Here is a 72,089-nt window from a genome sequence, read left to right on the forward strand (position 1 = left end):
GAGTTTCTCAGAATGATTCTGCCTAGTTTTTATGTGAAGACATTTCCTTTTACACTAGAGGCTGCAAAGCGTTCCAAATATCCATTTGCAGATTCTGCAGAAAGAGTGTATTAAAACTGCTCAGTCAAAACAGAGGTTCAACTCTATGAGTTAAATGCACATATCACAAAGAAGTTTCTCAGACTGCTTCAGTCAAGTTTTCATGTGAAGATATTTCCTGTTCTAGTAGAGGCCTCAAAGTGCTGCAAATATCCACTTGAAGATTCTACAAAAAGAGTGTTTCAAAACTACTCAATCAAAAGAAAGTTTCAACTCTGAGAGAAGAATGCACACATCACAAAGAAGTTTCTCAGAATGCTTATGCCTAGTTTTTATGTGTAGATATTTCCTTTTCCACTGGAGGTCGCAAAGCACTCCAAATATCCAATTGCATTTTCTACATAAAGGTTGTTTCAAAACTGCTCAATCAAAAGAGAGGTTCATCTCTGTGAGTTGAATGCACACATCACAAAGAAGTTTCTCGGAATGCTTCTGTCTGGTTTCTATGTGAAGATATTTCCTTTTCCACCATAGGCCTTTAAGCGCTCCCAATATCCATTTGCAGATACTACAAAAAGTCTGTTTTCAAACTGCTCCATCAAAAGAAAGGTTCCACTCTGCGAGTTGAATGCACACATCACAAAGAAGTTTCTCAGAATCCTTCTGTCTAGTTTCCATGTGAAGATATTTCCTTTTCCACCATAGGACTCAAAGCGATCCAAATATCCCTTTGTAGGTTCTGCAAAAAGAGTGTTTCAAAACTGCTCAATCAAAATAAATGTTCAACTGTGTGAGATGAATGCTCACATCACAAAGAAGTTTCTGAGAATGCTTCTGTCTAGTTTTTATGCGAAGATATTTCCTTTTTCACCATAGGCCTCAAAGCGCTCCAAATATCCACTTGCAGATTGTACAAAAAGACTGTTTCCAAAGTGCTCAATCAAGGCAAGTGTTTAACTCTGTGAGATGAATGCATACATCACAAAGAAGTTTCTCAGAATGTTTCTGTCTAGTTTTTATGTGAAGATATTTCCTTTTCCAATATAGACCACAAAGCATTCCAAATATCAACTTATAGATCCTTCGAAAAGACTGGCTCCAAACTGCTCAATCAAAAGAAAATTTGAACCCTGTGAGTTGAATGCACACATCACAAGAAGTTTCTCAGAATGATTCTGTCTATATTTTATGTGAAGATATTTCCTTTTACACTAGAGGCCAGAAAGCGCTCCAAATATCCCTTTGCAGATTCTACAAAAAGAATATTTCAGAACTGCTCAATCAAAAGAGAGGTTAAACACTGTGAGTTGAATGCACACAACTCAAGAAATTTCTCAGAATGATTCTCTGTAGGTTTTATGTGAAGATATTTCCTTTTCCACTATAGGCCTCAAAGCACCCCAAATATCCATTTGCAGATACTAGAAAAAGACTGTTTCCAAAGGGCTCAATCAAAAGAAAGGTTCACCCTTGTGAATTGAATGCACACATCACAAAGAAGTTTCTCAGGATGCTTCTGTGTAGTTTTTATGTGAAGATATTTCCTGTTCCACCATAGGCCTCAAAGCGCTCCAAATATCAACTTGCAGATTCTATAAAAAGAGTGTTTAAAAACTGCTCAATCAAAAGAAACTTTCAATTTTGTGAGATGAATGCACAGATCACAAATAATTTTCTCAGAATGCTTCTGTCTAGTTTTCGTGTGAAGATGTTTCCTTTTCCAGTAGAGGCTTCATGGCGCTGCAAATATCCACTTGCAGTTTCTACAAAAAGAGTGTTTCAAAACTGCTCAATCAAAAGAAAGGTTAATCTCCTTGAGGTAAATGCACACATCATAAAGAAGTTTCTCAGAACGCTTGTCTAGTTTTTATGTGAAGATATTTCCTCTTCCACTAGAGGCCGCTTAGTGATCCAAATATTCACTTGCAGAATCTACAAAAAGTGTGTTTCAAACCTGCTCAATCAAAGGAGAGTTTCAACTCTGTTAGTTGAATGCACACATCACAAAGTAGTTTCTGAGAATGCTTCGTTCTAGTTTTTATGTGAAGACATTTCCTTTTCCACTAGAGGCCTCAACACCCTCGAAATATCCACTTGCAAATTCTACAAGAAGAGTGTTTCAAGACCGCTAAATCAAAACAAAGGTTCAACTCTGTGAGATGAATGTACACATCACAAAGTAGTTTCTCAGAATGCTTATGTCTATTTTTTATGTGAAGATATTTACTTCTATACTAGAGGCCGCAAAGCGCTCCAAATATCCACTTGCACATTCTACAAATATAGTGTTTCAAAACTGCTCAATCAAAAGAAATGTTCAACTCTGTGACTTCAGTGCACATTTTACAAAGAAGTTTCTCAGAATGCTTCTGTCTAGTATTTATGTGAAGATATTTTCCTTTCCACCACAGACTTCAAATCGCTACAAATATCCACTAGCAGATTTTACAAAAAGAGTGTTTCAAAACTGTTCTATCAAAAGAAAGGTTCACCTCTGTGAAATGAATGCACAATTCACAAAGAAGTTTCTCAGATCACTTCCGACTAGTTTTTATTTGAAGATATTTCCTTTTCCAATACAGGCATCAATGGGCTCCAAATATCCACTTGCAGATACTACAAAAAGACTCTTTCCAGACTCCTTAATAAAAAGAAATGTTCGTCTGAAAAGAGGGACAATTTGACTTCCTCTTTTTCTAATTGAATACCCTTTATTTCCTTCTGCCTAATTGTCCTGGTCAGAACTTCCAACACTATGTTGAATAGGAATGGTGAGAGAGGGCATCCCTGTCTTGTGCCAGTTTTCTTTTTTTTTTTATTTTCAAAACTTTTTTTATTCTTTTTTAATTTTTATTTTTATTATACTTTAAGTTTTAGGGTACATGTGCACATTGTGCAGGTTAGTTACATATGTATACATGTGCCATGCTGGTGCGCTGCACCCGTAATTCCTACCTATGTGTGAGAATATGCGGCGTTTGGATTTTTCTTCTTGTGATAGTTTACTGAGAATGATGATTTCCAATTTCATCCATGTCCCTACAAAGGACATGAACTCATCATTTTTTATGGCTGCACAGTATTCCATGGTGTATATGTGCCACATTTTCTTAATCCAGCCTATCGTTGTTGGACATTTGGGTTGGTTCCAAGTTTTTGCTATTGTGAATAGTGCCACAATAAACATACGTGTTCATGTGTCTTTATAGCAGCATGATTTATAGTCCTTTGGATATATATCCAGTAATGGGATGGCTGGGTCAAATGGTATTTCCAGTTCTACATCCCTGAGGAATCACCACACTGACTTCCACAATGGTTGAACTAGTTTACAGTCCCACCAACAGTGTAAAAGTGTTCCTATTTCTCCACATCCTCACCAGCATCTGTTGTTTCCTGACTTTTTAATGATTGCCATCCTAACTGGTGTGAGACGGTATCTCACTGTGGTTTTGATTTGCATTTCTCTGATGGCCAGTGATGATGAGCATTTTTTCATGTGTTTTTTGGCTGCATGAATGTCTTCTTTTGAGAAGTGTCTGTTCATGTCCTTCGCCCACTTTTTGTTGGGGTTGTTTGTTTTTTTCTTGTAAATTTGTTTGAGTTCATTGTAGATTCTGGATATTAGCCCTTTGTCAGATTAGTAGGTGGCGAAAATTTTCTCCCATTTTGTAGGCTGCCTGTTCACTCTGATGGTAGCTTCTATTGCTGTGCAGAAGCTCTTTAGTTTCATTAGATCCCATTTGTCAATTTTGTCTCTTGTTGCCATTGCTTTTGGTGTTTTAGAAATGAAGTCCTTGCACATGCCTATGTCCTGAATGGAAATGCCTAGGTTTTCTTCTAGGGTTTTTATGGTTTTAGGTCTAACATTTAAGTCTTTAATCCATCTTGAATTGATTTTTGTGTAAGGTGTAAGGAAGGGATCCAGTTTCAGCTTTCTATATATGGCTAGCCAGGTTTCCCAGCACCATTTATTAAATAGGGAATCCTTTCCCCATTGCTTATTTTTCTCAGGTTTGTCAAAGATCAGATAGTTGTAGATATGCAGTGTTATTTCTGAGGGCTGTGTTCTGTTCCATTGATCAATATCTCTGTTTTGGTACCAGTACCATGTTGTTTTGGTTACTGTAGCCTTGTAGTATAGTTTGAAGTCAGGTATTGTGATGCCTCCAGCTTGGTTCTTTTGGCTTAGGATTGACTTGGTGATGCGGGCTCTTTTTTGGTTCCATATGAACTTTAAAGTAGTTTTTTCCAATTCTGTGAAGAAAGGCATTAATAGCTTCATGGGGATGGCACTGAATCTATAAATTACCTTGGGCAGTATGGTCATTTTCACGATATTGATTCTTCCTACCCATGAGCATGGAATGTTCTTCCATTTGTTTGTATCCTCTTTTATTTCATTGAGCAGTGGTTTGTAGTTCTCCTTGAAGAGGTCCTTCACATCCCTTGTAAGTTGGATTCCTAGGTATTTTATTCTCTTTGAAGCAATTGTGAATGGGAGTTCACTCATGATTTGGCTCTCTGTTTGTCTGTTGTTGGTGTATAAGAATGCTTGTGATTTTGGTACATTGATTTTATATCCTGAGACTTTGCTAAAGTTGCTTATCAGCTTAAGGAGATTTTGGGCTGAGACAATGGGGTTTTCTAGGTGTAGAATCACGTCATCTGCAAACTGGGACAATTTGACTTCCTCTTTTCCTAATTGAATACCCTTTATTTCCTTCTCCTGCCTAATTGCCCTGGCCAGAACTTCCAACACTATGTTGAATAGGAGTGGTGAGAAAGGGCATCCCTGTGTTGTGCCAGTTTTCAAAGGGAATGCTTCCAGTTTTTGCCCATTCAGTATGATATTGACTGTGGGTTTGTCATAGATAGCTCTTATTATTTTGAGATACGTCCCATCAATTCGTAATTGATTGAGAGTTTTTAGCATGAAGTGTTGAATTTTGTCAAAGGCTTTTTCTGCATCTATTGAGATGATCATGTGGTTTTTGTCTTTGGCTCTGTTTATATGCTGGATTACATTTATTGATTTGCATATATTGAACCAGCCTTGCATCCGAGGGATGAAGCCCACTTGATCATGGTGGATAAGCTTTTGGATGTGCTGCTGGATTCGTTTTGCCAGTATTTTATTGAGGATTTTTACATCAATGTTCATCAAGGATGATGGTCTAAAATTCTCTTTTTTGGTTGTGTCTCTTCCCGGCTTTGGTATCAGAATGATGCTGACCTCATAAAATGAGTTAGGGAGTATTCCCTCTTTTTCTATTGACTGAATTAGTTTCAGAAAGAATGGTACCAGTTCCTCCTTGTACCTCTGGTAGAATTCGGCTGTGAATCCATCTGGTCCTGGATTCTTTTTGGTTGGTAAGCAATTGATTATTGCCACAATTTCAGATCCTGTTATTGGTCTATTCAGATTCAACTTCTTCCCGGTTTAGTCTTAGGAGAGTGTATGTGTTGAGGAGTTTATCCATTTCTTCTAGATTTTCTAGTTTATCTGCGTAGAGGTGTTTGTAGTATTCTCTGATGGTAGCTTGTATTTCTGTGGGATCAGTGGTGATATCCCCTTTATCATTTTTTATTGCATCTATTTGATTCTTCTCTCTTTTATTCTTTATTAGTTTTACTGGTGGTCTATCGATTTTGTTGATCCTTTCAAAAAACCAGCTCCTGGATTCATTAATTTTGTGAAGGGTTTTTTGTGTCTCTATTTCCTTTAGTTCTGCTCTGATTTTAGTTATTTCTTGCCTTCTGCTGGCTTTTGAATGTGTTTGCTCTTGCTTTTCTAGTTCTTTTAATTGTGATGTTAGGGTGTCAATTTTGGATCTTTCCTGCTTTCTCTTGTGGGCATTTAGTGCTATAAATTTCCCTCTACACACTGCTTTGAATGCATCCCAGAGATTCTGGTATGTTGTGTCTTTGTTCTCATTGGCTTCAAAGAATATCTTTATTCCTGCCTTCATTTTGTTATGTACCCAGTAGTCATTCAGGAGCAGGTTGTTCAGTTTCCATGTAGTTGAGCGGTTTTGAAGGAGATTCTTAATCCTGAGTTCTAGTTTGAGTGCACTGTGGTCTGAGAGATAGTTTGTTATAATCTCTGTTCTTTTACATTTGCTGAGGAGAGCTTTACTTCCAAATATGTGGTCAATTTTGGAATAGGTGTGGTGCGGTGCTGAAAAAAATGCATATTCTGTTGACTTGGGGTGGAAAGTTCTGTAGATGTCTATTAGGTCCGCACGGTGCAGAGCTGAGTTCAATTCCTGGGTATCCTTGTTGACTTTCTGTCTCATTAATCTGTCTAATATTGACAGTGGGGTGTTAAAGTCTCCCATTATTAATGTGTGGGAGTCTAAGTCTCTTTGTAGGTCACTCAGGACTTGCTTTATGAATCTGGGTGCTCCTGTATTGGGTGAATATATATTTAGGATAGTTAGCTCTTCTTGTTGATTTGATCCCTTTACCCTTATGTAATGGCCTTCTTTGTCTCTTTTGATCTTTGCTGGTTTAATGTCTGTTTTATCAGAGACTAGGATTGCAACCCCTGTCTTCTTTTTGTTTTCCATTTGCTTTGTAGATCTTCCTCCATCCTTTTATTTTGAGCCTATGTGTGTCTGCAAGTGAGATGGGTTTCCTGAATACAGCACACTGATGGGTCTTGACTCTTTATCCAATTTGCCAGTCTGTGTCTTTTAATTGGAGCATTTAGCCCATTTACATTTAAAGTTAATATTGTTATGTGTGAATTTGATCCTGTCATTATGATGTTAGCTGGTTATTTTGCTCATTAGTTGATGCAGTCTCTTCCTCGTCTTGATGGTCTTTACATTTTGGCATGATTTTGCAGCAGCAGGTACCAGTTGTTTCTTTCCTTTCCATGTTTAGTGCTTCCTTCAGGAGCTCTTTTAGGGCAGGCCTGGTGGTGGCAAAATCTCTCAGCGTTTGCTTGTCTGTAAAGCATTTTATTTCTCCTTCACTTATGAAGCTTAGTTTGGCTGAATATGAAATTCTGGGTTGAAAATTCTTTTCTTTAAGAATGTTGAATATTGGCCCCCACTCTCTTCTGGCTTGTAGGGTTTCTGCCAAGAGATCTGCTGTTAGTCTGATAGGCTTCCCTTTGAGGCTATCCCGACCTTTCTCTCTGGCTGCCCTTAACATTTTTTCCTTCATTTCAGCTTTGGTGAATCTGAGAATTATGTGTCTTGGAGTTGCTCTTCTCGAGGAGTATCTTTGTGGTGTTCTCTGTATTTCCTGAATCTGAACGTTGGCCTGCCTTGATAGATTGGGGAAGTTCTCCTGGATAATATCCTGCAGAGTGTTTTCCAACTTGGTTCCATTCTCCCCATCACTTTCAGGTACACCAATCAGACGTAGGTTTGGTCTTTTCATACAGTCCCATATTTCTTGGAGGCTTTACTCATTTCTTTTTATTCTTTTTTCTCTAAAATTCCCTTCTCACTTCATTTCTTTCATTTCATTTTCCATTGATGATACCCTTTCTTCCAGTTGATCTCATCAGCTCCTGAGGGTTCTGCATTCTTCAAATAGTTCTCGAGCCTTGGTTTTCATCTCCATCAGCTCCTTTAAGCACTTCTCTGTATTGGTTATTCTAGTTATACATTCTTCGAAATTTTTTTCAAAGTTTTCAACTTCTTTGTCTTTGGTTTGAATGTCGTCCCGAAGCTCAGAGTAATTTGATCATCTGAAGCGTTCTTCTCTCAGCTCGTCAAAGTCATTCTCCATCCAGCTTTGTTCCGTTGCTGGTGAGGAACTGCGTTCCTTTGGAGGAGGAGAGGCACTCTGCTTTTTAGAGTTTCCAGTTTTTCTGTTCTGTTTCTTCCCCATCTTTGTGGTTTTATCTACTTTTGGTCTTTGATGATGGTGATGTACAGATGGGTTTTTGGTGTGGATGTCCTTTCTGTTTGTTAGTTTTCCTTCTAACAGACAGGACCCTCAGCTGCAGGTCTGTTGGGATACCCTGCCCTGTGAGGTGTCAGTGTGCCCCTGCTGGGGGGTGCCTCCCAGTTAGGCTGCTCGGGGGTTAGGGGTCAGGGACCCACTTGAGGAGGCAGTCTGCCCATTCTCAGATCTCCAATTGTGCCAGTTTTCAAAGGGAATGATTCTAGTTTTTGCCCATTCAGTATGATATTGGCTGTGGGCTTGTCATAGATAACTCTTATTATTTTGAAATATGTCCCATCAATACCTAATTTATTGAGAGTTTTTAGCATGAAGGGTTGTTGAATTTTGTCAAAGGCCTTTTCTGCATCTATTGAGATGATCATGTGGTTTTTGTCTTTGGCTCTGTTTATATGCTGGATTACATTATTGATTTGCATATATTGAACCAGCCTTGCATCATAGGGTTGAAGCCCACTTGATCATGGTGGATAAGCTTTTGGATGTGCTGCTGGATTCGTTGTGCCTGTATTTTATTGAGGATTTTTGCATCAATGTTCATCAAGGATATTGGTCTAAAATTCTCTTTTTTGGTTGTGTCTCTGCCAGGCTTTGGTATCAGAATGATGCTGGCCTCATAAAATGAGTTAGGGAAGATTCACTCTTTTTCTATTAATTGGAATAGCTACAGAAGGAATGGTACCAGTTCCTCCTTGTACCTCTGGTAGAATTCGTCTGTGAATCCATCTGGTCCTGGACTCTTTTTGGTTGGTAAGCTGTTGATTATTGCCACAATTTCAGATCCTGTTATTGGTCTATTCCGATATTCAAATTCTTCCTGGTTTAGTCTTGGGAGAGTGTATGTGTCGAGGAATTTATCCATTTCTTCTAGATTTTCTAGTCTATTTGCATAGAGGTGTTTGCAGTATTCTCTGATGGTAGTTTGTATTTCTGTGGGATTGGTGGTGATATCCTCTTTATCATTTTTTATTACGTCTATTTGATTCTTCTCTCTTTTTTTCTTTATTAGTCTTGCTAGTGGTCTATTTCGTTGATCCTTTCAAAAAAAACCAGCTCCTGGATTCATTAAGTTTTTGAAGGGTTTTTGACATGATTGTATATCTAGAAAACCCCATTGTCTCAGCCCGAAATCTCCTTAAGCTGATAAGAAAACTCAGCAAAGTCTCAGTATACAAAATAAATGCTCCAAAATCACAAGCATTATTATACACCAACAACAGACAAACAGAGAGCCAAATCATGAGTGAACTCCCATTCACAATTGCTTCAAAGAGAATAAAATACCTAGGAATCCAACTTACAAGGGATGTGAAGGACCTCTTCAAAGAGAACTACAAACCACTGCTTAAGGAAATAAAAGAGGATACAAACAAATGGAAGAACATTCCATGCCCATGGGTAGGAAGAATCAATATCGTGAAAATGACCATACTGCCCAAGATAATTTATAGATTCAATGCCATCCCCACCAAGGGACAAATGACTTTCTTCACAGAATTAGAGAAAACTACTTTAAAGTTCATATGGAACCGAAAAAGAGCCCGCATCACCAAGTCAATCCTAAGCCAAAAGAACAAAGCTGGAGGCATCACAATACCTGACTTCAAACTATACTACAAGGCTACAGTAACCAAAACAACATGGTACTGGTACCAAAACAGAGATATTGATCAATGGAACAGAACACAGCCCTCAGAAATAACACCGCATATCTACAACTATCTGATCTTTGACAAACCTGAGAAAAATAAGCAATGGGGAAAGGATTCCCTATTTAATAAATGGTGCTGGGAAACCTGGCTAGCCATATATAGAAAGCTGTAACTGGATCCCTTCCTTACACCTTATACAAAAATCAATTCAAGATGGATTAAAGACTTAAATGTTATTCCTAAAACCATAAAAACCCTAGAAGAAAACCTAGGCAATACCATTCAGGACATAGGCATGGGCAAGGACTTCATGTCTAAAACACCAAAAGCAAAGGCAACAAGAGACAAAATTGACAAATGCAATCTAATTAAACTAAAGAGCTTCTGTACAGCAAAGGAAACTACCATCAGAGTGAATAGGCAACCTACAAAATGGGAGAAAATTTTCTCAACCTACTCATCTGACAAAGGGCTAATATCCAGAATCTACAATGAACTCAAACAAATTTACAAGAAAAAAACAAACAACCCCAACAAAAAGTGGGCAAAGGACATGAACAGACACTTCTCAAAAGAAGACATTCATGCAGCCAAAAAACACATGAAAAAATGCTCATCATCACTGGCCATCAGAGAAATGCAAATCAAAACCACAGTGAGATACCATCTCACACCAGTTAGAATGGCAATCCTTAAAAAGTCAGGAAACAACAGGTGCTGGAGAGGATGTGGAGAAATAGGAACACTTTTACACTGTTGGTGGGACTGTAAACTAGTTCAACCATTGTGGAAGTCAGTGTGGTGATTCCTCAGGGATGTAGAACTAGAAACACCATTTGACCCAGCCATCCCATTACTGGGTATATACCCAAAGGACTATAAATCATGCTGCTATAAAGACACATGCACACATATGTTTATTGCGGCATTATTCACAATAGCAAAGACTTGGAACCAACCCAAATGTCCAACAATGATAGACTGGATTAAGAAAATGTGGCACATATACACCATGGAATACTATGCAGCCATAAAAAATGATGAATTCATGTCCTTTGTAGGGTCATGGATGAAATTGGAAGTCATCATTCTCAGTAAAGTATCGCAAGAATGAAAAACCAAACACCACATATTCTCACTCATAGGTGGGAATTGAACAATGAGATAACATGGACACAGGAAGTGGAACATCAGACTCTGGGGCCTGTTGTGGGGTGGGGCAACGGGAGAGGTATAGCATTGGGAGATATACCTAATGCTAGATGACGAGTTAGTGGGTGCAGTGCACTAGCATGACATATGTAACTAACCTGCACATTTTGCTCATGTAACCTAAAACTTAAAATATAATAATAAAAGAAAAAAAATATAAATTTACCATAAAAAAAAGAATTGTTCAACTCTCTGAGTTGAATGCACACATCATGAAGTTTCTCAGAGTGCTTCTGTCTAGTTATTATGTGAAGATATTTCCTTTTTCCACCTTAGGACTCAAAGCACTCCAAACATCCACTTTGAGACTCTCCAAAAAGAGTGTTTCAAAACTGCTCAGTCAAAACAAACGTTCATGTCTGTGAGTTGAAAGCAAAAATCACAAAGTAGTTTCTCAGAATTCTTCTGACTAGTTTGTATGTAAAGATATTTGCTTTTTCACTAAAGGCAGCAAAGAGCTCCAAATATCCACTTGCAGATACTACAAAAAGAGTGTTTCAACACTGCCTAATCAAAAGAAAGTTTGAATTCTCTGTGTTGAATGCACACATCCCAAAGAAGTTTCTCAGGATGCTTCGGTCTAGTTTTTATGTGAATATATTACCTTTTCCTCTTTAGGCTGCAAAGATATTGAAATATCCACTTTCAGATTCCACAAAAAGTGTTTTTAAAAATAGCTAAAACAAAAGAAATGTTCAACTCTGAGATGAATGCACACATCTCAAAAAACTTTCTCAGAATGCTTTTTTGTAGATTTTATATGAAGATATTCCCTTTTCCACTATAGGCCTCAAAACGCTCCTTATATCCATTTGCAGATACTACAAAAAGACTGTTTCCACAGCACAAAGAAGATTCTCAGCATGCTTCTGCCTAGTTTTTATTTGAAGATATTTCCCTTTCCACTGTAGGCCCCAAAGCGCTCCAAATATCCAGTTGCAGCTTCTGCGGTTAAGTGCTTCCAAACTCCTCTATCAAAAGAAATGTTCTACTCTCTGAGATGAAGGCACACATCACAAAGAAGATTCTCAGAATGCTTCTGTCTAGTTTTTATGTGAAGATATTTCCTTTTCCAGTATAGCCTGCAAAGCACTCCAAATATCCACTTGCAGATTCTACATAAAGAGGGCTTCTAAAGTGCTCAATCAAAAGAAAGGTTCAACTTTGTGAGATGAATGCACTCATCACAAAGAAGTTTGTCAGAATGCTTCTGTCTAGCTTTTATGTGAAGATGTTTCCTTTTCCACTATAGGCCACAATGCACTCCAAATATCCACATGCAGATTCTACAAAAAGAGTGTTTAAAAACTGCTCAATCAAAACAAAATTTCAACTCTGTGAGATGAATGCACACATCAAAAAGTAGCTTCTCAGTATGATTGGGTCTGGTTTTTAAGTGAAGATATTTCCTTTTCGGCTATAGTCTGCAAAGCGCTCCAAAAAACCACTTGCAGATACTAACAAAAGAGTGTTTCCAAGCTGCTCAATCAAAAGAAACGTTCAACTCTGTGACATGAACACACACATCAGAAAGTAGTTTCTCAGAATGCTTCTGTCTAATTTTCATGTGAAGATATTTCCTTTTCCACTATGGGCTGCAAAGCGCTAAAAATATCCACTTGCAGATACCACAAAAAGAGAGTTTCAAATCTCCTCAATCAAAAGAAAAGTTCAACTCTGTGAGATGAATGCACACACCACAAATAAATTTCTGAGAATGCTTCTGTCTAGTTTTTCTGTGAAGATATTTCCTTTTCCACTAGAGGCCTCAAAGCACTCCAACTATCCATCTGCAGATTCTACAAAAATAGTGTTTTAAAACTGCTCAATCAAAAGAGATGTTCAGCAATGTGAGTTGAATGAACTCATCACAAAGAAGTTTTTCAGAATTCTTCTGCCTAGTTTTTATGTGAAGATATTTCCTTTTCCACTGTAGGCCTCAATGCGCTCCAAATATCCACTCTCAGGTACTACAAAAATTCTGTTTCCAAACTGCTGAATAAAAAGAAAGGTTCAACTCTGCGAGTTGAATGCACACATCACAAAGAGGTTTCTCAGAATGCTTTTGTCTAGTCCTAATATGAAGATATATCCTTTTCCACCTTAGGACTCAAAGGGCTCCAAGCATCCACTTGCAGATTCTACAAAAAGAGTATTTCAAAACTGCTGAATCAAAACAAAGGTTCATGTCTATGAGTTGAAAGTACACATCACAGATAAGTTTCTCAGAATGCTTCTGTCTAATTTTTATGTAAAGATATTTCCTTTTCCACTATAGGCCGCAAAGAACACCAAATATCCACTTGCAGATTCTACAAAAAGAGTGTTTCAAAACTGCTCTATCAAAAGAAAGGTTCAACTCTGTTAGTTGAGGACACACATCACAAATAAGCTTCGGAGAATGCTTTTGTCTAGTTTTTTTGGGAAGATATTTCCTTTTTCACCATAGGTCTCAAAGCGCTCCAAATGTCCACTTCCAGATACTACAAAAAGAGTGTTTCAAACCTGCTCTATGACAGGGAATGTTCAAATCTGTGACTTGAATGCAAACATCACAAAGAAGTTTCTGAGAATGCTTCTGTCTACATTATATATGAGGATATTCCCGTTTACAACGAAATCCACAAATCTACCCAAATATCCACTTGAAGATTCCACAAAAAGAGTGTTTCAGAACTGCTCTATCAATAGAAAGATTCAACTCTGTTAGTTCAGTAGATACATCATAAAACAGTTTCTGACATTGCTTCTCTCTAGTTTTTATGGGAAGATATTTCCTTTCTCACCGTAGGCCCGAAAGAGCTCCAAATGTCCACTTCCAGATACTACTAAAAGAGTGTTTCAGATCTGCTCTATGAAAGGGAATGTTCAAATCTGTGACTTGAATGCAATCATCACAAAGGTGTTTCTGAGAATGCTTCTGTCAAGATTTTCCATGAAGACATTCCCGTTTCCAACGAAATCCTCAAAGCTATCCAAATATCCACTTGCAGCTTCTACAAAAAGTGTGTTTCAAAACTGCTCTGTCAATAGAAAGGTTCAACTATGTTAGTTGAACATATACATCATAAACAAGTTTCTGAGAATGCTTCTGTTGAGTTTTTATTGGAAGATATTTCCTTTTTCACCATATGGCTCAAAGTGCTCCAAATGTTCACTTCCCGATACTCCAAAAAGGGTGTTTTAAATCTGTTCTATGAAAGAGAATGTTCACTCTGTGACTTGAATTCAAACATCACAAAGAAGTTTCTGAGAATGCTTCTGTCTAGATTTTATATGAAGTTATTCCTGTTTCCAACGAAATCCTCAAAGCTATCCAAATATCCACTTGCAGATTCTACAAAAAGAGTGTTTCAAAACTGCACCATCAAAAGAAAGGTTCAACTCCATTAGTTGAGGGCACACATCCCAAATAAATTTCTGAGAATGCTTTTGTCTACTTTTTTGGGGAAGATATTTCCTTTTCCACCATAGGCCTCAAAGGGCTCCAAATGTCCACTTCCAGATACTACAAAAAGAGTGTTTCAAATCTGCTCTATGAAAGCGAATGTTCAACTCTGTGACTTGAATGCAGACATCACAAAGGTGTTTCTGAGAATGCTTCTGTCTAGATTTTCTATGAAGACATTCCCGTTTCCAACGAAATCCTCAAAGGTATCCAAATATCCACTTGCAGATTCTACAAAAAGAGTGTTTCAAAAGTGCTCTATCAAAAGAAATGTTCAACTCTGTTAGTTGAGTACACACATCACAAACATGATTCTGAGAATACTTCTGTCTAGTTTTTATGGGAAGATATTTCCTTTTTCACCATAGGCCTCAAAGCCCTCGTAATGTCCATTTCCAGATACTACAAAAAGAGTGTTTCAAACCTGCTCTGTGAAAGGGAATGTTCAACTCTGTGTATTGAATGCAAACATCACAAATAGGTTTCTCAGAATGCTTCTGTCTAGAGTTCATATGAAGATATTCCCGTTTCCAACGAAATCCTCAATGCTTTCCAAATATCCACTTGCAGATTCTACAAAAAGAGTGTTTCAAAACTGCTCTATCAAAAGAAAGGTTCAACTCTGTTAGTTGAGGACACACATCACAAATAAGTTTCGGAGAATGGTTTTGTCTAGTTTTCTTGGGAAGATATTTCCTTTTCCACCATAGGTCTCAAAGCGCTCCAAATGTCCACTTCCAGATACTACAAAAAGAGTGTTTCAAACCTGCTCTATGACAGGGAATGTTCAAATCTGTGACTTGAATGCAAACATCACAAAGAAGTTTCTGAGAATGCTTCTGTCTAGATTATATATGAGCATATTCCCGTTTCCAACAAAATCCTCAAAGCTATCCAAATATACACTTGCAGATTCTACAAAAAGAGTGTTTCAAAACTGCTCTATCAAAAGAAAGGTTCAACTCTGTTAGTTGAGGACACACATCACAAATAAGTTTCAGAGAATGCTTTTGTCTAGTTTTTTTGGGAAGATATTTCCTTTTTCACCATAGGTCTCAAAGCGCTCCAAATGTCCACTTCCAGATACTACAAAAAGAGTGTTTCAAACCTGCTCTATGACTGGGAATGTTCAAATCTGTGACTTGAATGCAAACATCACAAAGAAGTTTCTGAGAATGCTGCTGTCCACTTTTTATATGTATTCCCGTTTACAATGAAATCCTCAAACCTACCCGAATATCCACTTTCAGATTCCACAAAAAGAGTGTTTCAAAACTGCTCTATCAATAGAAAGATTCAACTCTGTTAGTTGAGTAGATACATCATAAACAAGTTTCTGAGATTGCTTCTATCTAGTTTTTATGGGAAGATATTTCCTTTTTCACCATAGGCCTCAAAGCGCTGCAAATATTCACTTGCAGATTCTACAAAAAGAGTGTTTCCAATCTGCTGTATGAAAGGGAATGTTCAACTCTGTGACTTGAATGCAAACATCATAAAGAAGTTTATGAGAATGGGGCTGTCTAGATTTTCTATGAAGACTTTCCCGTTTCCAACGAAATCCTCAAAACTATCCAAATATCCACTTGTAGATTCTACAAAAAGAGTGTTTCAAAAGTGCTCTATCAAAAGAAATGTTCAACTCTGTTAGTTGAGTACACACATCACAAATAAGTTTCTGAGAATGCTTCTGTCTAGTATTTATGGGAAGATATTTCCTTTTTCACCATAGGCCTCAAAGCGCTCCAAATATCCACTTCCAGATACTACAAAAAGAGTGTTTCAGACCTGCTCTATGAAAGGGAATGTTAAAATCTGTGACTGGAACGCAAACATCAGAAAGATGTTTCTGAAAACGCTTCTGTCTATGATTTTATATGAAGATATTCCCGTTTCCAACGAAATCCTCAAAGCTATGCAAATATCCACTTCCAGATTATACAAAAAGTGTGTTTCAAAACTGCTGTATCAAAAGAAAGGTTCAACTCTGTTAGTTGAGGACACACATCACAAACAAGTTTCTGAGAATGCTTCTGCCTAGTTTCTATGGGAAGATATTGCCTTTTTCACCATACGCCTGAAAGCGCTCCAAATGTCCAGTTCCACATACTACAAATAGAGTGTTTCAAATCTGCTCTATGAAAGGGAATGTTCAACTCTGTGACTTGAATGCAAACATCACAAAGTAGTTTCTGAGAATGCTGCTGTCTACTTTTTATAGGTATTCCCGTTTCCGACGAAGTCCTCAAAGCCATCTAAATATCCACGTGCAGATTCCACAAAAAGAGTGTTTCAAAACTGCTCTATCAATAGAAAGACTCAACTCTGTTAGTTGAGTAGATACATCATAAGCAAGTTTCTGAGATTGCTTCTATGTAGTTTTTATGGGAAGATATTTCCTTTTTCACCATAGGCCTCAAAGCGCTCCAAATGTCCACTTCCAGATACTACAAAAAGAGTGTTTGAAATCTGCTCTATGAGAGGGAATATTCAACTCTGTGACTTGAATGCAAACAACACAAAGTTGTTTCTGAGAATCCTTCTGTCTAGATTTTCTATGAAGACATTCCCGTTTCCAATGAAATCCTCAAAGCTATCCAAATATCCACTTGCAGATTCTAGAAAAAGAGTGTTTCAAAATTGGTCTATCAAAAGAATGGTTCAACACTGTTAGTTGAGTACACACACCACAAACCTGATTCTGAGAATGCTTCTGTCTAGTTTTTATGGGAAGATATTCCCTTTTTCACCATAGGCCTCAAAGCACTCCAAATGTCCACTTCCAGATACTACAAAAAGAGTGTTTCAAACCTGCTCTGTGAAAATGAATGTTCAACTCTGTGACTTGGATGCAAACATCACAAAGATGTTTCTCAGAATGCTTCTGTCTAGATTTTATATGAAGATATTCCCGTTTCCAACGAAATCCTCAAAGCTATCCAAATATCCACTTGCAGATTCTAGAAAAAGAGTGTTTCAAAAGTGCTCTATTAAAAGAAATGTTCAACTCTGTTAGTTGAGTACACACATAACAAACATGATTCTGAGAATGCTTCCGTCTAGTTTTTATGGGAACATATTTCCTTTTTCACCATAGGCCTCAAAGCACTCGATATGTCAAATTCCACATACTACAGAAAGAGTGTTTGAAATCTGCTCTATGAGAGGGAATATTCAACTCTGTGACTTGAATGCAAACAACACAAAGTTGTTTCTGAGAATCCTTCTGTCTAGATTATCTATGAAGATATTCCCGTTTCCAACGAAATCCTCAAATCTATCCAAATATCCACTTGCAGATTTTACAAAAAGAGTGTTTCAAAACTGCTGTATCAAAAGAAAGGTTCAACTCTGTTACTTGAGGACACACATCACAAATAAGTTTCTGACAATGCTTCTGTCTAGTTTTTATGGGAAGATATTTCCTTTTTCGCCATGGGCCTGAATGCGCCTCAAAATGTCCACTTCCAGATACTACAAACAGAGTGTTTCAAACCTGCTCTGTGAAAAGGAATGTTCAACTCCGTGACTTGGATGCAAACATCACAAATATGTTTCTTAGAATGCTTCTGTCTAGATTTTATATGAAGATATTCCCGTTTCCAACGAAATCCTCAAAGCTAACCAAATATCCACTTGCAGATTCTACAAAAAGAGTGTTTCAAAACTGCTGCATCAAAAGAAAGGTTCAACTCTGTTAGTTGAGGACACACATCACAAACAAGTTTCTGAGAATGCTTCTGTCTAGTTTTTATGGAAAGATACTTCCTTTTTCACCATGGGCGTCAAAACGCTCGAAATGTCCACTTCCACATACTACAAAAAGAGTGTCTCAAACCTGTTCTATGAAAGGGAATGTTCAACTCTGTGACTTGAATGCAAACATCACTAAGCTGTTTCTGAGAATGCCGCTGTCTAGATTTTCTATGAAGACATTCCCGTTTCCAACAAAATCCTCAAAGGTATACAAATATCCACTTGCAGATTTTACAAAAAGATTGTTTCAAAAGTGCTCTATCAAAAGAAAGGTTCAACTCTGTTAGTTGAGTACACACATCAAAAACATGATTCTGAGAATGCTTCTGTCTAGTGTTTATGGGAAGATATTTCCTTTTTCACCATTGGCCTGAAAGCGCTCCAAATATCCACTTCCAGATACTACAAAAAGGGTGTTTTAAACGTGCTCTAGGAAAGGGAATGTTCAAATCTATGACTTGAGTGCAAACATCACAAAGAAGTTTCTGAGTATGCTGCTGTCTACTTTTTATATGTATTCCCATTTCCAACGAAATCCTCATAGCTATCGAAATATACACTTGCAGATTCTACAAAAAGAGTGTTTCAAAACTGCTCTATCAAAAGAAAGGTTCAACTCTGTTTGTTGAGTACAAACATCACAAACTAGTTTCTGAGAATGCTTCTGTCTAGTTTTTATGGGAAGATATTTTCTTTCTCACCATAGACCTCAAGGAACTCCAAATGTGCACTTCCAGATTCTACAAAAAGAGCGTTTCAAACCTGCTCTATGAAAGGGAATGTTCAACTCTGTGACTTGAATGCAAACATTAGAGATGTTTCTGAAAATGCTTCTGTCTAGATTTTATAGGAAGATATTCCCGTTTCCAACGAAATCCTCAAAGCTATCCAAATATCCATTTGCAGATTCTAAAAAAAGAGTGTTTCTAAACTGCTCTATCAAAAGAGAGGTTCAACTCTGTTGAGTACACACATCACAGTCAAGTTTATGTGAATGCTTCTATTTTTTATGTGAATATATTTCCTTTTTCACCATTGGCCTCAATGCGATCCAAATGTCCGGTTCCAGATACTACAAAAAGAGTGTTTCATAACTGCTCTATGAAAGGGAATGTTCAACTCTGTGACTTGAATGCAAACATCACAGAGATATTTCTGAGAATGCTTCTGTCTAGATTTTATATGATGATATTCCCGTTTCCAATGAAATCTTCAAAGCTATCCCAATACCCACTCGCAGATTCTACAAAAAGAGTGTTTTAAAACTGCTCTATCAAAAGAAAGGTTCAACTCTGTTAGTTGAGTACACACATCACAAACTAGTTTCTGAGAATGCTTCTGTCTAGTTTTTATGGGAAGATATTTCCTTTTTCTCCATAGGCCACAAAGCGCTCCATATGTCCAGTTCCAGATACTACAAAATCAGTGTTTCAAACCTGCTCTATGACAGGGAATGTTCAACTCTGTGACTTGAATGCAAACATCACAAAGAATTTTCTGAGAATGCTTCTGTCTAGATTTTAAATGAAGATATTCCCGTTTCCAACGAAATCCTCAAAGCTATCCAAATATCCAGTTGCAGATTCTACAAAAAGAGTGTTTCAAAACTGCTCTATCAAAAGAAAGGTTCAACTCTGTTAGTTGAGTACACACATCCTAAACAAGTTTCTGAGAATGCTTCTCTCTAGTTTTTATGGGAGGATATTTCCTTTCTCACCATAGGCCTCAAAGCACGCAAAATTTGCACTTCCAGATACTACAAAAAGAGGGTTTCAAGCCTGCTCTATGAAAGGGTATGTTCAACTCTGTGACTTGAATGCAAACATCACATTGATGTTTCTGAGAATGCTTCTGTCTACATTTTATATGAAGATATTCCCGTTTCCAATGCAATCCTCAAAGCTGTCTGAATATCCACTTGCAGATTCTACGAAAATAATATTTCAAAACTGCTCTATCAAAAGAAAGGTTCAACTCTTTTTGTTGAATACACACATCACAAACAAGTTTATGAGAATGCTTCTGTCTAGTTTTTATGGGAAGATATTTCCTTTTTCACCACAGGCCTCAAAGCAATCCAAATGTCCACTTCCAGATAGTACAAAAAGATTGTTTCAAACCTGCTCTATGAAAGGGTATGTTCAACTCTGAGACGTGAATGCAAATATCACAGAGATGTTTCTGAGAATGCTTCTGTCTAGATTTTATATGAAGATATTCCCGTTTCCAACTAAATACTCAAAGCTATCCAAATATCCACTTGCAGATTCTACAAAAAGAGTGTTTCAAAACTGCTGTATAAAAGAAAGGTTCAACTCTGTTAGTTGAGTACACACATCACAAACTAGTTTCCGAGAATGCTACTGTGTAGTTTTTGTGGGAAGATATTTCCTTTTTCACCATAGGGCACAAAGCGTTCCAAATGTCCAGTTCCAGATACTACAAAATCAGTGTTTCAAACCTGCTCTATGAAAGGGAATGTTTAACTCTGTGAGCTGAATGTACACATCACAAAGATGTTTCTTATAATACTTCTGTCTAGTTTTTATATGACGATATTTTCTTTTTCACCGTAGGCCTCAAAGCGCTCCAGATATCCATTTGCAGATAATACAAAAATACTTTTTCCAACCTGCTGAATCAAAGGAAAGTTTCAACTCCGTTAGATGAATGCACCCATCCAAAAATGTTTCTTAGATTGCTACTGTCTAGTTTTTATGTGAAGATTACTCCTTTTCCACTGTAGTCCTCAAAACGCTTCAAATATCCACTTGCATATTCTACAAAAAGAGTGTTTGCACACTGCTGAATCAAAGAAATGTTCAACTCTGTGAGATGAATGCACACATCACAAAGACATTTCTCAGAATTCTTCTGTCTGATTTTTAATTGAAGATATTTCCTTTTCAATCATAGGCCTCAAAGTGCTGCAAATATCCACTAGCAGATTCTGCAAAAAGAGTGTTTCAAAACGGCTCTATCAACAGAAATTTTCAACTCTGTGAGATGAAAGAACACATCACAAAGCAGTTTCTCATAATGCTTCTGTCTGGTTTTTTTTTGTGAAGATATTTACTTTTCTACCGTAGGCCTCAATGCACTCCCAATATTCGTTTGCCAATACTACAAAAAGTCTCTTTCCACACTGCTCAAACATAAGAAATCTTCAGCTCTGTGAGTTGAATGCACACATCACAAAAAAGTTTCTCAGAATGCGTCTGCCTAGTATTTATGGAAGATATTTGCTTTTTTACCTTAGGCCTCAAAGCGCTCCAAATATCCCTTTCCTGATTCTATAAAACGATGGTGTCCAAACTGCTCAATCAAAGGAAGTTTCAACTCTGTGAGGTAAAACCACACATCACAAAGTAATTTCACTAAAAGTTTCTGTCTAGTTTTCATGTGAAGATTTCCTGTTTCCCCAGAGCCCTCAATGCACTCACAAGTAGCCCTTTGCAGATTCTACAAAATGAGTGGAAACTCACCACACTGAGATGAATGCACACATCACAAAGAAGTTTCTCAAAATGCTTCTGTCTAGTTTTTGTCTGAAAGTATTTCCTTTTCCACCATAGGCCTCAAAGCACTCCATGTATCCACTTGCAGATTCTACAAAAGGATTGTTTCAAAACTACTCAATAAAAAGAAAGATTCAACTCTGACATGAATGGATCCATCACAAAGAAGTTTATCATAATGCTTCTGTCTAGATTTATGTAAAGATATTTCTTTTTCCACTATAGGCCTCAAAGCGCTCCAAATATCCATCTGCAGATACTACAAATGGACTGTTTCCAAACTGCTCAATCAAAAGAAAGGTTCATCTCTGTGAACTGAATGCACACCTCACCAACCAGTTTCTCAGAATGTTTCTGTCTAGTTTTTTATTTGAAGTTATTTCCTTTTCCACCACAGGTTGCAAATCACTCCAAATATCCACTTGCAGATTCTACAAAATGGGTGTTTCCAAATTTCTCAACCAAAGGAAATGTTAAACTCTTTGAGATGAAAGCACACATCACAAAGAAGTTTCTCAAAATGCTTCTTTCTAGTTTTTATGTGAAGATATTTCCTTTTCCACTATATGCCTCAAAGCGTTTCAGATATCCACTTGCAGATTCCACAAAAAGAGTGTTTCAAGACTGCTTAATCAAAAGAAAGTTTCAACTCTGTGATATGAATGCACATATCACAAAGAAGTTTCTCAGAATGCTTCTGCCTAGTTTTTTAGTGAAGATATTTCCTTTTCCACTATAGGCCCCAAAGCGCTTCAAATATCCACTTGCAGATTCTACAGAAAGATTGTTTCAAAACTGCTCAATCAAAAGAAAGATTCAACTTTGTGAGATGACTGCACACATCACAAAGATGTTTCTCAGGATGCTTCTGTCTAGTTTTTATGTGAAGATATTTCCTTTTCCACCATAGGCCACAAAGTGCTCCATTTATCCATTTGTAGATTCTGCAAAAAGAGTGTTTCCAAACTGCTCAATCAAAAGAAAGTTTCATCTCTTTGAGATGAATGCACACATCACAAAGAAGTTTCTCAGAATGCTTCTGTCTACTTTTTGTGTGAAGGTATTTCCTTTTCCATCATAGGCCACAAAGGGCTCCAAATATGGAGTTCCAGATTCTACAAAAAGATTATTTAAAATCTGCTCAATTAAATAAAAGGTTCAACTCTGTGAGATGAATGCACACATCACAACGAACTTTCTTAGAATGCTTCTTTCCAGTTTTTATGTGAAGATATTTCCTTTTCCACCTTAGGCCTCAAAGTGCCCCAAATATCCACTTGTACATAGTACAAAAAGAGGGTTTAAAAACCACTCAGTCAAAAGAAAGGTTCAACTCCGTGTGTTGAATGCACACATCACAAAGTCGTTTCTTAGCATGCTTTTTTTCTAGTTTTTATGGGCAGATATTTCCTTTTGTGCCATAAGCCTCAAACCGCTCAAAATATACATTTGCAGATACAGCAAAAAGACAGTTTCCAAACCACTTAATCAAAAGAAAGATTCAACTCCGTCAGTTTAATGCACACATCACAGAGAAGTTTCTCAGAATGCTTCTGTGTAGTTTTTATTTGAAGATGTTTCCTTTTCCACCACAGGCCTCAAAGCGCTCCAAATATCGACTTGCAAATTTTACAAAAAGAGTGGTTTAAAACTGCTCAATTAAATAAAATTTCAAATATGTGAGATGAATGCACACGTCACAAAGATGTTTCTCAGAATATCTGTCTAGTTTGTATGTGAAGATATTTCCCTTTCCAGTAGAGGCCTCAAATTGCTCCAAATATCCCCTTGCAGATTCTACAAAAAGTGTGTTTTAAAACTGCTCAATCAAAAGAAAAGTTCAACTCTTTGAGATGAATGCGCACATCACAAAGAAGTTGCTCAGAATGCTTCTGTCTGGTTTTTATGTGAAGATATTTCCTTTTCCACTAGAGATGGCAAAGCGCTCCAAATATCCACTTGCAGATTCTAAAATAAGAGTGTTTCAAAACTGTTCAATGAAAAGAAAGGATCAAATCTGTGAGATGCATGCACACATCACAAAGAAATTTCTTAGAATGCTTCTGTCTAGTTTTTATGTGAAGATATTTCCTTTTCCTCTATAGGCTGCAGAAGTTCCAAATATCCACTTGCAGATTCTACAAAAAGAGTGTTTCAAAACTTGTCCATCATTAGAAAGGAACAACTCTGTGAGTCCAATGCACCCATCACAAAGAAGTTTCTCAGACTGCTTTTGTCTAGTTTTTATGTGAAGATATTTCCTTTTCCACCATACTCCTCAAACCGCTCCAAATATCCATTTGCTGACACTACAAAAGGAGTGTTTCCAAACTGCTCAATCAAAATAAAGGTTCATATCTTTGAGGTGAATGCACACATCACAAAGAAGTTTCTCAGAATACTTCTATGTAGTTTTTTTGTGAAGATATTTCCTTTCCCAGTAGAGGCCAAAAAGTGATCCAGTTATCCACTTGCAGATTCTACAAAAAGAGTGTTTCAAAACTGCTCAATCAAAAGAGATGTTCAATCTATGAGGTGCATGCACACATCACAAAGAATTTTCTCAGAATTCTTCTGTCTAGTTTTTATATGAAGATATCTCCTTTTCCACAATAGACCACAAAGCGCTCCATATATCCACTTGGAGATTCTACAAAAAGTGTGTTTCAACACTCCTCAATCAAAAGAAAGGTTCAACTCTGTGAGATGAATGTGCACATCACAAAGAAGTTTCTCAGAATTCTTCTGTCTAGTTTTTATGTGAAGATATTTCCTTTTCCACCATAGGCCACAAAGCGCTCCAAATAGCCAACTACAGATTCTACAAAAAGAGTGCTTCAAAACTGCTCAGTGAGTGAGAGGAAAGTTTCAACTCCATGAGATGAACGCACACATCACAAAGAAGTTCCTCAGAATGCTTCTGTCTGGTTTTTATTTGAAGGTATTTCCTTTTCCACCATAGACCTCAAAGCGCTCAAAATATCCACTTGCAGATTCTACAGAAAGAGTGTTTCAAAATTGCTCAATCAAAAGAAACATTCAGCTCTGTGAGATGAATGCAGGCATCACAATGGAGTTGCTCACAATGCTTCTGTCATGTTTTTATGTGAATATATTTCCTTTTTCACCATAGGCGTCAAAGCACTCCAAATATCTATTTGTAGATGCTATAAAAAGACAGTTTCCAAACTGCTCCCTCAAAAGAAATGTTCAAATCTGTGAGATGAATGCCCACATCATAAAGAAGTTTCTCAGAATGCTTCTATCTAGTTTTTATGTGAAGATACTTCCTATTTCACAATAGGGCATAAACAACTCACAAATATCTCTTTGCAGATTCTATGAAAAGACTGTTTCTAAACTTCTCCATGAAAAGAAAGGTTCAACTCTGTAAGATGAAACACACATCACAATGAAGTTTCTCAGATTGCTTCATTCTAGTTTTTATGTCAAGATACTTCTTTTTCACCATAGGCCTCAAGCGACTCAGAAATATCCCTTTGCTGATTTTACAAAAAGACTGTTTCCAAACGGCTCAACCAAAAGAACATCTCAACTCTGTGAGAGGAATGTAGGCATCACAAAGAAGTTTCTCAGATTGCTTCCATCTAGTATATATATGAAGATATTTCCTTTTTCACCATAGGCCTCAAGGCGCTCCAAATATCTATTTGCAAAGTCTACAAAAAGACCGTTTCCAAAATGCTCAATCAAAAGAAACGTTCAACTCTGTCAGATGAAAGCATACCTCACAAAGTAGTTTCTCAGGAATGTTCTGTGCAGTTTTTATGAGAAGATATTTCCTATTTCTTCATAGGTCAAAATGGGCTCACAAATATCCCTGTGGAGATTCTACGAAAAGACTGTTTCCAAACTGGTCAATCAAAAGAAACGTTCTGCACTGTCAGATGAATGCAAACATCACAAAGAAGTTTCTCTGAATCCTTCCTTCTAGTTTTTATGTGTACATATTTCTTTTTCCTCATAGGCCTCAAACGGCTCCAAAATATCCATTTACAGATTGTAGAAAAAGGCTGTTTCCAAACTGCTCAATCAAAAGAAAAGTTCAACTCTGTGAGATGAATGTAGGCATGACAAAAAAGTTTCTCTGAATTCTTCTGTCTAGTTTTCATGGAAAATATTTCCTATTTCATCATAGGCCTCAAAGCACCCCAAATATCAAATGGCAGATTCCACAAAAAGAATGTTTCCAAACTGCTCAATCAAAAGACAGTTTCAACTCTGGGAGATGAATGCACACATCCCAAAGAGATTTCTCAGAATGCTTCTGTCTTTTTTTTTTTTATGTGAAGATATCTCCTTTTTCACCATAGACCTCAAAGTGCTCTAAATATCCATTTGCAGATTCAACAAAAAGAGCGTATCAAACTTGCTCAGTCAAAAGAAAGTTTCAACTTGGTGGGATGAATGCACACATAACCAAGAAGTTTCACGGAATGCTAGTGCCTAGTTTTTATGTGAAGATACTTCCATTTTCACCATAGGCTTCAAAGCACTACAAATATAAATTTGCAGATTCTACAAAAACACTGTTTCCAAACTTCTCAATACAAAGAATGGCTCAACTCAGTCAGATGAATGAACGCATGGCAACGTAGTTCTTGAGAATGCTTCTGTCGAGTTTTTAGTTGAAGATATTTCTTTTTTCAACACAGGCCTCAAAGCGATCCGAATATCCATTTGCAGATTCTACAAAAAGAGTGTTTCCAAACTGCCCAACCAAAAGACAGGTTCAACTCTGGGAGATGAATGCACACATCCCAAAGAACTTTCTCAGAATGCTTTTGTCTTTTTTTTAACTGAAGATATCTCCTTTTCACCATAGACCTCAAAGCGCTCCAAATATCCATTTGCAGATTCAACAAAAAGAGCATTTCCAAACTGCTCAATCAAAAGAAAGTTTCAACTCGGTGAAATGAATGCGCACATCACAACGAAGTTTCTCTGAATGCTTGTTTCTGGTTTTTATGTGAAGATATTTCCATTTTCACCATACACCTTATTCTGGTCGAAAATATCCTTCTGCAGATACTATAAAAAAACTCTTTCCAAACTGCTGCATCAAAAGAAATCTTCAAATCTGTGAAATGAATGCACACATCACAAAGGTGTTTCTCAGAATGCTTCTGTGTAGTTTTTATGAGAAGACATTTCCTTTTCCACAACAGGCCTCAAAGCATTTCAAATATCCACATGCAGATTGTGCAAAAAGAGTGCTTCAAAACTGCTCAATCAAAAGAAAGGTTCAACTCTGTGAGGTGAATGCACACATCACAAAGAAGTTTCTCAGAATGCTTCTGTCTAGTTTTTATGTGAAGATATTTCCTTTATCATCATAGGCCTCAAAGCTCTCTAAATGTCCATTTGCAGATTCTAAAAAGACACTGTTCCCAAACTGCTCAATCAAAAGAAAGGTTCAAATCTGTGAGGTGAATGCACACATGACAAATAAGTTTCTCTGAAATCTTCGCTCTAGTTTTTATATGAAGATATTTCCTTTTTCACAATAGGCCTCAAAGTGCTCTAAAATGTCCCTTTGCAGATTCCAGAAAAGGTTGTTTCCAAACTGCTCAATCAAAAGAATGCTTCAAATCTGTGGGATGAAGGCACACATCATGAAGGAATTACTCAGAAAGCTTCTATCTAGTTTTTAGGTGAAGATATATCCTTTTTCACAATAGGCCTCAAATAGCCTACATATATCCCTATGCAGATTCCACAAAAAGACAGTTTCCAAATTGCTCAATCAATAGAATGGTTCAAATCTGTGATACAAATACACACATCACAATGAAGTTTCTCAGAAACCTTCTCTCTTGTTTTTATGTGAAGATATTTCCTTTTTCACAATATGCCTCAAAGCACTCACAAATATCCCTTTACAGATTTTCCAAAAAGACTGTTTCTATACTGCTCAATCAAAACAAAGTTTCAAGTCTGTGAGATGAAGGCACACATCACAAAGAAGTTTCTCAGAAATCTTCAATCTAGTTTTTATGTGAAGATATTTCCTTTTTCACCATAACTGCCAAAGCATTCACAAATATCACTGCAGATTCTACAAAAAGTCCATCTCCATACTGCTCAATCAAAAGAATGCTTTGACTCTCTGAGATAAAAGCACACATCACAAATAAGTTTGTCAGAAAGCTTTTGTCTAATTTTTATATGAATATATTTCCTTTTTCACCATAGGCCTCAGACCCCCTAGAAGTATCCCTTTGCAGATTCCACAAAAAGTCTGTTTTCAAATTGCTCTGTCAAAGCAAAGTTTCAACTCTATGAGATGAATGCACACATCACAAAGAAGTTTCTCTGAAAGCTTCTGTGTAGTTTTTATGTGAAGATATTTCCATTTTCTCCATAGCCCTCAAACCACTCACAAATATCCCTTACAGATTATACAAAAAGAGTGTTTCCAACCTGCTCAATCAAAAGAAAAGTTCTACTCTGTGAGATGAATTCACACATCACAAAGAAGTTTCTCAGAGGGCTTCTGTCTACTTTTTATGTGAAGATATTTCCTTTTTCACCATAGGCCTAAAACCGCCTTTATATATCCTATTGCAGATCCTACAGAAAGACTCTTTCCAAACTGGTCAATCAAAAGTAAGCTTCAACTCCATGAGATGAATGCTCACATCACAAAAAGTTTCTCAGAAAGCTTCTGTCTTGTTTTTATATGAAGATATTTCCTTTTTCACTATACAACACAAAGCATTCACAAATATCACTTTGCAGATTCTACAAAAAGACTGTCTCCAAACTGCTCAATAAAAAGAATGGTTCAACTCTGTGACACAAATGAACACATCACAAAGAAACTTTTCAGAATGCTTCTCTGTAGTTTTTTTATGAATATATTTTCTTTCTCACAGCAGGCCTCAAACCTCTCACAAATATCCCTTTACAGATTCTCCAAAAAGACTGTTTCCCAACTCCTCAATCAAAAGAGATGTTTAACTCTGTGTGATGATGGCAGGCATCACAAGGAAGTTTCTCAGAAAGCTTCTGTCTACTTTTTATGTGAAGATATTTCCTTTTTCACCACAGGCCTAAAACTGCCTTCATATACCCTTTGGAGATAATACAAAAAGACTGCTTCCAAACTGTTCAATACAAAGAAAGTTTCAACATTTTGAGATGAATGCACACATCAAAAAAGCGTTTCTCAGAAAGCTTCTGTATAGTTTTTAAATAAAGACATTTCATTTTTCAAAATTGGCCACAAAGAGATCAAAAATATCCCTTTACAGATCCTCCAAAAAGACTGTTTCCAACTTGCACAATCAAAAGAGATGTTCAACTCTGTGTGATGAATGCACACAACACAAAGAAGTTTCTCAGAAAGCGTCTGTCCAGATTTTATGAGTAGATATTTCCTGATCCAATATAGGCCTCAAAGCGCTCCAAACATCCATCTGCAGATACTGCAAAAAGCCTATCTCCAAACTGCTCAATCAAAAGAAATGTTCATGTCTGTGGGTTGAATGCACACATCACAAAGAAGTTTTTCAGAATGCTTCTGTTTAGTTTTAATGTGAAAATATTCCTTTTTCCACCAGAGGACTCAAAGCTCTCAAAATATCCAATTGCAGATTCTACAATAAGAGAGTTTCAAAACTGCTCAATCGAAAGAAAACTTCAACTCTGTGAGATGAATGCACATATCACAAAGAAGTTTCTCAGAATACTTCTGTCTAGTTTTTACGTGAAGATATTTGCTTTTCCACTATAGGCTGCAAAGTGCTTCCAATATCCAATTGCACATTCTACAAAAAGAGTGTTTCAATACTGTTCTATCAAAAGAAAGTTTGAACACTGTGAGAAAAATCCACTCAACACAAAGAAGTTTCTCAGAACTCTTCCTTCTAGTTTTTATGTGAATTTATTTCTTTTTCCACAAGAGGCCGCAAAGCGATCCAAATATCCACTTGGAGATACTACAAAAAGAGTATTTCAAAACTACTCAATCAAAAGAAAGTTTCAACTCTGTGAGCTGAATGCACACATCACAAATAAGTTTCTCAGAATGCTTCTGTGTAGTTTTTCTGTGAAGATATTTCCTTTTCCACTATAGGCCTCAAATTGCTCCAAATATCCACCTGCAGATTCTACAAAAAGAGTGTTTCAAAACTGCTCAATCAAAAGAACGGATCTACTCTATGAGTTGAATGCACACATCACAAAGTTGTTTCTCAGAATGCTTCTGTCTAGTTTTTATGTGAAGGTATTTCCTTTTCAACCATAAGCCTCAAAGCACTCCAAATATCCACTTGCGGATTCTACAAAAAGAGTGTTTCAAAACTGCTCAAACAAAAGATACGTTCAGCTCTGTGTTTTGAATGCACACATCAATAAGAAGTTTCTCAGAATGATTCTGTCTGGTTTTTATGTGAAGATAATTCCTTTTCCAGTATAGGCTTCAAATCTCTCCAAATATTCTTTTGCAGATACTACAAAATGACTGTTTCCAAGCTGTTCAATCAAAAGAAAGATTCAACTCCGTGAGTTGAATTCACAAATCACCAAGAAGTTTCTCAGAATGCTTCTGTCTAGTTTTTTATGTGAAGATATTTCCTTTTCCAACATAGGCCTCAAAGCGTTCCAAATATCCACCTGCAGAGTCTACAAAAAAAGTGTTTCAAAGCTGCTCAATCAAAAGAAATTTCAACTCTGTGAGATGACTGCACACATCAGAAGGAAATTTCACAGAATGCTTCTGTCTAGTTTTTCTGTGAAGATATTTCCTTTTCCACTATAAGCCACAAAGTGCTCCAAATATCCACTTGCAGGTTCTACAAAAAGAGTTTTTCAAAACTGTTCAATCAAAAGAAATATTCAACTCTGTGAGATGAATGCACTCATCACAAAGACGTTTCGCAGAATGTTTCTGTCTATTTTCTATGTGAAGATATTTCCCTTTGCACTAGAGGCCGCAAAGCGCTCCAAATATCCGCTTGCAGATTCTACAAAAAGACTGTTTAAAAATTGCTCAATCAAAAGAAATGTTCAACTATGTGAAATAACTGCACACATCACAAATAAGTTTCTCAGAATGCTTCTCTCTAATTTTTATGTGAAGATATTTTCTTTTCCACAATATGCCGCAAAGCGTTCCAAATATCCACTTGCAGATTCTACAAAAAGAGTGTTTCAAAACTCCTCACTCAAAAGAAAGGTTGAACTCTGTGAGTTGAATGCACACATCACAAAGAAATTTCTCAGAATGCTTCTGTCACATTTTTATGTGAAGATATTTCCTTTTCCACCATAGGCCTCAAAGCCCTCCAAATATCCACTTCCAGATTCCACAAAAAGACTGTTTCCAAACTACTCAATCAACAGAAATGTTTTTGTCTGTGAGTTGAATGACACATCACAACATCTCAGAATGTTTCTGTCTAATTTTTATGGAAAGATATTTCCTTTTCAGCAATAGGTAGCAAAGAGCTCCAAATATCCAATTGCTGATACTACAAATAGAGTGTTTCAAAACTGCTCAATCAAAAGAAAGATTCCACTCTGTGAGATGCATGCACACATCATAAAGAAGTTTTTCAGAATGCTTCTGTCTAGTTTTAGTGTGAAGATGTTTCCTTTTCCAATGTAGGCCTCAAAGCGCTCCAAGCATCCATTTGCAGATACAACAAAAACACTGTTTCCAAAAGGCTTAATCAAAAGAAATGTTCAACTCCATGAGTTGAATAGCACATCACAAAGAACTTTCTCAGAATGCTTCTATGAAGTTTTTCTGTGAAGATATTTCCTTTTAACCTACAGGCCTCAAATCGCTCCAAATATCCACTTAGATACTACAAAAAGAGTGTTTAAAAACTGCTCAATCAAAAGTAAGATTAAACTCTTTGAGATGAATGCACACATCACAAAGAAGTTTCTCAGAATACTTATGTCTTGTTTTTATGTGTAGATATTTCCTATTTCAATATAGGCCTCAAAGTGCTCAAAATATCCATTTGCAGATAATACAAAAGGACTGTTTCCAAAGTGCTAAATCAAAAGAAATGTTCACGTCTGTGAGTTGAATGCACACATCACAGAGAAGTTTCTCAGAGTGCTTCTGTCTAGTTTTTATGTGAAGATATTTTCTTTTCCACCATAGTCCATAAAGCTCTCCAAATATCCACTTGCAGATACTACAATAAGAGTGTTTCAAACCTGCTCAATCAAAAGAAAGGTTCAACTCTGTGAGATGAATGCACACATCACAAAGAAGTTTCTCAGAATGCTTCTGTTTAGTTTTTATGTGTAGATATTTTATTTCCTAATATAGGCCGCAAAACTCTCCAAATATCCATTTGTAGATACTACAAAAAGACTGTTTCCAAACTACTCAATCAAAAGGAAGGTTCAACTCTGTGAGATGAATGCACACATCACAAAGTAGTTTCTCAGAATGCTTCTGTCTCGTTTTTATGTGAACATATTTCCGTTTACATTAGAGGCTGCAAAGCCCTCCAAATATCCACTTGAAGATTCTACAAAAAGAGTGTTTCATAACTGCTCAATCAAAAGAAAGTTTCAACTCTGTGAGTTGAATGCACACAACACAGAGAAGTTTCTCAGAATGCTTCTGTCTAGTGTTTATGTGAAGATATTTCCTTTTACACTAGTGGCCTCAAATCGCTCTGAATATCCACTAGCAGATTCTACGAAGAGAGTGTTTCAAAGCTGCTCAATCAAAAGAATGATTCAACCCTGTCAGTTGAATGTACGCATCACAGTGAAGTTTCTCAGAATACTTCTGTCTAGTTTTTATGTGAAGATATTTCCTTCACCAATGGAGGTCAAAAAGCGCTCCAAATATCCACATGCAGATTCTTCAAAAAGCATGTTTCAAAACTGCTCAATGAAAGGAAAAGTTCAACTCTGTGAGTTGAATGCGCACATCACAAAGAAGTTTTCAGAATGCTTCTGTCTAGTTTTTATTTGAAGATATTTCCCTTTACACTAGAGCCTGAAAAGAGCTCTACATATCCACTTGCAGATTGCACAAAAGGACTGTTTCAAAACTGCTCGGACAGAAAAAGGTTGTACTCTGTGAGTTGAATGCACACATCACAAAGAAGTTTCTCACAATGCTTCAGTCTAGTGTTTAAGTGAAGATATTTCCTTATCCACCACAGGCCTCAAAGCTCTCCCAATATCCACTTGCAGATTCTACAAGAAGAGTGTTTCAAAACTGCTCAATCAAAACAAAGTTTCAACTCTGTGAGTTGAAGGCACACATCACAAAGTAGTTTTGCAGAATGCTTCTGTCTAGTTTTTATGTGATGATATTTCCTTTTCCAGTAGAGACCTCAAAGCGCTCCAAATATCTACTTGTAGATTCTACAAAAAGTGTGTTTCAAAACTGCTCAATCAAAAGAAATGTTCAACTATGTGAGATGAATGCACACATCCAAAGAAGTTTCTCAGAATGCCTCTGTCTAGTTTTTATGTGAAAATGTTTCCTTTTCCATTGTAGGCCCCAAATCGCTCCAAATATCCATTGGCAGATAATACAAAATCTGTTTCCAAAATGCTTAATCAAAAGAAATGTTTATGTCTGTGAGTACAGTGCACACATCACAAAGAAGTTCCTCAGAATTCTTCTGTATATATATTTTTTCTATTATTATACTTAAAGTTTTAAGGTACATGTGCACAATGTACAGATAAGTTACATATGTATACATGTGCCATACAGGTGCGCTGCACCCACTAACTCGTCATCAAGCATTAGGAATATCTCCTAATGCTATTCCTCCCACTTCCCCCCACCCCACAACAGTCCCCAGAGTGTGATGTTTCTCTTCCTGTGTCCATATGTTCTCATTGTTCAATTCCCACCTATGAGTGAGGATATGCAGTGTTTGGTTTTTTGTTCTTGTGGTAGTTTACTGAGAATGATGATTTCCAGTTTCATCCATGTCCCTACAAAGGACATGAACTCATCATTTTTTTATGGCTGCGTTGTATTCCATGGTGTATATGTGCCACATTTTCTTAATCCAGTCTATCATTGTTGGACATTTGGGTTGGTTCCAAGTCTTTGCTATCGTGAATAGTGCTGCAATAAACATATGTGTTCATGTGTCCTTATAGCAGCATGATTTATAATCCTTTGGGTATATACCCAGTATGGGATGGCTGGGTCAAAAGGTATTTCTAGTTCTAGATCCCTGAGGAATAGCCACACTGACTTCCACAATGGTTGAACTAGTTTACAGTCCCACCAACAGGGCAAAAGTGTTCCTATTTCTCCACATCCTCTCCAGCACCTGTTGTTTCCTGACTTTTTGATGATTGCCATTCTAACTAATGTGAGATGATATCTCATTGTGGTTTTGAATTGCATTTCTCTGATTGTCAGTGATGGTAAACATTTTTTCATATTGTTTTGGCTGCACAAATGTCTTCTTTTGAGAAGTGTCTGTTCATTTTCTGCGCCCACTTTTTGATGTGATTGTTTGTTTTTCTCTTGTAAATTTGTTAGAGTTCATGGTAGATTCTGGATATTAGCCCTTTGTCAGATGAGTAGGTTGCAAAAATTTTCTCCCATTTTGTAGGTTGCCTGTTCACTCTGATGGTAGTTTCTTTTGCTGTGCAGAGGCTCTTTAGTTTAATTAGATCCCATTTGTCAATTGCGGCTTTTGCTCCCATTGCTTTTGGTGTTTTAGACATGAAGTCGTTGCCCATGCCTATGCACTGAATGGTGATGCCTAGATTTTCTTCTAGGGTTTTTATGGTTTTTGGTCTAATGTTTAAGTCTTTAATCCATCTTGAATTAATTTTTGTATAAGGTGTAAGAAAGAGATCGACTTGCAGCTTTGTACATATGGCTAGTCAGTTTTCCCAGCACCATTTATTAAATAGGGAATCCTTTCCCCATTGCTTGTTTTTCTCAGGTGTGTCAAAGATCAGATAGTTGCAGATATGCAGCGTTATTTCTGAGGGCTCTGTTCTGTTCCATTGATCTATATCTCTGTTTTGGTACCAGTACCATGCTATTGTGGTTAATGTGGCCTTGTAGTATAGTTTGAAGTCAGGTAGTGTGATGCCTCCAACTTTGTTCTTTTGGCTTAGGATTGACTTGGTGATGTGGGATCTTTTTTGGTTGCATATAAACTTTAAACTAGTTTTTTCGAATTCTGTGAAGAAAGTCATTGGTAGCTTGATGGGGATGGCATTGAATCTATAAATTACCTTGGGCAGTATGGCCATTTTCATGATATTGATTCTTCCTATCCATGAGCATGGAATGTTCTTCCATTTGTTTGTATCCTCTTTTATTTCCTTAAGCAGTGGTTTGTAGTTCTCCTTGAAGAGGTCCTTCATATACCTTGTAAGTTGGATTCCTAGGTATTTTATTCTCTTTGAAGCAATTGTGAATGGGAGTTCATTCATGATTTGGCTCTCTGTTTGTTATTTGTGTATAAGAATGCTTGTGATTTTGGTACATTTATTTTGTATCCTGAGACTTTGCTGAATTTGCTTATCAGCTTAAGGAGATTTTGGGCTGAGACAATGGGGTTTTCTAGATATACAATCATGTCGTCTGCAAACAGGGACAATTTGACTCCCCTTTCCTAATTGAATACCCTTTATTTCCTTCTCCTGCCTGATTGCCCTGGCCAGAACTTCCAACCTATGTTGAAAAGGAGAGGGGAGAGAAGGCATCCCTGTCTTGTGCCAGTTTTCAAAGGGAATACTTCCAGTTTTTGCCCATTCAGTATGATATTGGCTGTGGCTTTCTCATAGATAGCTCTTATTATTTTGAGATACGTCCCATCAATAAGTAATTTATTGAGAGTTTTTAGCATGAAGCATTGTTGAGTTTTGTCAAAGACATTTTCTGCATCTATTGAGATAATCATGTGGTTTTTGTCTTTGGCTCTGTTTATATACTGGATTACATTTATTGATTTGCATATATTGAACCCAGCCTTGCATCCCAGGGATGAAGCCCCCTTGATCATGGTGAATAAGCTTTTTGATGTGCTGCTGGATTCCATTTGCCTGTATTTTATTGAGGCTTTTTGCATCAATTTTCATCAAGGATATTGCTTTCAAATTCTCTTTTTTGGTTGTGTCTCTGCCCGGCTTTGGTATCAGGATGATGCTGGCCTCATCAAATGAGTTAGGTAGGATTTCCTCTTTTTCTATTTATTGGAATAGTTTCAGAAGGAATGGTACCAGTTCCTCCTTGTACCTCTGGTAGAATTCGGCTGTGAATCCATCTGGTCCTGGACTCTTTTTGGTTGGTAAGCTATTGATTATTGCCACAATTTCAGAGCCTGTTATTGGTCTATTCAGAGATTCAACTTCTTCCTGGTTTAGTCTTGGGAGAGTGTATGTTTTGAGGAATTTATCCATTTCCTCTAGAGTTTCTAGTTTATTTGCGTAGAGGTGTTTGTAGTAATCTCTGATGGTACTTTGTATTTTTGAGTGATTGGTAGTGATATCCTCTTTATGATTTTTTATTCTTTCTATTTGATTCTTCTCTCTTTTTTTCTTTTTTAGTCTTGCTAGCAGTCTATCAATTTTGTTGATCCTTTCAAAAAACCAGCTTCTGGATTCATTAATTTTTTGAAGGGTTTTTTTGTGTCTCTATTTCCTTCAGTTCTGCTCTGATTTTATTTATTTCTTGCCTTCTGCTAGCTTTTGAATGTGTTTGCTCTTGCTTTTCTAGTTCTTTTAATTGTGATATTAGGGTGTCAGTTTTGGTTCTTTCCTGCTTTCTCTTGGGGGCATTTAGTTCTATAAATCACCAAAGTGGAAATGAAGGAAAAAATGTTAAGGGCAGCCAGAGAGAAATGTCGGGTCACCCACAAAGGGAAGTCCACCAGACTAACAGGGGATCTCTCAGCAGAAAATCTACAAGCCAGAAGAGATTGGAGGCCAATATTCAACATTCTTAAAGAAAATAATTTTCAACCCAGAATTTCAAATACAGCCAAATTAAGCTTCATAAATGAAGGAGAAATAAAATCCTTTACAGACATGCAAATGCTGAGAGATTTTGTCACTACCATGCTTGCCCTAAAAGAGCTCCTGAAGGAAGGCCTAAACATGGAAAGGAACAATGGGTACCAGCCACTGCAAAATCATGTCACAATGTAAAGACCATCGAGAGTATGAAGAAACTGCATCAACTAACAGGCAAAATCACCAGCAAACATCATAATGACAGGATCAAATTCACATATAACAATATTAACTTTAAATGTAAATGGACTAAATGCTCCAATTAAAAGACACAGACCAGCAAATTGGATAAATAGTCAAGACCGATCAGTGTGCTGTATTCAGGAAACCTGTCTCACATGCAGAGATGTAAATAGGCTTAAAATAAAAGGATGGAGGAAGATCTACGAAGCAAATGGAAAACAAAAAAAGGCAGGGGTTGCAATCCTAGTCTCTGATAAAATAGACTTTATACCAACAAAAATCAAAAGAGGCAAGGCCATTACATAATGGTAAAGGGATCAATTCAAGAAGAAAAGCTAAGTATACTAAATACATACACCCAATACAGGAGCAGCCAGATTCATAAAGCAAGTCCTGAGTGACCTATGAAGAGACTTAGACTCCCACACAATAATAATGGGAGACTTTAATGCCCCACTGTCAATATTAGACAGATCAACAAGACAGAGAGTTAACAAGGATACCCAGGAATTGAACTCAGCCCTGCACCAAGCAGACATAATAGACAACTGCAGAACTCTCCACCCCAAATCAATAGATTATACATTTTTTTCATCACCACACCACACTTATTCCCAAATTGACCACATATTTGGAAGTAAAGCTCTCCTCTGCAAATGTAAAAGAACAGAAATTATAACAAACTATCTCTCAAAACACAGTGCAATCAAACTAGAACTCAGGATTATGAAACTCACTCAAAACCGCTCAACCACAGGGAAACTGAACAACCTGCTCCTGAATGACTACTGCATAAATAACGAAATGAAAGCAGAAATAAAGATGTTCTTTGAAACCAAAGAGAACAAAGACACAACATACCAGAATCTCTGGGACACATATAAAGCAGTGTGTAGAGGGAAATTTATAGCGCTAAATGCCCACAAGAGAAAACAGGAAAGATCCAAAGTTGACACCGTAGCATCACAATTAAAAGAACTACAAAAGAAAGAGCAAACACATTCAAAAGCTAGCAGAAGGCAAGAAATAACAAATCAGAGCAGAACTGAAGGAAATAGAGACACAAAAAACCCTTCAGAAAATTAATGAATCCAGGAGCTGGTTTTTTGAAAGGATCAACAAAATTGATAGACTGCAAGCAAGACTAATAAAGAAGAAAAGAGAGAAGAATTAAATAGACGCAATAAAAACTGATAAAGGGGATATCACCACCGATCCATCAGAAATACAAACCACCATCAGAGAAAAATACAAACACCTCTATGCAAATAAACTGGAAACTCTAGAAGAAATGGATAAATTCCTTGACACATACACTGTCCCAAGACTAAACCAGGAAGAAGTTGAATCTCTGAATAGACCAATAACAGGATCTGAAATTGTGGCAATAATCAATAGCTTACCAACCAAAAAGAGTCCAAGACCAGATGGATTCACATCGAATTTTACCAGAGCTACAAGGAGGAACTGGTATCATTCCTTCTGAAACTATTCCAATAAATAGAAAAAGAGGAAATCCTACCTAACTCATTTGATGAGGCCAGCATCATCCTGATACCAAAGCCGCACAGAGACACAACCAAAAAAGAGAATTTGAAACCAATATCCTTGATGAACATTGATGCAAAAAGCCTTAATAAAATACTGGGAAACCGAATCCAGCAGCACATCAAAAAGCTTATCTACCATGATCAAGTGTGCTTCATTCCTGGGATGCAAGGCTGGGTTCAATATATGCAAATCAATAAATGTAATCCAGCATATAAACAGAGCCAAAGACAAAAACCACATGATTATCTCAATAGATGCAGAAAACCTCTTTGACAAAATTCAAAAATGCTTCATGCTAAAAACTCTCAATAAATTACGTATTGATGGGATGTATCTCAAAATAATAGAGCTATCTATGACAAAGCCACAGCCAATATCATACTGAATGGGCAAAAACTGGAAGCATTCCCTTTGAAAACTGGCACAAGACAGGGATGCCCTCTCTCACCAATCCTATTCAACATAGGTTGGAAGTTCTGGCCAGGGCAATTAGGCAGGAGAAGGAAATAAAGGGTATTCAATTAGGAAAAGAGGAAGTCAAATTGTCCCTGTTTGCAGATGACATGATTGTATATCTAGAAAACCCCATTGTCTCAGCCCAAAATCTCCTTAAGCTGATAAGCAACTTCAGCAAAGTCTCAGGATACAAAATCAATGTACAAAAATCACAAGCATTCTTATACACCAACAACAGACAAACAGAGAGCCAAATCATGAGTGAACTCCCATTCACAATTGCTTCAAAGAGAATAAAATACCTAGGAATCCAACTTACAAGGGATATGAAGGACCTCTTCAAGGAGAACTACAAACCACTGCTTAAGGAAATAAAAGAGGATACAAACAAATGGAAGAACATTCCATGTTCATGGGTAGGAAGAATCAATATCTTGAAAATGGTAATACTGACTAAGGCAATTTACAGATTCAATGCCATCCCCATCGAGCTACGAATGACTTTCCTCACAGAATTGGAAAAAACTACTTTACAGTTCATATGGGACCAGAAAAGATCCCACATCACCAAGTCAATCCTAAGCCAAAAGAACAAAGACAGAGGCATCACACTACCTGACTTCAGACTATACTACAAGGCTACAGGAACCAAAACAGCATGTTACTTGTACCAAAACAGAGAAATAGATCAATGGAACAGAACAGAGCCCTCAGAAATAACACCACATATCTTCAACTTTCTGATCTTTGACATACCTGAGAAAAACAAGCAATGGGGAAAGGATTCCCTATTTAATAAATGGTGCTGGGAAAACTGACTAGCCATATGTAGAAATCTGAAAGTGGATCCCTTCCTTACACTTTATACAAAAATTAATTCAAGATGGATTAAAGACTGAAACATTAGAACTAAAACCATAAAAACCCTAGAAGAAATCCTAGGCATTACCACTCAGGACATAGGCATGGGCAAGGACTTCATGTCTAAAACACCAAAAGCAATGGCAACAAAAGCCAAAATTCACAAATCGGATCTAATTAAACTAAAGAGCTTCTGCACAGCAAAAGAAACTACCATCAGAGTGAACAGGCAACCTACAAAATGGAAGAAAATTTTCACAACCTATTCATCTGATAAAGGGCTAATATCCTGAATGTACAATGAACTCTAACAAATTTATAAGAAAAAAACAAACAACCCCATCAAAAAGTCGGCAAAGGACATGAACAGACACTTCTCAAAAGAAGACATTTGTGCAGCCAAAAAACATATGAAAAAATGTTCACCATCACTGGTTATCAGAGAAATGCAAATCAAAAGCACAATGAGATATCATCTCACACCAGTTAGAATGGCAATCATTAAAAAGTCAGGAAACAACAGGTGCTGGAGAGGATTTGGAGAAACAGGAACACTTTTGCACTGTTGGTGGGACTGTAAACTAGTTCGACCCTTGTGGAAGTCAATGTGGCGAATCCTCAGGGATCTAGTACTAGAAATACCATTTGACCCAGCCATCCCATTACTGGGTACATACCCGAAGGGCTATAAATCATGATGATATAAAGACACATGTACACGTATGTTTATTGTGGCACTATTCACAATAGCAAAGACGTGGAACCAACCCAAATGTCCAACAATGATAGACTGGATTAAGAAATTGTGGCACGTATACACCATGGAATACTATGAAGCCATAAAAAACGATGAGTTCATGTCCTTTGTACAGACATGGATGAAATTGGAAATCATCATTCTCAGTAAACTATTTCAAGAACAAAATACCAAACACAGCATATTCTCACTCATAGGTGGGAATTGAAGAAAGAGCATATGGACACAGGAAGGGGAACATCACACTCTGGAGACTGTTGTGCGGTGGGGGGTGGGAGTAGGCATAGCTTTAGGAGATATACCTAATGCTAAATCACGAGTTAATGGGTGCAGTACACCAGCATGGCACATGTATATATTTGTAACTAACCTGCACGTTGTGCACATATACCCTAAAACTTAAAGTATAATAATAACAAAATAAAAAATAAAATAAAATATTGTATTAAACATATAAAAAAATAAAGTTAGATTTACAAACTCTTACAAAAATTTGACAAAGTAATTTTATGTTGGCTAAATTTAATAAACAAATTAGCTTCTATTTAAAAAAGAAATGTTCAACTCTGTGAGTTGAAAGCACACATCACAAAAACTTTCTCAGAATGCCTCTGCATAGTTTTTATGTGAAGATATTTCCTTTTCCACCGTAGGCCTCAAAGCAATCCAAATATAGATTTGCAGATTCTACAAAAAGAGTGTTTCAAAACAGCTCAATGAAAAGAAAGGTTCAACTCTGCGAGATGAATAAACACATCACAAAGAGGTTTCTCGTAATGCTTCTGTGTAGTTTTTATGTGAAGGTATTACCTTTTACACTAGATGCCAAAAAGCACTCCAAATATCCACTTGCAGATTCTACAAAAAGAGTGTTTCAAAACTGGCCAATCAAAAGAAATGTTCAACTCTTGGACATGAATGCACAAATCAAGAAGAAATTTCTCATAATGCTTTTGTCTAATTTTTATGTGATGATATTTCCTTTTCCACTATAGATCTCAAAGCACTCCAAATATCCACTTGCAGATACTACAAAAAGACTGTTTCCAAACTGCTGAATCAAAGGAAAACTTCAGCTCTGTAAGTAGTATGCACACATCACAAAGAAGTTTCTCATAATGCTTTTGTCTAATTTTTATGTGAAGATATTTCCTTTTCCAATAGCGGTCTCAAAGCAATCAACATATACATTAGCACATACTAAAAAAAGCTCTTTCCAAACAGCTCCATCATAAGAAAGGTTCAACTCTGTGAGTTGAATGCACACATCAAAAACAAGCTTCTCAGAATGCTTCTGTCTAGTTTTTACATAAAGATATTTCCTTTATCAATAGGCCTCAAATCGCTCCAAATATCCACTTGCAGATTCTACAAAAAGAGAGTTTCAAAACTACTCAATCAAAAGAAAGGTTCAACTCTGTGAAATGAATGCACACATAAAAATGCAGTTTCTCAGAATGCTTCTGTCTAGTTTGTATGTGAAGATATTTCCTTCTCCATTATAGGCCACAAAGCGCTCTAAATATCCATTTGTAGTTTCTACAAAAAGAGTGTTTCAAAACTTCTGAAACAAAAGAAAGGTTCAACTCTGTGGGATGAATGCACACATCACAAAGTAGTTTCTCAGATGCTTCTGTATAGTTTTTATGTGAAGATATTTCCTTTTCCACTATATGGCTCAAAGCGCTCCAAATATCGATTTGAAGATACTACAAAAAATTTTTTTCCAAACCGCTCAATCAAAACAATGGTTCATCATTGTGAGTTGAATGCACTCATGACAAAAAAGTTTCTCAGAATGCTTCTGTCTAGTTTTTATGTGAAGATATTTCCATTTTCACCAAATGCCTCAAAGCTCCCCAAATATGCATCTGCACATTCTACAAAAAGAGTGTTTCAAAACAGCCCAATCAAAAGAAAAGTTCAACTGTGTGAGATGAATGCACACATTAAAAAGAAGTTTCTCAGAATTCTTCAGTATAGTTTTCATGTGAAGATATTTCCTTTTCCACTATCGGCCGCAAAGCGCTTCAAATATCCATCTGCAGATTGTACAAAAAATTTTTTCAATACTGCAAATCAAAAGAAAGATTCAGATCTGTGACACGAATACCACATCACAAAGAAGTTTCCTAGAATGCTTCTGGCTAGTTTTTATGTGAAGATATTTCCTTTTCCACCAGAGGCCTCAAAGCGCTCCAAATATTCATTTGCAGATACTACAAAAAGTCTGATTCCAATCTCCTCAATCAAAAGAAAATTTCAGCTTTGTGAGTTGAATGCACACATAACAAAGAAGTTTCTCAGAATGTTTCTGTATTGTTTTTATGTGAAGTTATTTCCTTTTCCACTAAAGGGCTCAAAGCACTCCAAATATCCATTTACCGATACTACAAAAAGACTGTTTCCAAACTGCTCAATCAAAAGAATTGTTCAACTCTGTGAGTTAAATGCACTCATCACAAAGAAGTTTCTCAGAATGCTTCTGTCTAGTTTGTACGTGAAGATATTTCCTTTTCCCCCCTAGGCCTCAAAGCGCTCGAAATATATATTTGCAGATACTACAAAAAGACTGTTTCCAAACTTCTCAATCAAAAGAAAAGTTCAACTTGTGAGTTGAATGCACACATGGCAAATAAGATTTTCAGAATGCTTCTGTCTAGTTTTTATGTGAAGATATTTCCTTTTCCACCATAAGCCTCACAGAGCTCCAAATAACCACTTGCAGATACTACAAAAAGAGTGTTTCAAATCTGCCCAATCAAAATAAAGGTTCAATTCTGTGAGATGAATACACACATCACAAAGAAGATTCTGAGAGGGCTTCTGTTTAGTTTTTATGTGAAGATATTTCCTTTTCCACAATAGGCCTCAAAGCGCTAAAACTATAAATTAGAACATACTAAAAAAGACTCTTTCCAAACTGCTCCATCAAAAGAAATATTCAGCTCTGTGAGTTGAATGCACACATCACAAAGAAGTTTCTTAGAATGCTTTTGTCTAGTTTTCATGTGAAGATATTTCCTTTTCCAACAAAGGCCTCGAATCACTCCAAATATCCACTTGCAGATTCTACAAAAAGTGTGTTTCAAATCTGCTCAATCAAAAGCAAGGTTGAACTCTGTGAGATGAATGAACACATCACAAAAACGTTTCTCAGAATGCTGTTGGCCAGTATTTATGTGAAGATATTTCCTTTTCCACCATAGGTGGAAAAGCGCTCCAAAAACCCACTTGTAGATTCTACAAAAAGAGTGTCTCAAAACTGCTCAATCTAAAACAGATTCAAGTGTGTGGGATGAATGCACACATCACAAAGAAGTTTATCAGAATACTTCTGTCTAGTTTTTATGTGAAGATATTTACATATCCACTACAGGCCTGAAAACGTTCCAAATATCCATTTGCAGATACTACAAAAAAACTGTTTCCAAATTGCTCAATCAAATGAAAAGTTCAACTCTGTGAGTTGAATACACACATCACAAAGCAGTGTCTCAGAATGCTTCTGTCTAGTTTTTATGTAAAGATATTTCCTTTTCCAACATAAGCCTCAGAACGCTCCAAATATCCACTTGCAAATCCTACAAAAACAGTGTTTCAAAACTGCTCAATCAAAACAAAGGTTCAACTCTGTGATCTGAATGCACACATCACAAAGAAGTTTCTCAGAATGCTTCTGTCTGGTTTGTATATGAAGATATTTCCTTTTCCAATATAGCACTCAAAGCCCTTCAAATATCCATTTGCATGTACTACAAAAAGACTTTTTCCAAACTGCTAAATCAAAGGAAAGATTCAACTCTGTGAGTTGAATGCACACAAACAAAGAAGTTTCTCAGAATGCTTCTGTCTAATTTTTATGTGAAGATATTTCCTTTTCCACCGTATTCCACAAAGCACTCCAAATATCCACTTGCAGATTATACAAAAAGAGTGTTTCAAAACTGCTCAATCAAAAGAAAGTTTCAACACCGTGAGATGAATGTACACATCACAAACCAGTTTCTCAGAATGCTTCTGTCTAGTTTCTATGTGAAGATATTTCCTTTCCCACTATACACATCAAAGCACTCCAAATATCCACTTGCAAATACGACAAAAAGTCTCTTTCCAAACTCGTCAATCAAAACAAATGTTCAACTCTGTGAGTTGAATGCACACATGACAATGAAGCTTCTAAGAATACTTCTGTCTAGCGTTCATGTGAAGATGGTTCATTATACAGAATATGCCTCAAAGTACTCCAAATATCCACTTGCAATTTCTACAAAATGTCTGTTTCAAAGTGCTTAATCAAAAGAAATGCTCAGCTCTGTGAAATGAATGTGCACATCACAAAGAAGTTTCTCGGAATGCTTGTGTCTTGTTTTTATGTGAAGATATTTCCATTTTCACCACAGGCCTTATACCAGTCACAAATATCCCTCTACAGATACTACAAAAAGACTGTTTCCAAACTGCTCCATAAAAACAAACCTTTAAATATCTGAGATAAATGCACACATCACAAAGAAGTTTCTGAGAATGGTTCTGTCTAGTTTTTATGTGAAGATATTTCCTTTTCCACTATAGGCCGCAAAGCGCTCCAAATATCCCCTTGCAGATCCTACAAAAACAGTGTTTCGAAACTGTTCAATGAAAAGAAATGTTCAACTCTGTGAGGTGAATGCACACATCACAAATAAGTTTCTGAGAATGCTTCTGTATAGTTGTTATGTGAAGATATTTCCCTTTCCACCTTATGCCTCAAAGCTCTCCAAATATCCATTTGCAGATGGTACAAAAAGACTTTTTCCAAACTGCTCAATCAAAAGAAAGGTGCAAATCCGTGAGTTGAATGCACACATCAGAAAGAAGTTTGTCAGAATGCTTCTGTCTAGTTTTTATGTGAAGATATTTCCTTTTCCCCTGTAGGCCTCAAAGGGCACCAAATATCCACCTGCAGATTCTACAAAAAGAGTGTTTCAAAACTGCCTAGTCTAAAGAAAGGTTCAACTCTGTGACATGAATGCACATATCACAAAGAAGTTTTTCATAATGCTTTTGTCTAATTTTTATTTGAATGTATTTTCTTTTACACTATAGAACTCAAAGCGTTCCAAATATACATTTGAGCATACTAAAAAAGACTATTTCCAAAATGCTCCATCAAAGGAAATATGCAACTCTGTGAGTTGAATGCACACATCACAAAGAAATTTCCCAGGATGCTTCTCTCTAGTTTTTATGTGAAGATATTTCCTTTTCCACTATAGGCTTCAAAGCCCTCCAAATATCCACTTGCAGATACTAGAAAAAGACTTTTCCAAACTGCACAATCAAAAGATAGGTTCAACTCTGTAAGTTGTATGCACTCATCACAAAGAAGTTTTTCACAATGCTTTTGTCTAAATTTTACTTGAAGATATTTCCTTTTCCGTTAGGGCCCTCAAAGCAATCAAAATATACATTAGAACATACTAAAAAAAGACTCCTTCAAAACTGCTCCATCAAAAGAAAGGTGCACCTCTGTGAGTTGAATGCGCACATCGCAATGAAATTTCACAGAATGCTTCTGTCTAGTTTTTATGTGAGAATATTTCCTTTTTTACCATAGGACCCAAAGCGTTCAAAATATCCCCTTGAAGATTCTGCAGATAGAGTGCTTCAATCCTGCTCTATTAAAAGAAAGATTCAACTCTGTGAAATGAATGCACATATCAGAAAAATTTTCTCACAATCCTTCTGTCTGGTTTTTATGTGAAGATATTTCCTTTTCCACTATAGACCACAAAGCACTCAAAATACGCACTTGCAGATTCTACAAAAAGTGTGTTTCAAAACTGCTCAATCAAAACAAATATTCAAATTCCTGAGTTGAATGCACACATCACAAAGCAGTTTCTCAGAATGCTTCTGTTTAGTTTTTATGTGAAGTTATTTGCTTTTCCACTATAGGGCTCAAAGCGCTCCAAATATCCATTAGCCGATATTACAAAAGACTGTTTCCAAACTGCTCAATGAAAAGAATCGTTCAAATTTGTCAGTTGAGTGCACTTATCACAAAGAAGTTTTTCAGAATGCTTCTCTCTAGTTTTCATGTGAAGATATTTCCTTTTCCACCATAGGCCTCAAAGCGCTCCAAATATGCACCTGCAGACTCGTCAAAAAGAGTTTTTCAAAACTGCTCAAAGAAAACAAAGGTTTAACTCTGTGAGATGAATGCACACATCACAAAGAAGTTTCTCCGAATACTTCCTTCTAGTTTTTTTTGTTTTGTTTTGTTTTGTTTTTTAATACTTTAAGTTTTAGGGTACATGTGCACATTGTGCAGGTTAGTTACATAGGTATACATGTGCCATGCTGGTGTGCTACAGCCACTAACTCGTCATCTAGCATTAGGTATATCTCCCAATGCTATCCCTCCCCCCTTCCCCCACCCCACAACAGTCTCCAGATTGTGACATTACCCTTCCTGTGTCCATGTGATCTCATTGTTCAATTCCCACCTATGAGTGAGAATATACGGTGTTTGGTTTTTTGTTCTTGTGATAGTTTACTGAGAATGATGATTTCCTATTTCATCCATGTCCCTACAGAGGACATGAACTCATCATTTTTTATGGCTGCATAGTATTCCATGGTGAATATGTGCCACATTTTCTTAATCCAGTCTATCGTTGGACATTTGGGTTGGTTCCAAATCTTTGCTATTGTGAATAATGCTGCAATAAACATACGTGTGCATGTGTCTTTATAGCAGCATGATTTATAGTCCTTTGGGTATATATCCAGTAATGGAGTGGCTGGGTCAAATGGTATTTCCAGTTCTAGATCCCTGAGGAATAGCCACACTGACTTCCACAATGGTCGAACTAGTTTACAGTCCCACCAACAGTGTAAAAGTGTTCCTATTTCTCCACATCCTCTCCAGCACCTGTTGTTTCCTGACTTTTTAATGATTGCCATTCTAGCTGGCATGAGATGATATCTCATTGTGGTTTTGATTTGCATTTCTCTGATGGCCAGTGATGTTGAGCATCTTTTCATGTGTTTTTTGGCTGCATAAATGTCTTCTTTTGAGAAGTGTGTGTTCATGTCCTTCGCCCAATTTTTCATGGGGTTGTTTTTTTCTTGTAAATTTGTTTGAGTTCATTGTAGATTCTGGATATTAGCCCTTTGTCAGATGAGTAGGTTGCAAAAATTTTCTCCCATTTTGTAGGTTGCCTGTTCACTCTGGTGGTAGTTTCTTTTGTTGTGCAGAAGATCTTTAGTTTAATTAGATCCCATTTGTCAATTTTGGCTTTTGTTGCCATTGCTTTTGGTGTTTTAGACATGAAGTCCGTGCCCATGCCTATGTCCTGAATGGTAATGCCTAGGTTTTCTTCTAGGGTTTTTATGGTTTTTGGTCTAACATTTAAGTCTTTAATCCATCTTGAATTGATTTTTGTATAAGGTGTAAGGAAGGGATCCAGTTTCAGCTTTCTACATATGGCTAGCCAGTTTTTCCAGCACCATTTATTAAATAGGGAATCCTTTCCCCATTGCTTGTTTTTCTCAGGTGTGTCAAAGATCAGATAGTTGTAGATATGTGGTATTATTTCTGAGGGCTCTGTTCTTTTCCATTGATCTATATCTCTGTGTTGGTACCAGTAGCATGCTGTTTTGGTTACTGTAGCCTTGTAGTATAGTTTGAAGTCAGGTAGTGTGATGCCTCCAGCTTTGTTCTTTTGGCTTAGGATTGACTTGGCGATGCGGGCTCTTTTTTGGTTCCATATAAACTTTAAAGTAGTTTTTTCCAATTCTGTGAAGAAAGTCATTGGTAGCTTATTGGGGATGGCATTGAATCTGTAAATTACCTTGGGCAGTATGGCCATTTTCACGATATTGATTCTTCCTACCCATGAGCATGGGATGTTCTTCCATTTGTTTGTATCTTCTTTTATTTCCTTGAGCAGTGGTTTGTAGTTCTCCTTGAAGAGGTCCTTCACATCCCTTGTAAGTTGGATTCCTAGGTATTTTATTCTCTTTGAAGCAATTGTGAATGGGAGTTCACTCATGATTTGGCTCTCTGTTTGTCTGTTGTTGGTGTATAAGAATGCTTGTGATTTTATTACATTGATTTTTTATCCTGAGACTTTGCTGAATTTGCTTATCAGCTTAAGGAGATTTTGGGCTGAGACAATGGGGTTTTCTAGATATACAATCATGTCATCTGCAAACAGGGACAATTTGACTTCCGCTTTTCCTAATTGAATACCCTTTTTTTCCTTCTCCTGCCTAAATGCCCTGGCCAGAACTTCCAACACTATGTTGAATAGGAGTGGTGAGAGAGGTCATGCCTGTCTTGTGCCAGTTTTCAAAGGGAATGCTTCCAGTTTTTGCCCATTCAGTATGATATTGGCTGTGGGTTTGTCATAGATAGCTCTTATTATTTTGAAATACATCCCATTAATACCTAATTTATTGAGAGTTTTTAGCATGAAGCGTTGTTGAATTTTGTCAAAGACCTTTTCTGCATCTATTGAGATAATCATGTGGTTTTTGTCTTTGGCTCTGTTCATATGCTGGATTACATTTATTGATTTGCATATATTGAACCAGCCTTGCATCCCAGGGATGAAGCCCCCTTGATCATGGTGAATAAGCTTTTTGATGTGCTGCTGAATTCCATTTGCCAGTATTTTATTGAGGCTTTTTGAATCAATTTTCATCAAAGATATTGGTCTAAAATTCTCTTTTTTTGTTGTGTCTCTGCCTGGCTTTGGTATCAGAATGATGCTGGCCTCATAAAAAGAGTTAGGGATGATTCCCTCCTTTTCTATTGATTGGAATAGTTTCAGAAGGAATGGTACCAGTTCCTCCTTGTACCTCTGGTAGAATTCGGCTGTGAATCCATCTGGTCCTGGACTCTTTTTGGTTGGTCAGCTATTGATTATTGCCACAATTTCAGATCCTGTTATTGGTCTATTCAGAGATTCAACTTCTTGCTGGTTTAGTCTTGGGAGAGTGTATGTGTTGAGGAATTTATCCATTTCTTCTAGATTTTCTAGTTTATTTGCGTAGAGGTGTTTGTAGTATTTTCTGATGGTAGTTTGTATTTCTGTGGGATTGGTGGTGATATCCCCTTTATCATTTTTTATTGCGTCTATTTGTTTCTTATCTCTTTTTTTCTTTATTAGTCTTGCTAGCGGTCTATCAATTTTGTTGATCCTTTCAAAAAACCAGCTTCTGGATTCATTAATTTTTTGAAGGGTTTTTTATGTCTCTAATTCTTTCAGTTCTGCTCTGATTTTAGTTATTTCTTGCCTTCTGCTAGTTTTTGAATGTGTTTACTCTTTCTTTTCTAGTTCTTTTAATTGTGATGTTAGGGTGTGAATTTTGGATGTTTCCTGCTTTCTCTTGTGGGCATTTAGTGCTATAAATTTCCCTCTACCCACTGCTTTGAATGTGTCCCCGAGATTCTGGTATGTTGTGTCTTTGTTCTTGTTGGTTTCAAAGAACATCTTTATTTCTGCCTTCATTTCGTTATCTACCCAGTAGTCATTCAGGAGCAGGTTGTTCAGTTTCCATGTAATTGAGAAGTTTTGAGTGAGATTCTTAATCCTGAGTTCTTGTTTGATTGCCCTGTTGTCTGAGAGATAGTTTGTTATAATTTCTATTCTTTTACGTTTGCTGAGGAGAGCTTTACTTCCAACTATGCGGTCTATTTTGGAATAGATGTGGTGTGCTGCTGAAAAAAATGTATATTCTGTTGATTTGGGGTGGAGAGTTCTGTAGATGTCTATTAGGTCTGCTTGGTGCACAGCTGAGTTCAATTCCTGGGTATCCTTGTTGATTTTCTGTCTCGTTGATCTGTCTAATGTTGACAGTGTGGTGTTAAAGTCTCCCATTATTAATGTGTGGGAGTCTAAGTCTCTTTGTAGGTTACTCAGGACTTGCTTTATGAATCTCCGTGCTCCTGTATTGGGTGCATATATATTTAGGATAGTTAGCTCTTCTTGTTGAATTGATCCCTTTACCATTATGTAATGGCCTTCTTTGTCTCTTTTGATCCTTTTTGGTTTAAAGTCTGTTTTATCAGAGACTAGGATTGCAACCCCTGCCTTTTTTTGTTTTCCATTTGCTTCGTAGATCTTCCTCCATCCTTTTATTTTGAGCCTATGTGTGTCTCTGCACATGAGATGGGTTTCCTGAATACAGCACACTGATGTGTCTTGACTCTTTATCCAATTTGCTGGTCTGTGTCTTTTAATTGGAGCATTTAGTCCATTTACATTTAAAGTTAATATTGTTATGTGTGAATTTGATCCTGTCATTATGATGTTAGCTGGTTATTTTGCTCATTAGTTGATGCAGTTTCTTCCTAGTCTTGATGGTCTTTACATTTTGGTATGATTTTGCAGCGGCTGGTACCAGTTTTTCCTTTCCATGTTTAGTGCTTCCTTCAGGAGCTCTTTTAGGGCAGGCCTGGGGGTGACAAAATCTCTCAGCATTTGCTTGTCTGTAAAGTATTTTATTTCTCCTTCACTTATGAAGCTTAGTTTGGCTGGATATGAAATTCTGGGTTGAAAATTCTTTTCTTTAAGAATGTTGAATTTTGGCCCCCACTGTCTTCTGGCTTGTAGGGTTTCTGCCGAGAGATCTACTGTTAGTCCGATGGGCTTCCCTTTGAGGGTAACCCGACCTTTCTCTCTGGCTGCCCTTAACATTTTTTCCTTCATTTCAACTTTGGTGAATCTGACAATTATGTGTCTTGGAGTTGCTCTTCTCGAGGAGTATCTTTGTGGCGTTCTCTGTATTTCCTGAATCTGAACGTTGGCCTGCCTTGCTAGATTGGGGAAGTTCTCCTGGATAATATCCTGCAGAGTGTTTTCCAACTTGGTTCCATTCTCCCCATCACTTTCAGGTACACCAATCAGACGTAGATATCGTCTTTTCACATAGTCCCATATTTCTTGGAGGCTTTGCTCATTTCTTTTTATTCTTTTTTCTCTAAACTTCCCTTCTCACTTCATTTCATTCATTTCGTCTTCCACCACTGTTACCCTTTCTTGCAGTTGATCGCATCAGCTCCTGAGGCTTCTGCATTCTTCACGTAGTTCTCAAGCCTTGGTTTTCAGCTCCATCAGCTCCTTTAAGCTGCATTGGTTATTCTAGTTATACATTCTTCTAAATTTTTTTCAAAGTTTTGAACTTCTTTGCCGTTGGTTTGAATGTCCTCCTAGAGCTCAGAGTAATTTGATCGTCTGAAGCCTTCTTCTCTCAGCTCGTCAAAGTCATTCTCCATCCAGCTTTGTTCCGTTGCTGGTGAGGAACTGCGTTCTTTTGGAGGAGGAGAGGTGCTCTGCTTTTTAGAGTTTTCAGTTTTTCTGTTCTGTTTCTTCCCCATCTTTGTGGTTTTATCTACTTTTGGTCTTTGATGATGGTGATGTACAGATGGGTTTTTGGTGTGGATGTCCTTTCTGTTTGTTAGTTTTCCTTCTAACAGACAGGACCCTCAGCTGCAGGTCTGTTGGAATACCCTGCTGTGTGAGGTGTCAGTGTGCCCCTGCTGGGGGGTGCCTCCCAGTTAGGCTGCTCAGGGGTCAGGGGTCAGGGACCAACTTGAGGAGGCAATCTGCCCCTTCTCAGATCTCCAGCTGCGTGCTGGGAGAACCACTGCTCTCTTCAAATCTGTCACACAGGGACATTTAAGTCTGCAGAGGTTACTGTTGTCTTTTTGTTTGTCTGTGCTCTGCCCCCAGAAGTGGAGCCTATAGAGGCAGGCAGGCCTCCTTGAGCTGTAGTGGGCTCCACCCAGTTCGAGCTTCCTGGCTGCTTTATTTACCTAAGCAAGCCTGGGCAATGGTGGGTGCCCCTCCTCCAGCCTCACTGCCACCTTGCAGTTTGATCTCAGACTGCTGTGCTAGCAATCAGTGAGACTTTGTGGGCATAGGACCCTCCTAGCCAGGTGTGGGATATAATCTCCTTGTGCACCGTTTTTTAAGTCCGTCGGAAATGCACAGTATTCGGGTGGGAGTGACCTGATTTTCCAGGTGCCGTCTGTCACCCTTTTCTTTGACTCGGAAAGGGAACTCCCTGACCCCTTGCGCTTCCCAAGTGAGGCAATGTCTCGCCCTGCTTTGGCTCATGCATAGTCCATGCACTCACTGACCTGCACCCACTCTCTGGCACTCCCTAGTGAGATGAACCCGGTACCTCAGATGGAAATGCAGAAATCACCATCTTCTGCATCGCTCACGCTGGGAGCTGTAGACCGGAGCTCTTCCTATTTGGCCATCTTGGCTCCTCCTTCCTTTTAGTTTTTATGTGAAGATATTTCCTTTTCCACTATAGGCCCCAAAGTGCACCAAATATCCAATTGCAGATTATATAAAAATAAAGTTTCAAGACTGATCAGTCAAAAGAAAGTTTGAACTCTTTGAATTGAATGCACACATCTCAAAGATGTTTCTTAGAACGCTTCTGTGTAGTTTTTATGTGAAGATATTTCCTTTTCCACCATGGGTCTCAAAGAGCTCCAAATATCCAATGGCAGATTCTACAAAGACCTACTCCAAACAGCTCAATCAAAAGAAATTTTCAACTCTGTGAAATGAATGCACTCATCACAAAGAAATTTCTGAGAATGCTACTGTGTAGGTTTTATGTGTAGATATTTCCTTTTCCAAAATAGGCCTCAAAGCGCTCCAAATATCCACTTGCAGATACTTTAAAAAGAGTGTTTTAAAAGTGCTCAGTCAAAAGAAATGTTCAACTCTGTGAGTTGAATGCACACATCACAAAGAAGATTCTGAGAATGCTTCTATGTAGTTTACATGAGTAGATATTTCCTTTTCCAGAATAGGCCTCTAAGTGCTCAGAATATCCACTTGTAGATTACACAAAAAGATTGTTTTGAAACTACTCAATCAAAAGAAAGGTTCAAATCTCCGAGACTAATTCACACATCATAAGGAAGTCCTCAGAATGCTTCTTTGTAGTTGATATGTGGAGATATTTCCTTTTCCACAATGGGCTTCAAGGCTCTGCAAATATCCACTTGCAGATTCTACAAAAAGAGTGTTTGAAACTGCTGAATCAAAAGAAAGTTTCAACTGTGTGAGATGAATGCACTCATCATAAAGAAGTTTCTCAGAATGCTTCTGTTTAGTTTTTATGTGAACTTATTTCCTTTTCCAAAATAGGCTGGAAAGGGCTCAAAATATCCACTTGCAGTTTCTACAAAAACAAAGTTTCAAAGCTGGTCAATTTAAAGATAGATTCACCTCTGTGAGTTGAATGTACACATCACAAAGAGTTTTTCAGAGTGCTTCTGTGTAGTTTTTATGTGAAGATATTTTATTTTCCACAGTAGCCATCAAAGTGTTTCAAGTATTCACTTGTAGACATTTCAAAAAGAGTGTTTCAAAACTTCTCAATGAAAAGACAGGTTCAACGCTGTGAGATGAATGCACACAACACAGAGAAGTTTCTCAGAATGCTTCTGTGTAGTTTTTATGTGAAGATATTTCCTTTTCCACGATAGGCCTCAAAGCACTCCAGATATCCACTTGAAGACTCTACAAAAAGAGTGTTTCCAAACTGCTCAATCAAAAGAAAGGTTCAACTCTGTGTCATGAAGGCACACATCACAAAGAAGTTTCTCAGAACGCTTCTGGGTAGTTTTTCTGTGAAAAGATTTCCTTTTCCACAATAGGGCTCTAAGGGCTTCATTTTCCACTTGCAGATTCTGTAAAAAGAGTGTTCACAATCTGCTCAATCAAAATAAAGGTTCAACACTGTGAGATGAATGCACATATCACAAAGAAGTTTCTCAGAATGTTTCTCTGTAGATTTATGTAAAGATATTTCCTTTTCCTAAATAGGTAGCCAAGGGCTTCAAATATCCAATTGCAGATTCCACAAAAAAAGAGAGAATCAAAACTGCTATATCAAAAGAAAAGTTCAACTCTGTGAGTGGTATGCAGACATCACAAAGAAGCTTCTCAGAATGCTTCTGTATGGTTTTCACGTGAAGATATTTCATTTTCCCCAAAGGCCTCAAAGCACTCCAATAAAACATTGCAGATTCTACAAACAGAGTGTTTGTAAACTGCTTAATCAAAAGAAAGGTTCAATTCTGTGAGTTGAATGCACACATCACAAAGAAGTTGCTTGGAATGCTTCTGTGTAGTTTTTATGTGAATAGATTTCCTTTTCCACCATAGGCCACAAAGCGCTCCAATTATCCACTTGCAGATACTACAAAAAGAGTGTTTCCAACTGCTCAAATAAAAGTTTCAACTTTGTAAGATGATTGCACACATCACAAAGTAGTTTCTCAGAATGCTTCTGTGTAGTTTTTATGTTCATCTCTGTGACATGAATGCACACATCACAAAGAAGTTTCTCAGAATGCTTCTGTGCAGTTTTTATGTGAAGATATTTCCTTTTCCACAATAGGCCTTAAAGCGCTCCAAATATACATTGCAGCTACTACAAAAACCGTGTTTTGAAACTGCTCAATCAAAAGAAAGTTTCAACTCTGAGAGATGAATGCACACATGACAAAGACACTTCTGGGAATGGTTCTGTGTAGTTTTAAAGGGAAGATATTTTCTTTTCCACCACAGGCCTCAAAGCACTCCAAATTTCCACTTGCAGTTTCTACAAAAAGAGTATTTCCAAACTGCTCTATAAAAAAAAAGGTTTCAACTCTGTGAGATGAATGCGAACATCACAAAGAACTTTCTCAAAATGCTTCTGTGTAGTTTTTATGTGAAGATATTTCCTTTTCCACAATAGGCCTCAAAGCGTTCCAAATATCCACTTGCAGATTCTACAAAAAGAGGGTTTACAAACTACTCTCTCAAAAGAAAGGTTCTACTCTGTGAGATGAATACACACAACACAAAGAAGCTTCTCAGAAAGCTTCTGTGTTGTTTTTATGTGAACATGTCATTTTCCACAATAGGTCTCAAAATGCTCCAAATATTCACCTGCCATTCTACAAAAAGGGTGTTTCAAAACTGCTCAATGAATAAAAAGTTTCAACTCTGTGAGTTGAATGCACACATCTCAAAGAAGTTTCTGAGAATCCTTCTGTGTAGTTTTTATGTGAAGACATTTCCTTTTCCTCCATAGGCCTGAAATTTTTCCAAATATCCACTTGTAGATTCTACAAAAAGAGGGTTTTAAAACTGCTCAATCAAAAGAAAGTTTCAACTCTGTGAGATGAATGCACACATTACAAAGAAGTTTCTGAGAACGCTTCTGTGTAGTTTTTAAGTGAAGATGTTTCGTTTTTCCAAAATAGGCCTCAAAGCGTTCCAAATATCCACTTGCATATTCTTCAAAAACAGTGTTTCCAAACTGCTCAATCAAAGAAAGGTTTAATTTTGTGAGATGAATGCACCTATCACAGAGAAGTTTCTGAAAATGCCTCTATGTAGTTTTTATGTGAAGATATTTCCTTTTCCACAATAGGAAACAAAGCACTTCAAAAATCCACTTGTAGATTTTATAAAAAGAGAGTTTCAAAACTACTCAATCAAAAGAAAGTTTCAACTCTGTGAGGTGAATGCACACATCACAAAGAAGTTTCTCAGAATGCTTCTATGTAATTTTTATATGAAGTTATTTCCTTTTCCACCATAGGCCTCAAAAGCTCCAAATATCCACTTGCATATTCTACAAAAAGATTGTTTCAAAACTGCCAAATCAAAAGAAAGGTTCATCTCCATGAGATGAATGCACACGTCACAAAGAAGTTTCTCAGAATTCTTCTGTGTCGTTTTTATGTGAAGATATTTCCTTTTCCACCACAGGTCTCAAAGTGCTCCAAATTTCCACGTGCAGATTCTACAAAAAGAGTACTTCCAAACTGCTCAATAAAAAAAAAGGTTCAACTCTGTGGGATGAATGCGAACATCCCAAAGAACTTTCTCAAAATGCTTCTATGTAGTTTTTATGTGAAGATATTTCCTTTTCCACAATAGACCTCAAAGCGTTCCAAATATTCACTTGCAGATTCTACAAAAAGAGTGTTTCCAAACTGCTCTATCAAAAGAAAGGTTTAATTCTGTGAGATGAATGCACACATCACAAAGAAGTTTCTGAAAATACTTCTGTGTAGTTTTTACTTGAAGATATTTCCTTTTCCACAATAGGCCTCAAAGCACTTCAAATATCCACTTGCAGATTTTATAAAAAGAGTGTTTCAAAACTACTCAATCAAAAGAAAGGTTCAAATCTGTGAGTTGAATGCACACATCACAAAGAAGTTTCTCAGAATGCTTCAATGTAGTTTTTATGTGAAGTTATTTCCTTTTCCACCATAGTCCCCAAATGATCCAAATATCCACTTGCATATTCTAAAAAAAGATTGTTTCCAAACTGCTAAATCAAAAGAAAGGTTCAACTCTGTGAGATGAATGCACAGGTGGCAAAGAGGTTTCTCAGAATGCTTCTGTGTAGTTATGTGAAGATATTTCCTTTTCCACAAAAGGCCTCAAAGCACTTCAAATATCCACTTCCAGATTCTACAAAAAGTGTGTTTCAAAACTGCTCAATCAACAGAAATATTCAAATCTGTGAGATCAATGCACACATCACAACGAAGTTCTCAGAATGCTTCTGTGTAATTTTTATGTGAAGATATTTCCTTTTCCACATTAGGCCCCAAAACGTTCCAAATATTTATTTGCAGATTCTACAAAAATGTGTTTCAAAACTGCTCAGTCGAAAGAAAGTTGCAACTCTGTGAGATGAATTCACATATCACCAAGAAGTTTCTCAAAATTATTCTGTGTAGTTTTTATGGGAAGATATTTCCTTTTCCACCATAGGCCACAAATGACTCCGCATGTCCACTTGCAGATTCTACAGAAAGAAAGATTCAAAACTGCTCTATCAAAAGAAACGTTCAATTCTGTGAGTTGCAGTTTTTATGAGAAGATATTTCCTTTTCCACAGTAGGCCTCAAAGGGCTCAAAATTTCCAATTGCAGAATGTATAAAGCGAGTGTTTCAAAACTGCTCAATCAAAAGAAATGTTCAACTCTGTGACATGAATTCACACATCACAAAGAAGTTTCTCAGAATGCTTCTGTTTAGTTTTTATGTGAAGATATTTCCTTTCCACAACAGGCCTCAAAGTGCTTCAAGTTTCCACTTGCAGATTCTGCAAAAAGAGTGTTTTCAAAGTGCTCAATCAAAAAAAAAAGTTTCGCCACTGTGAGATGAATGCAGACATCACAAAGAAGTTTCTCAGAATGCTTCTGTGTATTTTTTATGTGAACTTATTTCCTTTTCCAAAATAGGCCGGAAAGGTCTCCAAATATATACTTGTAGATTCTACAAAAACAGAGATTCAAACTGCTTAATCAAAAGGTAGATTCAACTCTGTGAGTTGAATGCGCACATCACAAAGAAGTTTCTAAGAATGCTTCTGTGTAATTTTTATGTGAAGATATTTCCTTTTCCACCATAGGCCACAAATAGCTCAAAATATCCACTTTCAGATTCTACAAAAGGAGTGTTTCCAAACTGCTCCTTCAAAAGAAAGGTTCACCTCTGTGAAATGAATGCACACATCACAAAGAAGTTTCTCAGAATGCTTCTGTGTAGTTTTTATGTGAAGGTATTTCCTTTTCCACAATAGGCCTCAAAGCTCTCCAAATATACACTTGCAGATTCTACAAAAACTGTGTTTCCAAACTGCTCAATCAAAAGAAAAGTTTAACTCTGTGAGATGAATGCACACATCAAAAAGTAGTTTCTCAGAATGCTTCAGAGTAGTTTTTATGTGAAGATATTTCCTTTTCCACCACAAGCCTAACAACGCTCCAAATATCCACTTGGAGATTCTGCAAAAAGACTGTTTCCAAACTGCTCAATCAAAAGAAAGGTTCAACTCTGTGTCACGAATGTGCACATCAAAAAGAAGTTTATCAGAATCCTTCTTTGTAGTTTTTATGTGAAGATATTTGCTTTTCCACCATACTCCGCTAAGGGCTCCAAATATCCATTCACAGATTCAGCAAAACGAGATTCAAAAATGCGCAATCAAAAGATAGATTCAGCTATGTGAGTTGAATACACATATCAGAAAGAAATTTCTGAGAATGCTTCTGTGTAGTTTCTAAGTGACGATATTTCCTTTTCCACCATAGGCCTCAAAGTGCTCCAAATATCCATAGCAGATTCTACAAAAAGAGTGTTTTCAAACTGCTTAATTGAAAGAAAGTTCAAACCTTTCAGATGACTGCACACATCACAAAGAAGTTTCTCAGAATGCTTCTGTGTAACTTTTATGTGAAGATATTTCTCTTTCCAAAATAGGCCGCAAAGGTCTGCAAATATCCAACTGAAGATTTTACAAAAAGAAAGATTCAAAATTGCTCAATGAAAAGAAAGCTTCAACCCTGTGATATGAATGCACACATCACAAAGAAGTTTCTCAGAATGCTTCTGTGTAACTTTTATGTGAAGATATTTCTCTTTCCAAAATAGGCTGCAAAGGTCTGCAAATATCCAACTGAAGATTTTACTAAAAGAAAGATTCAAAATTGCTCAATGAAAAGAAAGCTTCAACCCTGTGATATGAATGCACACATCACAAAGAAGTTTCTCAGAATGCTTCTGTGTAGTTTTCGTGTGAAGACATTTCCTTTTCCAAAATAGGCCTCAAAGGGCTTCAAATATGCACTTGCAGATTCTATAAAAAGAGTGTTTCAGAACTGCTCAATCAAAAGAAATGTTCAACTCTGTGAGATGAATGCACACATCACACAGAAGTTTCTCAGAATGCTTCTGTGTAGTTTTTATGTGAAGATATTTCCTTTTCCACAATATTCCGCTAAGAGCTCCAAATATCCATTTGCAGATTCAATAAAAAGAGAGTTTCAAAAGTGCTCAACCAAAAGACAGATTCAATTAAGTGAGTTGAGTGCAGACATCACAAAGTAGTTTCTCTGAATACTTCTGTGTAGTTTTTATGTGAATATATTTCCTTTTCCATCATAGGCTTGAAAGCACTCCAAATATCCACTTGCAGATTCTACAAAGAGAGTGTTTCCAAACGGCTGAATCAAAAGAATGTTCAACACTGTGAGATGAATGTGCACATCAAAAAGAAGTTTATCAGAATCCTTCTGTGTAGTTTTTATGTAAAGATATTTCCTTTTCCACCATACTCCGCTAAGGCCTCTAAATATCCATTTGCAGATTCAGCAAAAAGAGAGATTCAAAAGTGCGCAATCAAAAGATAGATTCAACCATGTGAGTTGAATGCACACATCACAAAGAAGTTTCTCAGAATGCTTCTGTGTAGTTTTTAAGTGACGATATTTCCTTTTCCACCATAGGCCTCAAAGCGCTCCAAATATCCACTAGCAGATTCTACAAAAAGAGTGTTTCCAAAATGCTCAATCAAAAGAAAGTTCAAATCTTTGAGATGACTGCACACATCACAAAGAAGTTTCTCAGAATGCTTCTGTGTAACATTTTTGTGAAGATATTTCTCTTTCCAAAACAGGCTGCAAAGGTCTCCAAATATCCAATTGAAGATTCTACAAAAAGAAAGATTCAAAACTGCTCAATCAAAAGAAAGCTTCAACCCTGTGATATGAATGCACACACCACGAAGAAGTTTCTCAGAATGCTTTGCTGTAGTTTTTATGTAAAGATATTTCCTTGTCCACCATAGGCCTCAAAGTGCTCCAAATATCCACTTGCAGATTCTACAAAAAGAGTGTTTCCAAACTGCTCAATCAAAAGAAATATTCAACTCTGTGAGATGAATGCAAGAACACAATGAATTTTCTCAGCAATCTTCTGTTTAGTTTTGATGTGAAGAAATTTCCTTTTCACCATAAGACTCAAAGCGCTCCAAACATCCACTTGCAGATTCTACAAAAAGAGTGTTTAAAAACTGGTCAATCAAAAGAAAGGTTCAACCCCGTGAGACGAATGTACACATCACAGAGAAGTTTCTCTGAATCCCTCCCTGCCGTTTTTATGTGAAGATATTTGCTTTTCCACAATACACCAAAAAGCACTCCATATATCCACTTGTGGACTCTACAAATGAGCGTTTCCAATCTGCTCAATCAAAAGAAAAGTTCAACACTGTGAGATGAATGCATACATCACAAATAAGTTTGTGAGATTGTTTTTGTGTCATTTTTATGTGAATATATTTCCTTTTCCAGAATAGGCCTCAAAGCGCTTCAAATATCCACTTGCAGATTCTATAAAAAGAGTGTATCAAAATTGCTGAATCCAAAGAAATGTTCAAGTCTGTGAGTTGAATGCGCACGTCACAAAGAAGTTTCTCAGAATGCTTCTGCGTAGTTTTATATGAAGATACTTCCTTTTCTACCATAAGCGTCAAAGCCCTCCCACTATCCACTTGCAGATTCTACAAAAAGATTGTTTCAAAACTGCTCAAACAAAAGAAAGGCTCTACTCTGTGAGATGAATGCACACATAGCAAAGAAGTTTCTAAGAATGCTTCTGTGTAGTTTTTATATCGAGATATTTCCTTTTCCAACAAAGGCTTCAAAGCGATCTAAATATCCGCCTGCAGATTCTACAAAAAAGAGTGTTTCCAAACTGCTCAATCAAAAGAGCGATTCAACTCTACGACATGAATGCACACATCCAAAAGAAGTTTCTCAGAAAGCCTCTGTGTAGTTTTCATGTCATGATATTTCCTTTTCCAAAATAGGCCTCAAAGCGCTTTAATTATCCACTTGCAGATTGTATAAAAAGAGTGTTTCCAAACTGCTCAATCAAAATAAAGGTTTAACTCTGTGAGATGAATGCACACATCACAAAGAAGTTTCTCAGAACGCTGCTGTATAGTTTTCATTGGAGGATATTTTCTTTCACACCATAGGCCGCAAAAGGCTCCAAATATCCACTTGCAGTTTCTACAAAAAGAGTATTTCAAAACTGCTCAATCAAAAGTAGCGTTCAACTCTGTGGGGTGAATGCACACATCACAAAGAAGTTTCTCAGAATGCTTCTGTGTAGTTTTTATGTGAAGATATTTCCTTTTATTCCAGAGGCCAAAAAGCGCTCAAAATTAGCATTTGCAGATTCTACAAACGTGTTTCCAAACTGCTTAATGAAAAGAAAGATTCATCTCTGTGAGGTGAATGTACACGTCACAAAGAAATTTCTCAGAATGCTTCTGTGTAGTTTTCATGTGAAGATATTTCCTTTTCCACCGTATTCCGCTAAGGGCTCCAAATATCCATTTGCAGATTCAACAAAAAGAGTGTTTCAAAACTGCTCAATCAATAGATAAGTCCAACTCTGTGAAATGAATGCACACATCACAAAGAAATTTCTCAGAATGCTTCTTTATAGTTTTTATGTGAAGATATTTCCCTTTCCAAAATAGGCCTCAAAGAGCTCCAAATATCCACTTGCATATTCTAGAAAAAGAGTGGTTCAAACTGCTCTATCAAAAGAAAAGTTCAACTCTGTGAGTTGAATGAAGTTTCTGAGAATGCTTCTGTGTAGTTTTTATGTGAAGATATTTCCTTTTCCACCAAAGGCCGCAAAGCCCTCCAAATATCCACTTGCAGATACTACAAAAATAGTGTTTCAAAACTGCTCTATCAAAAGGAATGTTCAACTCTGTTAGTTGAATGCACACGTCATAAAGTAATTTCTGAGATTGCTTCTGTCTAGTTTTGATTTGAATATATTCCCGTTTCCAACGAAGGCCTCAAAGCGGTCCAAATATCCACCTGCAGATTCTACAGAAAGAGTTTTTCCAAACTGCTCAATCAAAAGAAAGGTTCAACTCTGTGAGATGAATGCAAACATCACAAAGAATTTTCTCAGAATGCGTCTGTGTAGTTTTGATGTGAAGATATTTTATTTTCCCCATAGGCCTCAAAGCGTTCCAAATATCCACTTGCAGATTCTACAAAAAGAGTGTTTCAAACCTGGACAATCAAAAGAAAGGTTCAACTCTGTGAGATGAATGCACACATCACAAAGAAGTTTCTGAGAATGCTTCTGTCTAGTTTTTATGTGAAGATATCTCCCTTTCCACAATAGACGCCAATTCGCTCCAAATATACATTTGCAGATTCTAAAAAAAGAGTGGTTCCAAAATGCTCAATCAAATGAAAGTTTCAACTCCGTGAGTTGAATACACACATCCCAAAGGAGTTTGCCAGAATGCTTCTGTGTAGTTTTTATGTGAAGATATTTCCTTTTATTCCAGAGGCCACAAAGAGCTCAAAATTAGCACTTGCAGATACCACAAAAAGTGTTTCCAAACTGCTCAATGAAAAAAAAAGATTCACATCTGTGAGGTGAATGCACACATCACAAAGAAATTTCTCAGAAAGCTTCTGTGTAGTTTTCATGTGAAGATATTTCGTTTTCCACCATATTCCGCTAAGGGCTCCAAATATCCATTTGCAGATTCAACAAAAAGAGGGTTTCAAAACTGCTCAATCAAAAGATAGGTTCAACTATGTGATATGAATGCACATATCACAAAGAAGTTTCTCAGAATGCTTCTGTCTAGTTTTTATATGAAGATATTTCTCTTTCCAAAATAGGCCTCAAAGCGCTTCAAATATCCACTTGCATATTCTAGAAAAGGAGTGTTTCAAAACTGCTCTAACAAAAGAAAGGTTCAACTCTGTGAGTTGAATGCACTCATCACAAAGAAAAGTTTCTGAGAATGTTTCTGTCCAGTTTTTATGTGAGTATAATCCCGTTTCCAACGAAGGCCTCTAAGCAGTCCAAATGTCCACTTGCAGATATAAAGAAAAGAGTGTTTCAAAAGTGCTCAATCAAAGCAAAGGTTCACCTCTGTGAGTTGAATGCACACATCACAAAGTAGTTTCTGATAAGGCTTCTGTCTAGTTTCTTTATGAAGATATTTTCTTTACTACCGTAGGCCTCAAAGTGCTCGAAATATCCACTTGCAGATTCTAAAAAAAGAATGTCTTTTTGATGTGCTGCTGGATTCGCTTTGCCAGTATTTTATTGAGGATTTTTGCATCAATTTTCATCAAGGATATTGGTCTAAAATTCTCTTTTTTGGTTGTGTCTCTGCCCGGCTTTGGTATCAGAATGATGCTGGCCTCAAATAAAATGAGTTAGGGAGGATTCCCTCTTTTTTCTATTGATTGGAATAGTTTCAGAAGGAACGGTACCAGTTCCTCCTTGTACCTCTGGTAGAATTCCGCTGTGAATCCATCTGGTCCTGGACTCTTTTTGGTTGATAAACTATTCATTATTGCCACAATTTCAGCTCCTGTTATTCGTCTATTCAGAGATTCAACTTCTTCCTGGTTTAGTCTTGGGAGAGTGTATGTGTTGAGGAATTTATCCATTTCTTCTAGATTTTCTAGTTTATTTGCGTAGAAGTGTTTGTAGTATTCTCTGATGGTAGTTTGTATTTCTGTGGGATCGGTGGTGATATCCCCTTTATCATTTTTTATTGCGTCTATTTGATTCTTCTCTCTTTTTTTCTTTATTAGTCTTGCTAGCGGTCTATCAATTTTGTTGATCCTTTCAAAAAACCAGCTCCTGGATTCATTAATTTTTGGAAGGGTTTTTTGTGTCTCTATTTCCTTCCGTTCTGCTCTGATTTTAGTTATTTCTTGCCTTCTGCTAGCTTTTGAATGTGTTTGCTCTTGTTTTTCTAGTTCTTTCAATCTAAAAAAAGAATGTTTCAAAACTGCTCTATCAAAAGGAAGGTTCAACTCTCTGAGTTGAAAGCACACATCACAAAAGTTTCTGGGAATACTTCTGTGTAGTTTTATGGTGAAGATATTACGGTTTCCACAGAAATCCTCAAAGCTGCCAAATATCCAATTGCAGAGTCTTCAAAAAGAGTGTTTCAGAACTCCACTATCATAAGGAAGGTTCAACACTGCGAATTCAATGCACACATCACAAAGAAGTTTCTGACAATGCTTCTGTCTAGTTTTTATTTGAAGATATTCCCGTTTCCAACGAAGGCCTCAAAGTGGTCCAAATATCCACTTGCAGATTCTACAAAAACAGTGCTTCAATACTACTCTATCAAAAGGAAGGTTCAACTCTGTGAGTTTAATGACCACATCACAAAGTCGTTTCTGAGAATGCTTCTGTCTAGTTTTTTGTGAAGACATTTCCTTTTCTACCATAGGCGTCAAAGCTCTCCAAATGTCCACTTGCAATTTCTACACAAAGAGTGTTTCAAAACTGATCTATCAAAAGTAAGGTTCAATTCTGTGAGTTGAATGCACACATGACAAAGAAGTTTCCAAAAATGCTTCTGTCTAGTTTTTATGTGAGAATATTCCCGTTTCCAGCGAAGGCCTCAAAGCGATCCAAATATCCATTAGCAGATTCTCCAAAAAGAGTGTTTCAAAACTGCTCTATCAAAAGAAAGGTTCACCTCTGTGAGTTCGATTCGCACATCACAAAGTAGTTTCTGAGAATGCTTCTGTCTTGTTTTTATGTGAAGATATTTGCTTTTCTACCATAGGCCTCAAAGCGCTCCAAATATCCACTTGCAGATTCTACAAAAAGAGTGTTTCAAAACTGTTCTATCAAAAGGAAGGTTCAAGTCTCTGAGTTGAGTGCACACATTACAAAGTAGTTTCTGAGAATGCTTCTGTCTAGTATTTATGTGAAGATATTCCGGTTTCCACCGTAGGCCTCAAAGTGCACCAAATATCCACCTGCAGATTCTGCAAAAAGAGTGCTTCCAAATTGCTCTATGAAAATAAAGGTTCAACTCTGTGAGTTTAATGCACACATCAACATCACAAAGTAGTTTCCGAGAATGATTCTGTCTAGTTATTGGAAAATATACCCGTCTCCAATGAAGGCCTCAAAGCGCTCCAAATATCCACTTTCATATTCTGCAAAAAGAGCGTTTCAAAAGTGCTCTATCAAGAGGAATGTTCAACTGTGTGAGTTGAATGCACACATCACAAAGAAATTTCTGAGAATGCTTCTGTCTAGTTTTTAGGTGAAGATATTCCCTGTTCCACAAAAGGCCTCAATGCTGACAAATATCCTCTTGCAGAATCTACAAAAAGAGGATTTCAAAACTGCTCTATGAAAAAAAAGTTTCAACTCTGTGAGTTGAATGCACACACCACAAAGAAGTTTGTGAGAATGCTTCTGTCTGGTTTTTATTTGAAGATATTCCATTTCCAACGAAGACCTCAAAGCAGTCCAAATATCCGCTTGCACATTCTACAAAACGAGTGTTTAAAACTGCTCTATCAAAACGAAGGTTCAATTCTTTGACTTGAATGGACACATCACAAAAAGTTTTCTGAGAATGCTTCTATCTAGTGTCTACGTGAACATACTTCCTTTTGCACCACAGACCTCAAAGCCCTACAAATGTCCACTTGCAGATTCTACAATAAGAGTGTTTGAAAACTGCTCTATCAAAAGTAAGCTTCAACTCTGAGTTGAATGCACACACCATCAAGAAGTTTCTTAGAATTGTTCTGTCTAGTTTCTATGTGAAGATATTTCCTTTTCTACCATAGGCCTCAAAGGGCTCCAAATATCCACTTGCAGGTTCTACAAAAAGAGTGTTTCAAAAGTGCTCTATCAAAAGGAAAGTTCAACTCTGTGAGTTGAATGCACACATCACAGAGATATTTCTGAGAATGCTACTGTCTAGTTTTTAGGTGAAGTTATTCTCGTTTCCAATGAAGGCCTCAAATCTGTCCAAATATCCACTTGCAGATTCTACAGAAAGAGTGTTTCAAAACTGCTCTATCAAAAGGAAGGTTCAACACTGTGGATTGAATGCACAGATCACAAAGAAGTTTCTGACAATGCTTCTTTCTAGTTTTTATTTAAAGATATGCGTGATTCCAACGAAGGCCTCAAAGCTGTCCAAAAATCCACTTGCAGACTCTACAAAAAGAGTGTTTCAAAACTGCTCTATCAAAAGGAATGTTCAACTCTGTGAGGTGAATGCACACATCACAGATAAGTTTCTGAGAATGCTTCTGTGTAGTTTCTATGTGAAGATATTTCCTTTTCCACCACAAGACTCAAAGCCCTCCAAATATCTACCAGGAGATTCTACAAAAACAGAGTTTCAAAACTCCTCTATCAAAAGGAACGTTCACCTCTGTGAGCTGAATGCACACATCACAAAGCAGTTTCTGAGAATTCTTCTGTCTAGTTTTATATGACGATACTTCCTTTTCTACCATAGGCCTCAAGGCGCTCCAAATATCCACTTGCAGACCCTACAAAAAGAGTGTTTCAAAACTGCTCGATCAAAAGTAATGTTCAACTCTGTAAGTGGAATGCACACACCAAAAAGAAGTTTTTGAAAATGCTTCTATCTGCTTTTTATGTGAGAATATTCCGGTTTCCAGTGAAGGACTCAAAGCGGTCCAAATATCCACTTGCAGATTCTCCAAAAAGAGTGTTTCAAAACTGCGCTATCACAAGAAAGGTTCACCTCTGTTAGTTGAATGCCCACATAACAAAGTACTTTCTGAGAATGCTTCTGTCTAGTTTTTATGTGAAAATATTTGCTTTTACACCACATTCTTCAAAGCGCTCCAAATATCCACTTGCAGATTCTACAAAAAGGGTATTTCCAAACTGCTCTATCAAAAAGAAGGTTCAACTCTGCGAGTTGAATGCACACATCAGAAATAAGTTTCTGAAAATGCTTCTGTCTAGTTTTTATGTGAGAATATTCCCGTTTCCAACGAAGGCCTCAAAGCGCTGCAAATATCTTCTTGCAGATTCTCAAAAAAGAGTGTTTCAAAACTGCTTTATCAAGAGAAAAGGTCACCTTTGTGAGTTCAATGCTCACATAACAAGGTACTTTTTGATAATGCTACTTTCTTGTTTATATGTGAAGATATTTCCTTTTCTACCACAGGCCGAAAAGCGCTGCAAATATCCGCTTGCAGATTCTACAAAGAGTGTTTCAAAATTGCTCTATCAAAAGGAAGGTTCAACTCTGTGAGTTGAATGCACAGATCACAAAGATGTTTCTGAGAATGCTTCTGTCTAGTTTTTATTTGAAGATATTCCCATTTCCAACGAAGGCCTCAAAGCAGTCCAAATATCCACTTGCAGATACTACAAAAAGAGTGTTACAAAACTGCTCTATCAAAATTAGTATTCAACTCTGTGAGTTGAATGCACACATAACAAAGCAGTTTCTGAGAATGCTTCTGTCTAGTTTTATATGAAGATATTTTCTTTTCTACTATAGGCCTCAAAGCGCTCCCAATATCCAATTGCAGATTGTAAAAAACAGTGTTTCAAAACTGCTCTATCAAAAGAAAGGTTCAAATCTGTGATTTGAATGCACAAATCACAAAGTGGTTTCAGAGAATACTTCTGTCTAGTTTCCATGTGAAGATAATTCCTTTTCTACCATATGCCTTAAGAGCTCCAAAAGTCCACTTGCAGATCCTTCAAAAAGAGTGTTACAAAACTGCTCTATCAAAAGGAAGGTTCAACTCGGTGAGATGAATACACACATCACAAAGTTGTTTCAGAGAATGCTTCTGCCTAGTTTTTACGGGTAGATATTCCCGTTTCTACCGAAGGCTTCAAAGCCCTCCAAATAAATATCCACTTGCAGATTCTACAAAAAGAGTGTTTCAAAACTGCTCTATCAAAAGAAAAGTTCAACTGTGTGAGTTGAATGCACACATCACAATGTACTCTCTGAAAAGTCTTCTGTCTAGTTTTTATGTGAAGTTATTTGCTTTTCTACAATAGGCCTCAAAGGGCTCTAAATATCCACTTGCAGATTACACAAAAAGTGTGTTTCAAAACTGCTTTATCAAAAGGAAGTTTCAACTCTGTGAGTTGAATGCACACATCACAAGGAAGTTTCTCAGAATGTTTCCCTCTGGTTTTTATGTAAAGATAAGTCCTTTTCCACCAAAGGCCCCAAAGCTCTCCAAATTACTGCTTGCAGATTCCTCAAAAAGATTGTTTCAAAACTGCTCTACCAAAAGGAAGGTACAACTCTCTGAGCTGAATGCACACATCACAAAGAAGTTTCTGAGAATGCTTCAGTCTAGTTTTTATGTGTAGATATTTCCTTTTCCACCACAGGCCTCAAACCTCTCCAAAATTCTACTTGAAGCTTCTACAAAAATAATGTTTCAAAACTGCTCTATCAAAAGGGAGGTTAAACTCTGTGACTTGAAAGCAAACATCACAGAGGAGTTTCTGAGAATGCTTCTGTCCAGTTCTTTGTTGAAGATATTCCTGTTTCCACAGAAGGCCTCAAAGCTGCGCAAATATCCACTTGCATATTTTACAAAAAGAGTGTTTCAAAACTGCTCTATCAATAGGAAGGTTTAACTCTGTGAGTTGAATGCACACATCACAAAGGAGTTTCTGAGAATGCTTCTGTCTAGTTTTTAGGTGAAGATATTCCCGTTTCCACAGAAGGACTCTAAGCTGTCCAAATATCCACTTGCCGATCTTACAAAAAGAGTGTTTCAAAACTGTTCTTTCAAAAGGAACCTTCACCTCTCTTAGTTGAATGCACATGTCACAAGGAAGTTTCTGAATATATTTCTGTCTGGTTTTTATTTGAAGATACTCCCATTTCCAACGAAGGCCTCAAAGCATTCCAAGTATCCACTAGCAGATTCTACAATAATAGTTTTTCAAAACTGATCTCTCAACAGGAAGGTTCAACTCTGTGAGTTCAGTGCACTCATCACAAAGCGGTTTCTGAGAGTGCTTCTGTCTAATTTCTATGTGAAGATATTTCCTTTTCCACCACAGGCCTCAAAGGTCTCCAAATGGACCCTTGCAGATTCTACAAAAAGACTGCTTCAAAACTGCTCTCTGAAAAGGAAAGTTCAACACTGAGAGTTGAATGCACACATCACAAAGATGTTTCTGAGCTTGCCTCTGTCTAGTTTTTATATGTAGGTATTCCTGCTTCCACCGAAGGCTGCAAAGCCCCCCAAATATCCACCTGCAGATTCCACAAAAAGAGTGTTTCAAAACTGCTCTATCAAAAGGAACGTTCAACTCAGTGAGTTGAATGCATACACCACAAAGTAGTTTCTCAGAGTGCTTCTGTGTTGTTTTTATGTGAAGATATATCCTTTCTACCACAGGCCTCAAATCACTCCAAATATCCAATTGCAGATTCTACAAAAAGAGTGTTTCAAAACTGCTCTGTCGAAAGAAAGGTTCAGTTCCTTGAGTTGAATGAACACATCACAAAGAAGTTTCTGAGAATTCTTCTGTCTAGTTTTTAGGTGAAGATGTTCCCCTTTCCAAAGAAGGCCACAAAGCTGTCTAAATATCCACTTACACATCCTACAAAAAGAGTCTTTTAAATCTGCTCTATCAAAAGGAATGTTCAACTCTGTGAGTTGAATTCACACATCACAAAGAAGTTTCTGAGAATGCTTCTGTCTAGTTTTTAGATGAAGATGTTCCCGTTTCCACCGTAGGCCTCAAAGCCCTCCAAATATCCACTTGCAGAAATTACAAAAACTCTGTTTCAAAACTGCTATATCACAAGGAAGGTTCATCTATGTGAGATAAACGCACACATCACCAAGACGTTTCTGAGAATGCTTCTGTCTAGTTTTTATGTGCAAATATTTCCTTTTCCACCAAAAGCCTCAAAGCACACCAAATGTCCAATTGCAGATACTAAAAAACGAATGTTTCAAAATTGCTTTAGTAAACGGAAGGTTGAACTCTGAGAGTTCAATGCACACATCACAAATAAGTTTCTGAGAATGCTTCTGTCTAGTTTTAATTGAAGATATTTGCTTTTCTACCATAGGCCTCACAGCGCTCCAAATATCCACTTGCAGATTCTACAAAAATAGTGTTTCAAAACTGCTCCATCAAAAGGAAGGTTCAACCCTGTGAGTTGAATGCACTCATCACAAAGGAGTTTCTGAGAATGCTTCTCTCTAGTTTCTTTGAGAATATAACATATTTCCATTTCCACCACAGGCCTTAAAGCACTCCAAATGTCCACTTGCAGATTCTACAAAAAGACTGTTTGAGAACTGCTCTATCAAAAGGAAGGTTCAAATCTGTGAGTTGAATGCACACCTCAAAAAGAAGTTTCTGAGAATGCTTCTGTATAGTTTTTACTTCAAGATATTCCCGTTTCCAACGAAGGCCTCAAAGCGGTCCAAATATCCACTTGCAGATTCCACAAAAAGAGTGTTTCAAAACTGCTCTGTCAAAAGGAAGATTCAAATCTGTGAGTTGAATGCACACATCACAAAGAAGTTTCTGAGAAGGCTTCTGTCTAGTTTTTATGTGAAGATATTTCCTTTTCGCACACAGGCCTCAAAGCCCCCCAAATGTACACTTGCAGATTCTGCAAAAAGACAGTTTCAAAACTGCTCTATGAAAAGGAAAGTTGAAATCTGTGAGTTGAATGCACACATCACTAAGATATTTCTCAGAATGCTTCAGTCTAGTTTTTATGCGTAGATATTCCCGTTTCCACTGAAGGCTCAAAGCCGTCCAATTTTCCAATTGCAGATTCCACAAAAAGAGTGTTTCAAAGCTGCTCTGTCAAAAGAAAGGTTCAACACTGTGAGTTGAATGCACACATCACAAAGTAATTTCTGAGAATGCTTCTGTCTATCTTTTATATGAAGATATTTCGTTTTCTACCATAGCCCTCAATTCACTCCAAATATCCACTTGCAGGTACTACAAAAAGAGTTTTTCAAAACTGCTCTATCAAAAGGAAGGTTCAACTCTGTGAGTTGAATACACACATCACAAAAAAGTTTCCAAGAATACTTCTGTCTAGTTTCTAAGTGAAGATATTTCCTTTTCCACCGCAGGCCTCAAAGCCCTCCAAACGTCCTCTTGCAGATTCTACAAAAATAGTTTTTCTAAACTGCTCTATCAAAAGGAAGGTTCAACTCTGAGTTGAACATACGTCACAAAGAAGTTTCTGAGAATGCTTCTGTCTAGTTTTTATTGGAAGATGTTCCCGTTTCCAATGAAGACCTCAAAGCAGACCAAATATCCACTTGCAGATTCAAAAAAAAGAGTGTTTCAAAACTGCTCAATCATAAGGAATGTTCAACTCTGTAAGTTAAATGCACACATCACAATAAAGTTTCTGAGAATGCTTCTGTCTAGTTTCTATTTGAAGATTCCCGTTTCCAAAGAAGGCCTCAAAGCTGTCAAATATCCTCTTACAGATTCTACAAAAAGAGTGTTTCAAAACTGCTCTATCAAAAAGCAGGCTCAACTCTGTCAGTTGAATGCACATATCACAAAGAAGTTTCTGATCATGTTTCTGTCTAGTTCTCATATGTAGATATTTCCTTTTCTACTATAGTCCTCAAAGCGCTCCGAATGTCCACTTGCATGTTCTATAAAAAGAGTGTTTCAAAACTGCTCTACCAAAAGGAAGGTTGAAATCTGTGAGTTGAATGCACACATCACAAACAAGTTTCTGAAAATGCTTCTGTGTAATTTTTATGTGAGGATATTCCCTTTTCCTATGAAGGCCTCAAACAGTCCAAATATCCCCTTGCAGATTCTACAAAAAGAGTATTTCAAAATTGCTCTATCAAAGGAAAGGTTCACCTCTGTGTGTTGAATGCACACATCACAAATTAGATAATGAGAATGCTTCTGTCTAGTTTTTATATGAAGATATTTCCTTTTCTACCATAGCTCTCAAAGCTCTGCAAATACCCACCTGCAGATACTTCAAAAAGAGTGTTTCATAACTGTTCT

The sequence above is a fragment of the Gorilla gorilla genome, chromosome 2 (genome assembly GCF_029281585.2).
Source record: "Gorilla gorilla gorilla isolate KB3781 chromosome 2, NHGRI_mGorGor1-v2.1_pri, whole genome shotgun sequence".
In the NCBI taxonomy this organism is placed as follows: domain Eukaryota; kingdom Metazoa; phylum Chordata; class Mammalia; order Primates; family Hominidae; genus Gorilla; species Gorilla gorilla.